This window comes from Vombatus ursinus, unplaced genomic scaffold (assembly GCF_900497805.2).
Source record: "Vombatus ursinus unplaced genomic scaffold, bare-nosed wombat genome assembly UNPS02014789.1, whole genome shotgun sequence".
Lineage (NCBI taxonomy): Eukaryota > Metazoa > Chordata > Mammalia > Diprotodontia > Vombatidae > Vombatus > Vombatus ursinus.
In genome coordinates, this window is record NW_020954567.1 from 9,517,410 (window position 1) to 9,578,654 (window position 61,245).

The 61,245-nt window shown below is 39.5% G+C and overlaps 1 protein-coding gene across 4 annotated transcripts; it reads left to right on the forward strand.

Annotated features, from left to right (window-relative positions):
* Positions 1 to 26,492: 26,492 nt before the first annotated feature.
* On the forward strand, positions 26,493 to 44,866 carry GORAB (golgin, RAB6 interacting). 4 transcript variants are annotated; one of them, XM_027868635.1, is made up of 6 exons: positions 26,493 to 26,631; positions 27,722 to 27,824; positions 30,109 to 30,460; positions 33,329 to 33,430; positions 36,406 to 36,546; positions 43,100 to 44,866. In XM_027868635.1, the coding sequence occupies exons 4-6, from the start codon at positions 33,375 to 33,377 to the stop codon at positions 43,524 to 43,526; spliced, it is 624 nt and encodes a 207-aa protein (XP_027724436.1). In that variant the 5' UTR covers positions 26,493 to 26,631; positions 27,722 to 27,824; positions 30,109 to 30,460; positions 33,329 to 33,374; the 3' UTR covers positions 43,527 to 44,866. The 4 variants fall into 4 exon arrangements, with proteins under 4 accessions (XP_027724436.1, XP_027724434.1, XP_027724437.1 ...); XM_027868633.1 differs by lacking the exon at positions 27,722 to 27,824; XM_027868636.1 differs by lacking the exons at positions 26,493 to 26,631; positions 27,722 to 27,824 and adding an exon at positions 31,847 to 31,932 and having other exon boundaries at positions 30,374 to 30,460.
* Positions 44,867 to 61,245: the final 16,379 nt, after the last annotated feature.

Sequence of the window (61,245 nt, forward strand, 5' to 3'; positions counted from 1 at the left end):
CTCATCGGGTCAATTTTGCTTATAAAAGTGCAATTTCAGAGAATTGATGAACACTTTAAGATAAAGCTTCCCGCAAACAGAAAGGTAAAATAAAGAGTCACCTGTTTGCTTATCAAATGTTCTTGCTCAACTCGCTTCACAACGAAGTCTCCAATCCTCCTGTATTCTTCTGGCCTGACCATCCTGGTCCTCTCCCAATACTAACAACAACTACTACCAAAACAACAATTAACCCTATATGCCCAAGAGGTCCTTACTTCTATCACAATGCCTATGGAATAAGAGGCTTCCTCATGTGAAAAAATTCAGAATTGGCTGAATGGCCTTTCTGGGAAAATGTCAAATTTTTTAATGTTTACATTTTATATGTATAGTCAAAGAAAAAAGAGAGACTAGTTTCTTCATTTAAAAATTAATCTTAGTTCGGGGAAAAATGAGAAATTCTACTATTATAAAAATGTATGGGAAGATTTTTAAAGATTGTTTTAAAAGTCTTAAATAGAAACCCCTTTAAATTTTAAATCTATGAGTCCTGATTTCAGATACCTTTTTTAAAGCTAGCATAATGAAGAAATTAGAGGCACCTGTGGTATTGTTCTTAGAATTTGAGAACCTGGCTTCAAAGCCCCCAGTTATCTGCACCAGGAAGAGGCTAACACTGCATTTTCAAACTGCCACAGAACATTATTGTGCTTGAAATATTTTGAGAAAATCCATAAATGCTAGTACAGGAAGTCTGGAAGTACTGAACAGAGCCTGGATGATTGGAGGAAGGGGAAAGCAATTTGGGAAATGTTAGAAGAAATTAAGCCAGGTTTAATGCTGAACAATTTCCATACGTTACTATATGTGTGTATATACACACAATATATGTATGCATATATATACATGTATACACACATGTGTGTATATATGTATACGGACACATATATATAATTTCATGTTTCATACTTTGGAAGGAAAATATTGCTAGAATGAAAATGTTCGTGGAGCCTCTATTCACATAACAGGAAACACCAGTATTCTTTTTTTTTTTTTTTGAGGCAATTGGGGTTAAGTGACTTGCCCAGAGTCACACAGCTAGGAGTATCAAGTGAAAAAAAAAAGAAAAAGAAATTTACATGATAACTATTATATATTCAAAAAGAATAGCAAGTTGTAGATAATAGATTTGCAGCTTCATGTGAAATCATCTTTTTTAAAGTATACTGTTACAGAAATGGTTTTTTATTCCATAAATTAAAAATAAATAAAATTTTAAAAATTAAAAAAAAAAACATAAAGAGGGCTCCAAAGCCAGACATCTCTTCATTTCTCATCTGGCCGTACTCCCTTGGATTGCACTCCATCATGCCTCCCCGAACCTCACCCTGTCCCATACCTTCCCTCTCCCTCTATTTTCAACTTCCTTTTATGGATTGTCTTCCCCTATTAGATTGTAAACTCCTCGAGCACAAGTACTATCTTTCCTTTTTTTTTTTTGTATTTGTATTCCCAGGGCTGAGCACAGTGCCTGGCACATAGTAAATACTTAATAAATGTTTATTGATGACTGCTGACTGCTCCCATCTAAGTGTGGGCATCCCCCAAAACTCTTCTCTGGTCCTTCTCTCTAAACCTTTATTTACCAGTTATCAACTCACTTGAGTTCAATTACCTTTATTTATCTGACCTGTGTGTGCAAGTGAGTGTGTGTGGGGAGGGAGAGGGGGACAGAACATGCTCCCAAACTCCAAACTAACATTGCCAACCTCCTGGAATATATGTCCTAATAGGATGTAGGCACCTTAAACTCAACATGTCCAAAAGAGAGCTCATTATCTTCTTCTAAAACCCATCCTTCCTTTCAACTCCCCTATTTCTTCTGAGGTTACTTTCATTCTTCTAGTCACTTCCAGTTCATGCTCAATTCTTCATTTTCCTATATTCATCATATCTAATCAGTCTCCAAATATAACTGATTCTACCTCCACATATTTCATATCTACACCCTTCTTTGCTCACTTAGATACCACCCTAATTCAAACCCTCATCCCCACTTGCCTGAACTACTGTCATTGCCTCCTTTTCAGTTTCTTTGTTTTGAAGAACCCCCAATAATCACCAATGATAATTATTATATGGACATATTATTATTCAAGTATATTGTCCAAGGACTGGGTTTCTAGCTCTCATTGGCAGAATCAACTTCATTCATTTTTTGTATTTTCTTGAGCAATTTTTAATTTCATGACTGATTAAAGTGCCTCATTTGATAGACTAACAATATTTCTGGATAGATAAGCTACTTTGAATGTGGTCAGATTTAGCCTACCTGACAAGAATTCATTACTCCCAAGCTTGCCCAATATCCATTTCTAGCCTTGGTCATTGATATGACTCAAGGAAGATAATCTAATATTCTACAAGGCCAATTAAGCTGCCATTTGTCAAATGTCTAAACTAGTAATCTATATTATTTAATTTTGCTCTGGAGAGATGGAAACACCCTCGATTTTCTTGCAAGTTTGCATTAAGGATATTAAAAATGAGTTTTCACAAAAGCACGTTGCCATCTCTGACCAGCATGTTATTGACTCAAGGTCTCCTTTTAACTCTGCTTTGAAGACCTGAGAAAAACTCAAACAGTAGTAACAGATTGCCACAGTGATATGTTGATTTTGATGATTCTCTATGAGAATATACTTTGGACTGTCGTTACATGTTTTTACTTTCTTTATATTCAGACTAACTTCGTCTTGTCTGCATTTTTAACTTACTTTAAAAATTGCATTTTAATCTGTCCTGGAAGTTCTGCAATAGCCTCTGGCTAAAAGTATTAAACATTTGACTCAACTTGTTAATTTTTGCAGAAACAGCTTTATATTTTTTAATAAAAATAACAGCAACACTTTTCCTCTTTCATTAAGGTAAAAAAAAATACACTTTAAGAGCTTAGCCATAAAGATACTCTAAAATATTCCATTAAAATTAAAAGGCAACTGCTATTTCTCACATGGTCAGATTTAACTATTCAGATCTATTTTAAGTATGCCAGCCCTTTAAGACCCCACTACCTTATAAGAGTCCAGCTGTGTTCAAAGTACATGCTGCTGATCCCCAATTGGGGATTCAAAGTTGGTTTGGGCTGATGAAGAGATTTTTAAAAAGGTGGGAAACTATTTTGGAGTTGAGGTAAGTGGGATGTTAGATTTGGAGAAACATCCCAGAAGAAGCCACCTACAAGATGTTTTTTCCAGGGTCTTGCCTGACCACTATGGCATATCCAATAGCTTATAGTTTCTGGGCCCAGTTCTCACACTGACGTAACATGTTATTTCAGTGAAGTCACCTTCTGGGCCTACATTTCTCTAAATATAGGATAAGCACCTCCATGACAAACACTTTTCTGGGATTAGGAAAAATATGACACTGATTACACAGTAAGGTTTTACAAAAAGTATGCTCTCAAAAATGTTACCAGAATATAACTATTAAAGTCATGCATTTTATACCATTTCCTCAGCCTAATTCTGGCAATACAGTAATTTCTTCTATCCTAAATCTGGTTTGACCATCATTTACTGCAAAGATAATACTGCTGGATGAATGAGGAATAATGTAGTTATCAAAGGATCATTGACCTAGAGGTAGAAGAGATTTTAGAAGCCAGTTCATCTTGGGATATCTGCCTTTGTGTACACACACACACACACACACACACACATACACACACACCCCTGTGTAATTAACCGCCTTCATGTTGTTTCAGGTAAAACAACATTACAAGAGGCAGTTAGCTATGAAACAGAAATGCCAAAAGAAGAGCAGCTTTCCTGGGCAGCCAAAATTTGTACTAAAAAAAAAAAAAAAAGCTTGAGATCAGGTTTTAGAGAGGAGAGTCTAATAAACCTAAGGTGTGGCCACCTGATATGTCATCATGTCAGGAGGACCACTGATACTTGTATCTGTAACAGAATAGTGGGGGAAGGGTTTAGGGACAAAAAGAAAAAGAATCCAGTTAATACCTTAGAAGAAGGATGGGAAAAGAGGTTAATTCTTTATTCTCTTTCTTTCCCACCCCTACACTAGGAAGGCCTTTACCTAGTATTAAAACTCCAGATGAAGACAGTTCATGTGAGTTTGGATATTATTTTTTTAAAAATCTGTATTTCACAGCTGGCCAAGGCATTCTCTACCTTCCCAGAAGAATAGGGAAATGTAAAAATGTGGCACCCCAGTGCAATGTATGGCGAGGGTAACTGAGTAAAGTTGAACCCCTTCCAACCCCACTTTCTTCAAAGAAATGGATGAGTTGAGCAACCAAAGGGAGCTTTGATTGACATTATAGTATTTGGGATAAAATTTTAAAGGAGTTTTTTTCCCCCAAATTCTCTTTACCTTTCTGTTCCACAGGTTGCTAAACAAAATAATTAACATGTTGCATCTATTTATAGGGCTGCTATTGAAAAAGGCTAGATCTGAACCGTTTGCATGCAATGTTTGCTTAAGAGTTCTCTGTGGTTCTTACTATGTGAAGACAGACTAACTAGGCAGTGAGCCCAAGTTGGCTTGGTCTCCAGGGATTAGTTGAAGGCCTGCTATAGCAAAGAATCTGACTTTAAGATAGGCCTTGGTTAAAATGTGCTAACCAGAACTACTGTTGAGTTAGGGTACCCAGGGGCTTTTGCTTAGACACTTTTGGTTACCACAGCTGATAAAGGGAATTTAACCACTTCTTCCCTCTCGAACATCACTTGGGCTAGAGGAAATGCTAACACCCATTGAGCAAATCCTTGAAAAGACTAACTTGTGATGTATAATTCCTCTACAAAATTCCTTACATGCCAAATAGCACACTAAAATTTTCTTTCAGAGTTACTAATAAATGAGGTAACTCTTTGTTCTTGCAGATTTTTTTAAAGCTCAAATTCTGAAACAGGGCAGGAAACAAAAGCTAGCCTTTCAAGTTAGGGTATTTCTTTGCATCCAACTCACTGCTTAAAAAAAAATAAATAAATTATCTGATTCGGAATAACTGCTTGTTGAAAATTATGGCTAAAGTTTCCTTGAAATGAGTGCTTTCTCCTCTAACCCTCCTACCTGCCTTCCAGCCAGCTGGCTGGCTTTTCTTCTCTCATTGACTAAAGAAAGGAGCTATTTCCCTTCTGCTTCTGATAGCCACTTCCCCAAAGTTCTGGAAAATTGCCATCTGTATTTATGAGAGTCTGAGGTATATTAGGCAATTGTCCTCTCTCCCTTCCCACCAGAACTTTTCTGGGGGGCGGGAACAAGGTTGCACCTGGAACACTGCATTTACTTTGGGGCACCTCATTACCAGCCATGTGAGCAAATTGGCATGAGTTCAGAGAAGAGCAACTAAAATGATTAAGTGGCCAGAGGGACTAACTTATGAGGGGTTCTGCATGGTTTGGTTAAGTGGTAATTACCTTAAGAAAGGGATGGTGACATTGGTATAAGTTTAAGTTTCTAAGCCCCAAACAGGACTTGGCAAAGAAGTCTCTTCCCTCCAGACCACCATTCCTAGAAACTCCCTTACTAACCATCCTGGGGGGTCCAGTCTTTTCATGGGCCCTCAAGTATTGTGGGGGCCTGCCTGGGTGGTAGCTATACTATATAAGGTGACTGTCTATACACACAGTGTGGAGTCAATACCACAGAAGGAGGAAAGGGTTTTGTTTAACATAGCTGGTGTGTGTATGTTGGGGTGGAGAGGTGAGGGATGCAGGGGTTGTTGGGTAAGCTAAGTTAGCTTCAACTGCTAATAGTCATTCCCTCCACACCAGTTAAATACTCACCCAACCTCTGCTTCAAACTTCTGTTGAAATCCAAAAACTAAGACTCACACAGTGCAGCTTTGCAAGATGGAATAGTTGTGAGCCAAAAACTTATACTTCCATAGAGATGGTTTTGAGTAAGTGTACTACTAGCTATTCCCCAAATGCAAAATGGTCAAAGGATATTAACAGGCAGTTTTCAAAGGAAGAAATCCAAGCTACTAAAAGTCCTATGAAAAAATGCTCCAAACTACTAATAATTAGATAAATACAAACTAAAACTACTCTGGGGTTCTACCTCACAACCATAAAATTGACACAGATTTTTTTTAAAAAGGAAAAATGACAAGTGTTGGAGAAGCTACAGGAAAACAGGCACATTAATGAACTGGTGGTGGAGCTTGGGATTGATACCTCCATTCTGGTAAGCAATTTTGAATTATGACTCCAAAGTCACTCTACTGCGCATCCCCTTTGACTCAGCAATACCACCACTAGGCCAATACTTCCAAAAAACTTAAAAATGAAAAGAATATGTACAAAAGTATTTTTGTGTAGACAAGAAACTATAAACTAAGGAAGTACCCATCAGTTGGAGAGTGGATAAGCAAATGATGGTATATGAATATAAAGAAATACTATTGCACTATAAGAAATGACAAAATGAATGATTTCAGAGAAGCCTGTGACGCTTTGTATGAACTGAATCAGAGTGAAGCAAGCAGAACTAGAATTTATACAATAATAACATTGCACAAAAAAATAACTTTGAAGAATTTAACTACTCTGATCTGTGTAATGACCACCCATAACTCCAGAGGATGGATTTTTGGAGCATGCTACCTACCTTCTGACAAAATGGTGATGGATTCATGATGCAGAGTGAGATACATTTTTGGATATGGCCAATATAGAAATTTGTTTCACTTGGCTATGCATGTGACAAAGGTTCCGTTTTTCTTTTTCAGACTCCTGATACCCCTATTATACTTCTATATCGTTTCAATTGTACAAGATGCCTACCAAGGGTACCAATTCCACTGGGTTTCTTATATTTTTCAAATTATCCTAAAAGCTGGATTCTGTAGGCTTTCTAAGGTCAACTTCCAGTAGGGAGTGAAGATTATCTAGTGTTCTAACTCCCTAGCATAGACCTTCATATTTAAGAATTGGTAACTATAAACAATAGTATGTTATATATTGTATATATCAAATATTATTATATAAATGTAATATTGCATGTATTAAATATATATTGCATGTACTGAATATATTGAATGGTAGAGTACAGTGGTTGAATGCTTGGACCCCAAAATGAGTCATTAATGGCTCAACGTCAACATGAAGGGAAGACTCAAGTGTCATATCCCAAGGGTCTATTCTTGGCTTTATGCTTTATAGCCAGATGACATGGCTTTACATTCTACCTCTAATGCTTACTACCTATGTGACTTTGGGGAAATCACAACCTTTCTGGTCCTGTTTCCCCATCTGTAAAATGAGTGGGTTGAACTATATGATTTTAAAAAATAATAGATGATTTCTTACAAAGCAGAGATATCATGCTGATCAAATTTACACATGAAACAAAGCTGGGAACAATAGCTAACATACTAGATGACAATAGTCAGGAATAAAACACATACATACGTACACACATATATACATATATATATTGAGAGATTAATTTAATAAAATAACATCAATAATAGTAGCTAGTGTTTATATAATGTCTACTATATACCATGCTTTACAACTATTATCTTATTTGATTCTTACAACAACCCTGGGAGGGAGGTATTATTATCTGCATATACAGTTGAGAGAACTGAGGCAAACAGAAGTTAAGTAACTTGCCCAAAGTCACAGAGTTACTTAGCGTTTGAGGCCACATTTGAATTCAGGTCTTCCTGCACTCTAGCCACTGTGCCTCTAATAAAATGTAATAGAGATAATTGTAAAGGCTTACAATAAGATTTTAAAAAATTAATTTCCAAGTATTGGATATGGAGGGAAGAGCAACATAGCTAAATAATAGTTCATATGAAAAAGACTTGGGAGTTTTGGAGAAACGCAGGCAGGTTCACCAAGTCAATATGACACTGGCAATGTCCAGTGACTTTTAAAATCTGATCCAGTGTATCATATACTGTTTCAATGACATCCAGAATCTGCTCAAACAGATCCAGAGAGTATGTGTAACTGTTTAGTTCCATTTTCTACTCCATAAGAACACTATCTGTATATAAAACCAAAAGACTGGAAATTTGGAAGTGATAGCTTAACATCAGCCAGCAAAAGTTGTGAGCATCATGGTACAAAGTAATCATGAGTGGTAACATGATATAGTGAGTACAGGTCTAGACTTGGAAATAAAAGTGTCTGAATTTCAGTCTCTCAACACTGACCAGCTATGTAATCATGGGTCACTTGACCTCTCTGAACCTGTTTCCTATTAGCAAAATGAAAATACAACTTATAGTACCTTCCTAATAGTTACTGTGAGATTCAAATGAGAATAGAAACCTCTTTACAAACCTTAAAGCAAAATGTAAATGTCAGTTATTAATAAATTAGAGGATATTAAGAGTTATTAACAAATTAAAGGTGTGACACATGAATAATTTTGCAGTGGTGAAAAACAATGAGCTTATATGGAAACTTGCAAGAATTTCCTTACTGGGATATTTGAACCTTAGGTTCTTTTATCTCCATTGTCCTATTCCTTCAGTGAAGCCTTGTATACCCAAGCTAAGAGGTCCTCACAGAAAAGGCTTATTGAGCTGGTAGTCAAAACTAACCAGTGAATGACATTAATTTCAATAATGAGTCCAATCTTGAAAATAGCCACTTGCCTAGAGTAAAAAATACTTTTCATAGGTGAGGAGATGGAGTTTTATTTATTCTCCTAAAATTTTACCTCTGTTAACAAAGTAAAACTGCTATGAAAAATATTCAAAATACAGTTTGTTTGTTTATAACAGCCAGCATCAATCTCAGTTAAAAAAAAAAAAACAACAAACCTGTACTTGTTATAAGGTGAAATGGGTCCCAGAAACAAAAATTATTCAACCAAAGGGCTTCCCTGTAGGTAAATCCAAACCCCGAAAGGAAAATTAATGTCTGGGAGTGATATAATTGAAAACTTGGCCTGAATTTGGTTCCTGAATACAACTCTAAATATTAACCTCAGAGGTGAATTCAGCCTTAAAATAATACAAAAGAACAACAGTACAATGCTGTGGGAAGGACTACCTTTCACATCTCCCTGAAAAGCTTCTGTTTGCTTGAAACACAGCCTTTCATCAAAGCATTTAGTAAGTAGAAGTTCACCATTTTAATAAAGTATACCATTTTGGTTTTGAACAGCTCTTATTGATAGAAAGCCTTTCCTTCTACTGAAATAAAATTTACATCCTATAATTTCTATCTGTTGGTCCTGGTTCCTTTACTAAATAACATGAACATATAGAATTGGGGCTTTTTCTGTTTTTTTGTTTTTTTTAACATTTCATCAATGGAAGTCCTTCCTAGGACAGACTCCAGTATATTGCATGGATTGCCTATGGAGCCCTTTCAGAAAAGCACGAGTTAAAATTGCACAGGATAAGGTGGGATAAATGGCTTATGATCTGTCCCAGTGGAAAGAATATGCGTACTATATAGACACCCTCAAGTACTGAACACAGAGACAAGTACACAAGATGATATGTAAGACTAAATAAGACAATGACAATCCTCAGGGGGCTTAGGAGGAAGATGTTGCATCCACAAATAACTAATACAAAAGATATACAATATCAAAAAGTGAAATAAGGTGCAAATGATTAATTTGAGTGGAGCAAGGGAGCTTCAGGAAGGGTTTCATGGAGGAAATGGCATTTTAGCTGAAATTTAAAGAATGGGTAAGGTTTCAATATGTAAAAGGAAAAAGATATGCTTTATTATTAACAACAATAATAATAGATTAATCACAAATATTTATTAAGTACTTTTTTTCCAGGAACTATGTAAAAATGAAACACTTTCTGCCCTCAAGGAGCTTATATTCCAACAGGAGAGACAACATATACATAGAAATATGCATAATATATACAAAATAAATACAAAGTTATTTGGGGGGGTGGAGTTATGGGGAAGGCATTAGTAGCTGAGGGAATTGGGAAAACATGATGTAGGAGGTGTCCCTTTTCCTGAGCTTTGGAGGCATAAAGGGTTTCTAGGAGACAGGTAAAAAGAGTGCATCCCGGGCATAAGTGAAGTCCTGTGGAGAGGCAAGGATGTGAAAACAGCAAAGAAGTCAGTTTGGCTGGACCAGGGGTGGGGAACCTGGGGCCTCGAGGCCATCATGTGATCTTCTAGGTCCTCATGTGCAACCTTTTGACTGAGTCCAAGTTTTACAGAACAAATCCTTCTATTCAGGGGATTTGTTCTGCGAAGTTTGGATTCAAAGCGCCGCACTCAAGGACCCAGAAGGCCAAATGTGGCCTCTAGGCCCCAGGTTCGCCACCCCTGGCCTCTGGACCACAGAGCATGTGAGGGTGTGTGTGGGACAGTAATATGAAATAATGGAAATACAGGTAGAGGCCAGGTTGTGAAGGGCAGGCTTTGACTGCCAGCGGTGTTTAGAATAAGTACCTATGGGAGTTGTTTGATCAGGGGAAGGTTTACACAGTGCTCTTTTCATATTACTTGACTTGATCTGGACAAGGACTCTGTGAGCTGGTCTATTATTCCATTTTACATAACAGAAAAATTGAGGCTCAGAGAGGGTAACTCACTCAGGGTCTAGTTTCTGAGGTAAGATTTGAATTTGGGCCATAATGGGCCAAACCCCTATCTACTATGAATGGAAAGGAAAGATGTAGTAAGACTGCAGATGGTAATGAATACTAAAGTTCACTTTATTCAGCAGATAATTAAGAGTTCATTAACAGGTTTTGAGTAAGAGTGAGGTCAGGTCTCTCCATAAGGAAGATTAATTAGGCAGTTGTTTGTCCTTCCTTCTCAAAGAGGACCATGACATCAGGGAGGTGGAAGCCATGACATGCAAGTGAACTGGATTTAAGTGAGGTAGGGCTGATTAGGCAGTAGTGAGGAATGGAAGGGGGAGAATAGAGGTTGGAAGACTGATTAGGAGACTATTGCAATAATCCAGGTAAATGATGATGAGAGAGCATGTTACCAGGACAATGGAAGTGGGAATAAAGGTGAGCAAGCATGCAAGACATACTTCAGTTGGACTTGACCTAGGAAATTATCAGATGTGGAAGTTGAGAGAGAGGAAACAGTATAAAAAGAACACTGAAGTTTTAAACATTGGGAGATTGGGTGAATGGCTGGTGCAATCATCAGTGAAGTCAGAAGGACAAAACAAGTTGAGGACAGAAAGGCAGACCTATTTCTTTGGACATATTTAAGGTATTAATGCTACCCTCTCCTTGAAGCCTTCTCCAAACACTTTCTCCACCCCACCCAGGAGTAAACAAAATGACTTTGTTTTTCCATCTGTGTGCATGTTTTAATTCTGTCTCTCCACTATACCCCCACCCTCCACCCCCAGTAAAGCAGAAGGCTTCTTGAGAACAGGGACTATTTTATTCTCTTGTTTTATTTCCAGTGCTTAGCACTGTGCTACGAAGGGGCTTGACAAAAGGGGGTTTAATTGAATGGAACTGATAATAGCTTATGCAAGAATTTGCTCAATCTGACAGTACAGTACTACTTTGTATGACTCACACTCTATGGGAAGCACTGGGAGTGAAAGTCACCAAGGTCAAATGCCTTGACGTGTGGTGGGAATGTGTGGTGGTGTACCAGCACCTCCCCCAAACAACAACAAAAAACAAAAACCATTGCCTTATAGCCTAGTGCCATGGGGAAGTGCCAAGCCTTCTTGGAAATAGGGCCATGTTGTTCCTCATCAACCCAGACTAAAATTGAGAGTAAAATTCTAACCTTACCAGTCCTCCACATCTACCTGCTTTCTCTGTATCAGTTCTTCCTTTCATGCCCCATTTTTATGAGATAATTGCTCCATTTTACCTTTATGTGAATAACTGACAGGCTATTAAAAGTGTTTCTATATTGGCACTAGATCTTTTACTATCTTGCTCCAGACAGTCTGACAACCGCCATTATCTTTAATATTTGGTATGTAGTTTAACAGTTTCAGTGAGATTTCCTATTTTATAATTGAAGTCATTTAAAAAACTAATTTATATCAATGTCTTTATCCAGTGTTTATCAGATATTTTTATGAAATGCCATCCTTGTTAGTTTTGTCCTTCAAAGACTATCCAAAGTCCTACTCCAGGGTCTCATTATATCACAGATGTGATTGTGGTTTCTCAAAAGCCATACCAGTGAAGCTAATAGGCTCTCACAAGGGTCACAAGCTTAAAATCTCCAAAGGGAGTCAGAAGAAGCAGGCCTATTACTACACAATAAATAATCTACTGGGAAGTCATATCAACTACCAAACAAACCACATGCCTAATTTTTCATCTCTAAAAATCATTTCAGGAAATGATCTATGCACACTTAATGATATCTCTGAATAAAATAAGGGAACAGGAATACTTTCACAGAAATTTCTGCAGCAGATGTCATTCAGTTATGCCAAATGACTGGAAGTTACAAAGTACAAGATTCTGCATTTGATCCAATAAAGCAAAACAGAGCCTTCAAGGATCCCCAATATATTGAATCCCTTCAGATCTTTCCATGGACTTCCCACTGACTATGTTAGCTATCCCTTTCAGCTGATTACCTTGATAAACATACCATCGATGTCAAACATTTTCCCCAGGAGGAATGAAATGCACCCTGTGGAATGCTAGTAGTTAACTTCTTCTCTAAAGGGATAGATTGTGACATTTCCATTTACTGACCCAAAAGATCCTCTTTGGGGTAAGGCCCATCCCCTGGAATTTTAGGATCTTGCCACCAAGACTTTTTTTTTTTTTTTTTAACAAGGCAAGTAGCCAAGTATTTTGTTTTCTTAACTATAAGAATAAGTGTTGACATTTATACCTTTAACATGATTCTCTGGAAATTCTAGTTCATCACTGTACTAAAGGTATCAGGGAAGTTAAGATGCGATTCTGACTTTGGTTTGAACAAAGACATTATACTGGCACTCAAATACTTATGTATTGCCTTTTGGTGGTCCCTTGGCATTTGTAGAAACCATGTTCTAGAGGAAATCCTTGTTGTGAGGACTAAGATAATGATTGTAAAGTGCTTAGCACAATGTCTGGCCAACAGTAAGTGCCATATAAATGCTAGCTATGATTATAATTATGATTATTATTAAAGATGGATAGGGAAGGGAGGCTTTATTGGGGGACAAGAGAGAATAGGAAACTGACCATATTTCCCCTGCCTCTTACCCCTTCATTCTTTGCTTTCCCATTTCTTCCAAGTAGGACAGGGACCAAAACAGGAAGGCATGGGTACTGAGACAAAAACTAGACTGATACCTACAGCTTTCCGAGTGATTCTTTAGTGTAGTGACTGGTTTTCCTGTGCCCCCTGAGAATTTCTCAGTCAGCACTAGAGCCCTAAGCGAGAGCAGAGAATAGGCAGGCTTTCCTCTCCAATTCATCAACTCTTCTTCCTCCCGGGCTCTCTCCGGGTATCACTCAGACACTGGCAGCTGTTAGGTCAAACGCCCCTCCCCAAATCTGTTCCCACTCCTAAATGCATCAAAAGTTATCCCTTCTGAACTCTTCCCCCACCAATAAAACATTATCACGTCCAGTAGATTATGAACTCTTCTAGGCAGGGACAGTTTCATTTTTCTTTGTTTACCTCCCTGGTAGTTAGCACGATACTTGGCACAGAATAAGTACCTAATAAATGCTTGAATTTAATTGATCTTAGCTAGCTTTCCAACCTATCTTTTAAAATATCTGCCAGTAAGATAAAAATAACTGATTGACTTACATTCCTAGAAGTGTATTTCAAGCTTCCAAAAAAAAGAGGTAGCTTTTAGGCAGCCGTTTCTCTCTCCCCAGCTGTCCATGCCTACTCCTCTCTTCCATTCCAGCAAGGGAAGAAATAAATCACCTCATCAATTCAGTTGTATGTAATCGTTATGTAACCCTGAAACTGTACTATATCTTTGTCAGGATGCTTTATCCTTTGGGCTCAACAAAGCCATAAGTTGGTAATACACTTTAAAACACCTATGTAATAGTGCTTTCTGAAGTATGATGTGCTATGTGAGACAGAGAATGCTAGAGCCATTAACAACAATTTTTAGCAAGTCTGCTGAGGTAGTCTTCATTTTGCAAATAAAGAGATTAGACTGTGCAAGGAAGGTGAATGCCTTGTCCAAAGTCACACGGCATGTTATTAGAGCCCAGGTATGTTGACTCATTACATATGGCCACTCACTGCCCATACACTTGGGCCCCAGGTCAACATTGATTCTTTACTCTAGTTTCCTATTTAATAACCATAAGAAAACCTAAAACTAGGCTCAAAGACCTTGAAATGAATATTTTTTCATCTCTTTCTTTTCACATCTTCCTGAACTAGTAACTAGCAAATATGCAAGGCCCCAAATAGCAGGGCTGCCCTGCCAGGTTAGCCTCAGCCATTTATAAGCCAAAAGGGAATTGACAGCCTCTCCTTCACACATCTAGTATTTGTAAGGATCCTGTGAAATGACTTCATACAGTCAATTATTTCTGGATTGCATTGGCAGAATAAAGTCATAATTAAACAGTTACTCAGTGGTAAATTCCATCAAACTAATGGAAACCATTTTTAAAAGGAGGGTTATTTTGTCCAGTCTTGTGTTCTAGTTAATTTTATCTCCATGCTTTTTCATAAAAATATAAGTTTCATGCCTATTACAATTTAAAAAAATGTACTTTTAAAGGGTAGGGCATATTTAGAAGTTCAGGAAGTAGAATAGGGGAAAAGAATGATTTAAACAGAAGAGAAACCTAACAGACTCATTGCTTGTCCTCCTAAGCTAGGGTAGCTTCAATATTTGAAGCTCTTATGATTTCCCAGATTAGGCACACCCATCTTCAAATATAAGTAGAAAAACATTCCCAAAGCCAAAATATTGTACATTCAACTCTACTATTTATGTGGCATTTCACCACTATGTAGATTATCTGCGGCATTTTTATTCCCACATCAGCCTTCCCCCACTGGCCACCCAGCAAGATCTCCAAGCAGTCTGATCAGTTCACACCAGGGAGAGGGACAAACTTGTTCCAATACAGCAAATCAGCAAAGACTACTCCAAAGATCATGATTCATTTCAAAAGGCAAACTCAAGCCGTTACCTCCTTACAAAAGCACCCACTGACAACCCTTGCTCTCCCCTCCCATAGTTGCTAGAAGGCCCCACTCTAAATTTATTCTTACTGTATAATAGCCTCTTAAGCCTCCCAGAGGTTTTAAAATTTTTAAAAGACTATGCTTGTTAATCCAAATGAACCAATTATTGGTGGAATTTCAGGCAGCATTAGCAAGGTAATGTCAAAAATATTCTGACAGTTTCCGGAACACATTTTTTGAGTTAGATGGTACCCTAGACAGGGCTTTTTTGCCTCCCAGATCAGCTCACGCAAGTTGTTCTGCACCATTTCTTTTCCTCTTTCATTGTCAAATGCCTCAGATTCTCTCTCTTTTTAAAATCTGATTATTTTCCTACTAACCCCTTATATGAGATCACCTGGATTCAATAACAAAAAATAAGCCCCTATGGGGCCTAAGATACTATGCATCAGATATTGAGTATAGCAATAGAAAAATGACAATCCCTGCCCTCAAGGAGCTTATATTTCATTGGAAGGTGTGAGGGATAAGACGTAATCAAAGCAAATATAATACATAGCTGGGAGTAATGGGAACAGAGGACAAGGACAAAGTAACCTTAGGAAGATCTGAAGAAGATAATTTTTGAGCCAGTAAGGGGAACGCCCAGGAAGAGAACACAAAAGACTATATACACATGGGGAAGAGCAATTGACTGAGCTCTGAAAGAAGGAAAGCATTCTGAAAGGCAGAGCTGAGATCAAGAGGGAACATGTTGCAGGCATGGATGTTAGTTTGCATAAATGCCCAGAAACATAAGATGGCATGACTGTAATAAAGACTTGAGAAGGAGGGAGGATGTGCAATAAAGCCATACAGGTAAACAGAAGCCAAAATGGTCCTTAAATGCCAGCAGTAGGACTATCAGGCAACAAGCAAGCACTGGATGGGTAGAGAAAGGTTTGCAGAAAAGGCAGATAGGATGAATGCAAAACAAATCATTAAAAAAAAAACAAAACAACCCAGGTTCAGAGAAACAGGAGACTTGCCCAGTGGGCAGAACTAGGAACAATAAATAGAAATTGCTAAGATTTCGACTCAAAAAATGAGAAAAAACTTCTAATTAGAGCTGTCCAGAAAAGATCTTCAAATACAAGCTAGAATTGTAGAGGATATTCCTTCTTGGACATCCATTGGACTAGATGAGCTGAGGTCCTTCTAACTCCGAATTTCAAAAGAAGAAATGCAAGCTATTAAAAGCTACACAAACGACTGCTTAAAGTAACTGACAAAATAAATGTGCATAAAATAACTCTGAAGTTTTACCTCCTGTCTAGAAAATTGGCAAAGATGAAAAAAGATAAAAATAGTCACTGTTGAAAGAGTTAAAGAAAGATCAGCACACTTTTACACTGTTGGTGGAGCTATGAATTAGGCAACCATTCTGGAAAGTAATTTGAGATTATACTAAGCAGGTGATGAAAAGGTCCTTCCATATCTTTTGATCTAGAGATCAAGCTACTAGTTTTATATACCAAAGAGGTCAAGGATAGAAAGGACTAAAATTATACCAAATATATTAATAATGGCCCTTTTGTGGTAGCACAGAACTAAAAATAAAATTGATGCTCATTGTTTGGGGAATGGTTAAATAAATTGGTAGTATATCAGTGTAATGGAGTATTATAAAGTCATAAATAAGAGGAATATGAAATTCAAAACACCAAGGGAAGACTTACGTGTACTGATGTTTATATTTGTATTCCAAGAACTTAACACAGTATCTGGCACATAGTAAGCAATTTAAAAAAAAATACATGTTGATTGAATGCAGGATGAAGGAGATGAAGGAAAATATATACATGATGGCTAAAAGAAAAATAAGTAAATAGAAAGAATAACAAAAATGAAAAAAAAAAATGCTATGTAATTTTAATGACAAAGATTGGCTCCAAAGAGATGAGATTTACTTCTTTGTTAAGGTGGTGGACTAGGGGTGTGGTACATTGAATTTGCTATCAGATTTGGTCAATGCGCTCAGTTTTGCTCAACTGCTTTCTCCCTTTCTTTTCCTTTGTTACAAGGGATAGTTTGCTGGATAGGGGAGGGAAAGCATTATCATGATGAATGATAACTGATGATCATAATAAATGATAAATGAAGGTGATACACAAACAAAAGATAAAAAAATTAAATTTTAAAAGAGGAAGAAAAACCATTGCCATTTCAAAGTGCCTGAGTCCAGGGGAAAAGGAAAAAAGCTCCCTTTCTCCTTTCCCCCACCTTTTACCACTTAAGCAAAAACTCTTCAATGTTAGGTCCAAGTCATTGTCCATCTGCAGTGCCTACGTACTATGAATCAATCCAATACGCTGTCCATCCAATTGCATGCTACATTCAGGGCAATGCACATTTTTATCCATCTGGGATATTTTCTAGGGATTAGGAGGAGCTATGAAAGGCAGCATGCCTATATGCAATGGATTTGTAGTCAGAAAGGTACGAATCAGATCCTGGTTCAGAAACTTAGTAGCTGTGTGACCCGAGGCAAATAACTTAACCCCTGAGCTGAGCCTTAATTTCTTCATCTGCAAAATGAGATAATAGCATCTTTTAAAGGACTGAGGATCAACTGAGAAGCTATTTAAAGCACTTTGAGAACCTTAAAGTATTATATAAATGGCAGCTATTATTATTATTATCATAGATCTTATCTGGGAAATTATCAAGCTCAAAAACTCATCGAGTCAGCACAATATTACCCAAGATGAACATCTAGAGCACCCCACCATGTTTATCCCCACTACATCGGACATGTGAATTATGTCTCTGTAGAGTATGTCTGTTTCATGCCTTACTTGATAAGTACACTCAGGATTACTGGACAAAGTTCTTTGCATTTACATATAACAAGGATCTTTATTATCCTAAAATAGTAGAAATGGCATAAATAGCAATGGAAAGATGTATGGTAGTTCAAATAGACACGCTGTAGTTTACTTAATACCATTACTTATGTGTATTAAGTGGTATAAAAGAGTATACCGAAAAAGGGCGGGGGGAGGCAGGGGATCATGTATTAAAAGTAAGGGGAAACACCTGGATACCTTAAGTATTACCCGGTCCTCAGTGAAATATTAAAACAAACAAACAAAAAATCCCAACATGGAGGGCTGGCTTCCACTATGGGGGGGGGGGGGGGGGGGGGCGGTGTAGTATCTCTATGGAGGATTTGTGGAAAGATATGGTTAATAATCTTATAGATTGCTAGTAACTGTCAGGGAAAGAAATCGAACTTGGGCTTTCAGACTCATGCCCGGTCCAGAAGTCTGGTCCTAATCCTACCACCTTCATTCTCAAATAACCTCATTACCTAATTGAATCAAGCTCTAGGCGTCCGGCATGTCAGTTAACCCTCACCTATTTTTCCTCTATTTTATCTATTCCATCTTCCCTTCTGTCTTAGACAGTTGCTCCTTCTTTCCAAGTTTAGCTCTCACCCAATCCCCCAAAATATGTTCTTGATGTCTCCCCTTCAGGGTCTTGCTCTTCTAGTCTCTCAGGCAGCTTCAATTACTTTGTCTCCATTAGCATCCCTTCTTTCTACAAACTTAATCTGGCTTCCTATAAAACAAACCTCTCCATTTTGAAAAACTATCAAATCCCTCATCTTTGTACTGACAAGAATATGTCCCACCCACTGCCTGGAATTCCTCAGCCTGCCTTTACTCTAATTCTATGCAGCCTGGCTTCTAGACCCTAATTTCTCAAAGGTCATTAATGTCTTAATCACTAAAACCCATGGTCTTTTCCTCAGTCCTCATCCCTGTCCTCTTTTGATATGACCGGCCACTCTCAAGCACCTCGAAATTAACTTCCCTAAGTTTCCATGGGAGAACAATCTTTGCTTCCTTTCTACCGAGGTCTTTGACCGTTCCTTTCCTACCTCCACGAGCTCTTTTTTCCTCTCAATCTCAGAATTGGAAGGGATCTTGGTGGAGGTCTAATCCAAATCAGATGCTGCCCTCCCAAAAAAAACAAAACAAAAAAGCAAACCCACTATGACATACATGGTCATCCACCCTTTGCTTAAAGACTAACTACCTTCCCCCACCCCCTCCCAAAGCAACCCATCCAAGTTTAGGACAGCTTCAGTCGTAGGAAGTTTTTCCTTACATCGAGACAAGAATCTGCCTCTTGGCAACTTTATCTTCTTGTTCCTAGTTCTGCTTTCTGGGGTCAAAAGAACATGTCTAATCCCTGTTCCATCTTAAAGTCTTCCAAGTACTTTAAGACAGCTATTCTTCCCACTGCCACAACCATCACTAGCCTTCTTTCTCCAGGTTAAATATCCCCAGTTATTTTACAAAATCCTCATATGGCATGGACTCAATTCAGCATCTTAATGTTGATGCTCTCAAGATTATTATCCCTTGCCTTTAAAATGTGGTATCCAAGACTGAATTCAGTATTCTAGGTGTGGTCTGACCAAGAAAAAAAATATAGCAAGTCTACCACACCTCCTTATTCCTGGAAGCTATGCCTCAACACAGCCCAGGGTTATGTTGGCTCTCTTAGGTGCCATACTGCTCTTGATTTTTATAGAGCTTGCAGTCTACCAGTATCCCAGCATTTTTTTCCCCAGACAAACTGCTAATTATGCCTTCTGTGTCTTGTAATTGTGATGTCAACATTCTGAACACAAATGTAAGACTTTACATTTATCCCTATTAGCTTTCATCTTGTTATATTCAACTTTCTAGCCAGGATCCTGATCATCTAGGGTGTTAGCTATCCTTCTCGCCTCTATCATTTGTAAATCTGATAAGGATGCTATCTATACTTTTATCCAAATTATTGTACTAAACAGTACAGATCCAGGTGAGACATTCCACTGGAGACCTCTTTCCCAATTTTACGTACAGTCCGATCATTCCACTAATTATACATTCATTTAATTTCACTATTTAGTCCACATCTCTTCATCTTTTCCACAATGGCATGAGAAACTTAAATAAAATATTTTGCTAAAATCTAAGGAAACTATACTCTAGCCTACCACATCAACCCAATATCTCCACACAAGTGCTAGCTCTGGAAACAAAAATCAAATCAACCCTACCATTCCTGAAAAGGACTGCTAAACACCCTATCACTTCATTCACTACCCCTGAAACTTCTGACCAAATCACCTTTCCATGTCCACCTCTACTCATATGCACTATTTTTTTCTTCTAGAAAATAAATTTTGGGGAGGGACAGAATGATTTAATTTTTCTATTTCTGGTTCCAGTGCTTAGCACAGTTTCTGACAAATGCTAACTGCTTAATACTTTTTCATTCATCCATTGCATTTCCCTGAGGCTTTTCTTGTTCCTTAAATATAAACATTCCACTTAATGTTTCACCCTGGCTCTGCCTTTCTCCATCCTTTCCCCTTGGAGATCTTATCTTATCCACGTATACCTGACCCTGGCTCATAGCTCACTACCTGTGTGACCTTGGGCAAACAGGTAACCAAATTCCTCATTTGAAAAATATCAAGGGGCCTGATTAAACTCTTGTCAGCCTAAAGCAACACTTGCTTAAAGCGACCTGCTTAATTTATAGTGACAAATTTATGAGCAGATCACCTCCACCTGTTAAAGGCAATCGAAGAGAAAGTATTTTATTAAATATTTAAAAACATTCAAGATATTTATCTGCTTTAATAATACACTCACACTTGACAAAAACACCTCTCTTTTCCTCTTTCTCCAAAGGCATTCAGAGTCATCTTTACTTACAGATAAAGCAATTACACTTAAGGCTATATACTGTTTGGATTTAATTTACATCACCATTCCCACCTCATAGAACACATTTATTTCCTATAATATGGATATATTATGGATTTCTAAGGCCCTTACCAGATTCACATGATCTTTCCTGGAAGGTACCCACAGGAGATCATCTAGCCAACCAACCTTTCTGCCATTCTAGGATTCCTTTCTATATAACCCATAGAGCCTAAGATCTCATCTCTATGCTTTATACCACTGTGGAGAAAAAGCTGCAGAAATAGGATGAATTCCCCATCATAGCTCCATAACTGTTGACATTTTCTTCCTTCCACTGAGTTTGCATTTCTTATATTTCAGACTTGGAAAAATCATTGATTCTGTCAACCTATACCCGTAGCAGGAATCTCTTATGTAATATCCCCAAGCAGCCACCCAGACCGGAGGTCTCAAACACAACCCTCTTGACTGGGATGAACCAGATTAAAATGAAACTGGGAAATATTTAACAAAATAAAAATACAATAAAGCATAGATAACATTATATTTTAAAACTAAGTCAATACGTGGCCTACAGAGATCCTCATGTATAAATTAGCTATTTGAGTTTGACACCACTGGTCTAAATGCTGCCTGCAAACTTTCTGTGACTGAGTCTTTATCTTCTGAGGAAACTTACTTCACTTTGGGATAGCACTGATAGGAAGTTTTCCCTTACATTCGCCTTAAGCTGGGCTTCTTGAGGCTTTTACCTGCTAGCCCAAGTTCTGCTTTCTGGAGTGAAGGAAACACAGTCTTTCATATGCTTGTAGACAGCAATTGTATCCTTTTATCACCCTTCTCCTCACCCAAGGTCTTTTCCAGGCTAAACATCTCCATGATCTTGAATGCCATGATTTTTAGGTCTTTCATAATTTTATTTGGAAGACATTCTGGCTGCAATACATAGGGCCAAGAAATAAACAGTCTCCCAGACATGACGGCCTGATAGGGCATAGTTCAGTAGCACTATTGACTCCTTTGTTCTGTAAACAACACAGGCCTATCACTGTAGCACATCAAGATCTTTTTGCATCCTGACCTCATCACTTAATGTGTTAGTTATTCCTTCCAACTTTGTTTGTACCTGAAGGTCTAGTTCCTGAAATCAAAAGATGCTTGCTTATAGTTTAATAAAGACATATACACAAATATAAGGAAACATGATGTACCATAAAAGTGGTATAATCAAGGAATTCAGATGACAAAGACATCATTTTTGAAAGGTGATGGGGCCAAATTACAAATGGTTTTACAAAAGAGGCATTTGAGCTTGGTCTTGATACAGGATTTTCTACAGTTACTGTCCCAATACCTATACACTTATTAAGGGGCTATCCATCTTATCATAATCTACATAGTATGCTTATTTCATTCATTTATTTTTCCTATGACAAAATACATCAAACTCTTGAGTGATCACATATCCCACTAAAGAAGCCCTTTAATATTTCTGGGCTTGATGAAACCAGCATGTCTCCACTTACAGTAAATCTTCCTTCCACTTGGATTGTGATGGCATGATAGAAGATGTACTATTTAACACTTTTGGTATCTATTGTGTAATTCAATTGATATTTGGGCAAGAAACAGTATAAGAAATTTATGTTTGCCTTATGATCTTATAAGAAATTTATGTATTAATTTTCACACATACATAGGAAATGCCTTGTTGGAGGATAGCACTACTGGGCTATTTTTCTTCTCTCTACATCTTTTTTTTTTTAGGCAATCAGTAGACATTGTGGAATCTTGTATTTTCTACATCCCTCATTTCTGACTATTAAGATGTTACAGAAAACAATTTTTTGAAAATTTACCTATTCCCAGTATTCACACTAGGAAACTTACCCTTACTAAGAGTAAGGGTAAGTTTTTGGCTAAAGCTCTTCCCTTGCTATTTAGTGTTTGAGGTAAGGAGGAAAAGAAAAAGTCAGCTCAATCATTCATTTCACTTTAAAAAAATATATGCATTCACTTCATACGACATTGTGCTACTGAAGTTTGGATAAAAATTTTATAATGTGAATTCTATTCTAAAAGCACTGATTCACTATTTAAAGGAAATAGACATTAAGTAGTCTGTTAAGGGAAAAAAAATCCTTCTATAATGTTGGTATTTGCTTTTTTAAAGTTTGGCTTTCCATGTATCCAGTTTTATCAAGATGTGAAACACATCTGCTAACAAAAGTCTTTTTTGACAAGTCTATGGAATGTAAGATCTTTGAGGATGGGGAACTTCATTTTTGCCTCTATATGGAGAGCCTAGAACTGCCTGACTCATACTAGGTACTTAACACTCATTTAATTAAATTGTTAATAGTTTGCTATTTAAAATATATTGCCAACTTACTTCCAAGAGGGCCCAAGATGGTTTCCAAATTAACACAACACAAAAATAATATCTAGAAATAAAACAGAAGACCATCCAAAATAAACAGCTGCAGAGGTTATCAATTACCTGGGTTGAGCTAATTACTGGATTTAACTCTTAAGTTTTCCAGAAGATAAGACAAAAAGTGAAATTTCTTTTTCTGACAATGCAGCAGTTTTCTCAAAAACTTTTCCTAGTGCTGAATAATGCAGTTTATCATGATGGTTCTACAAGAACTATGAATGGACAATACCCCTAACTAGTTTTTCACAAGAGTGAACAGAATTCTCATACTGACTCTTTCAAAAGGCCTAACTCAGTAAAACCATTGCTACATGGGATTGGGTTGATACAGCCAAGCATGTTACTTTCTGAGAAAAAAACTTAACTCAAGGATATAATATGCCTGGAGAAATAACACATTTCTAGAGCTCTAAGATTTGCAAAACACTTTTCTTGTCTGTCATCACCCAACAAGGCAGATACTGGAAGTATTACCCCTATTTTACAGCCAAGGAAAATGAAGCAAAGGGAAGTTAAATGATGTTACAAAGGTTACACGAGGAAATCATTGAGGATATGAATGGAGGTTTTCCTGACTCCAAGTCCACCACGCTTTTTACTAATGACGTTCCCTTCAGAGTACCACACAAGCTACACAGTAAGCAACTAGAAGTCCAAATCCTTCCCTGATAGCTACTCCCAATGCCTCCCATTAGACCTAGTGTGATCTGTTAAAATCCAGGTTCTCAGATGTTGTTTCCAAAAGGATCTATATTTAAGTTATGGGAGGTTTTTAACAAATACAAATCAGTTAGTGTCTTGATAGCTCCATGCCTTAAAAACTTGTTAATTTGACAAATAATGTCATGTTTAAAAAACAAGGAGCAGTGCAGGCTCTCTCAGAATTCACTCTCTCCTCACATATCCTCCTTAAGGAAAGGATAGTTTCAAGGATTACCTCAGGTGCTACTTCCTCCTCCAAGTCCTTCCAATTCTCCTTCAATTAATGGACTTCTGAAAATTTCCAAAGGCCAAGTCTAGGGCCATATACATGGTAGGTGCTTAATAGTTTTTTTTTTCAATTTTAAAATTTGAATTATGATATGCTTCTGCTCGAGGCTTTTGTGTAGACAAGGATCTTACTCATCAGAAAAAAAATTGATTTAAAAAAAATGCAACAAATGTAGAAAAAACTTTCAGCCAGTGCTTTACCCTCATTCATCAAATGTGGCCTAGAAGAGCAATTCTGTTGGGCTCATAGAGGTTAGCGTGGAAAAAAAATCATTTATATGTTGTTCCTTCATTTTAGTTTCTTGCATTTCAGCTCTCAGTGAAATACTCTGTAAAGAACACTTGATAAAAGCTAAAGCGACTGTAATGAAAAATGTGATTCCTTAGAGTTAATAGTGTTATTCATCTCGTCATTTAGATGGTATGTTCTCTGAATTAAAAATTGGGACAAGGTGTTCTGACAAACAACACTATTTGGCAAAGCCTCAGATCTCTCCCTCCTTTATTTCTTAGAGTAACCTTGGGTCTTCCCCCTTTCAAGTCTCACTCTCTTGAAGAAGTTATTTAATGCACATATCTCACCTCCCATAGACTAAAAACTACTAGAGAACAAGAATCTGTTACAGGTACAGCACCTAGTTGTGTCTTGAACTTATTAGGTCCTTTCTCAGTGTTTTCCAATGAACTTATTTCCTTAAAACCAGACTGACTTGAAAAACATGGGACATATCACTGTAGAGATAGGTATCAAAGATGGCATAAATTTTCTTATTAGCCCAATTAAAGACTATTAAGATAGACCAATAAAATACTTTGAGAATTTTAACATCTCATTTTCCCTTCAACAAAAAAAATAAAATAAAAGCAGCTCAGGTTGACCATAAAACTTTTTCCACATATTATTTTGGCTCAATTAGTACCCTGGACTTCTTATGGTAGCTTCCATCTCCTACAAAGTCCCTCTCTTCATGAGTCCGCTGCTGCCCACACCCTCATTCACCCCACCCAAAACATTCTTTCCTGCTCCTCAGTCTTCATGGCATTTTTTCCTAGTCTTCTCCTTTGTCCCATCACAATAATAGCATTGCAGACTTGAGCTGGTTGTTCAAAAATCATTTATTTCTGCCCCCTTGTTTCACAGACAAGGAAATAGCTCAGAGGTAATGGCTCATCCAGGTGGTAGTGAGCATAGCATGATTTTGAACCCAAGTGTTCTCCATCTTTCCAATAAATCATGGTACCCTGGATTTGACCTTAATATGTTCCGCTCTGTTCGTAATTTCCTATTCATCCCACGCACAGCTTATTTATCTGCTTGTCTCCTCCTTCTTGTTGCATATCCCATCCCCCACAGAGTATTAACTCTGTAAGGGCAACGGACACGCCCTTTCTCCATCTTTTCATCCCTGGCTCAGGGCCTTGGGTTAACAGTCTGCACTCAATAACAGTATTAATAACTGACACTTATATAGCGCTTGAAGGCATACAAAGCGCTTTACATACTTTATTACATATAAACATTTGCAGAAGTGACTCTTTGAATCCCTGCTGCTTTCCCTACAAATTAATTAAAGTCCAACATTTTGAAGACAAAATAAGCAAGAAAGCAGAGGAGAATAAGTAAGCAAGAGGAGGGACAAACATAAGGAGGCAAGAGCCCAAGCAGAACCGTGGGGAGACGGAAAGAAAGCCCCAGAGTTTAGGTTGTTTTTTTGCTTTTTAAGGACTAAGTCTAAACGAGGTTTTGAAGCCTGTGGGCAAAGATGTAGAAGTTAAAGCCTAGCTCTTTTGAAACAAGATACGTAGAACGCCCGACGACACCCCAGGGATTGAAAAGAAGTGGCCCGCGGGCTCCACAAATACTACAGGGCAGGCTCATAGCCCCGCCCCTTCCTGTTTCCCTGGCCCCGCCCCTCCAAGTCACCCAGAAAAATGCCTGCCGAGAAGCTTAACTTTATTCCGAAGCTCCACAAGGCTTTCCTCTTGTGACTGACAACTACTGCGAGGATGAGACGCGGGAGGAACGTGAAGGTGTATAGGGTGTGGTGGGGAACGTATGCTGCGCAGATCTCTCGAGGTATCCAATCAGGCATTGCTTAAGCCACCTAAAGATCCCTGCCTCTGAGTGAACGGGAAGGAGCCGGGGGTAGGGTGGGGCTTGTTTCTGAATGCGGCGCGTTGATTGGCTAAGCGGATGGCCCCGGCCGGCGAAGGGCCGGACGTGCTGGGGTCGTCGCGTTGGCAGCCGGGGATCCTCGAAGGCTCCGGGGGCCCTGGGAAGCCTCTCAGAGGCGCGGGCGGATGGCGCAAGCATGGGCAGGCTTCTCCGAGGAGGAGCTGTGGAGGTTGCGGCAGAACAAAGGTAACGAGCTGGGAGGTGGCTCAGTCCCTTCAGCCCTGGAGGGTAGTAGGGGGCAGGCTTGGGAACGGGCCCGGGGAGGAGGGTGAGCGACCGTTTCCGGCCGAGTCCGCCCTGCAGACATTTATTAAGTTCCTGCTGTGTGCCAGGCACAGCAAGAGGTACACTATGTGGATAGATAGAGCAGGAGGCGCTTAGCATACATGGCAAAAGCTAAACAGTCCTGCCCTCAGGCAGCTTACTATCAAATGAAAATTGTACAAGTGTAAATAAAAAAGTATTTGTGAAATAAACAAATAATGGGGGAGGGGAGCTTAACAGAAATTCCTCGTGACGTTTCAGCTGAGCTTTGAAGGAAGCCAGGGTCAGTGGGTCAATGAGCTCTTACAGTATGCCAGCCACAGTGGAAGGTATGATAGGTAGACAGCTTTTATTAAACATTTGCTGGAATCACAGAGCATGCAAAGGGAACAGCTAAACATTCCCTGCCCCCAAGAAACTTGCTATCAAATGAAAGTATGTGCACGTATAAATAAAAAGTATATTTGAATTAAGTACAAATGGAGAGGAGGGCGTATCAAAAATCCCTAGTGACATTAATTAGGATTTGTCGGTCAGTAAGACTGTATTAAGTGCCTACCATCCAGGCATTAGAAAGAATGGCAAAATGTCCCTGCCCTCAGTGTGCTCACAGTCTAATGGGGGATGCGCAAACAAAACAACTGAGTATAAATAAAATATATACAGATAAATTGGAAATAATCTTAGAGGACAGTAACTAGAATTAAAGGGATCAGGAAAGGCTTCCTGTAAAAAGTGGGATTTTAACTGGGACTTAAGGGAAGCCAAGGAGAGAGCATTCCAGGCCAGGGGGCTAGCCAGTGGCAGTGCCATAAGTGGGGAGGTGGAGTGACCAGTTTGAGGAACAGCAGGGAGGCTGGAGTAACCATGTGGAAGGAAGGAAGGAAGGTAGAAAGGTTTATAGAATTGAATTGAAAAAAGACTAGAAAACGTGGGTGGGTGGGTGGGATGGGGGGGGAAACAGATTATAAAGGGATTTTAATTCCAGAGAATTTTATATTTAATCCTGAAGGTCCTAGGGAGCCACTGGAGTTTATTGAATAAGAGATGTCATGGTCAGACCTACATCTTCCTAAGATCAGTTTGTGTGGACTGGATTGGAGAGATATTTGGAGGTAAAGAGAGAATGCATTCTCTCTCTTTGGGGAATGTGGGGCGGGAGTGCTCAAAGGCACCAGGGTGGAATGTTGTGGGTGGGGAACAAGTAGGCAGGTTTAAGTGGAATAGGAGAGTGTGTGAAGCGAATCAGTCTGTCAGTCTGTCTATCAGCATTAAGTGCCTACTATTTGCTAGGCAGATGTGCCCTGTGGTGAAAGGCAGAAGACAGAGCTTGTTCTTGAGGAGATCATGCTCTAATGGAGGTGACAACAAGCAAGGGAATATATACAAATAAGCTATACAGGGGGCAAATAGAAAATAATTAACAGAAGAAAGGCACTGGCCTTGTGATCAATTGGGAAACCAGATGAAGAGGAAGAGCATTCCAGGCATGGGACACAGCCAAAGAAAATGCCTGGAGCAGAGAGGTACAAGTCAGTGTCTTGTTAGTGGAATAACAAGGAGGCCGGTGTGGCTGGATTGAGGAGCATGTGGTAATAGTGGAAGGGTGGAAGGCACTAGGTTATGAATGTCTTTGAGTGTCAAACAGGATTTTGTATTTAATCCCATAGGTTGTATGGAGTGTATTGAGTAGAAGAGCAACATGGTTACATGGTGTAATGATCATGTAAAGGTAGTCTGGATTCAGATTGAAGGGCATTCCATTAAAGAAAAGTACAGTCGAAAATGTGGTTTGGAATCAAGAAACAAAAAAGGTCATAGCATAGGTAACTCAGCAGCAGCATGCCAGTATGTCATTTTCTTGTCTTTCTGAGTTGGCATGCACAGCACACAAGTACAAAATTACATCATAAAAAATGCTTACCAAGCAGATGTTTGTATTTTGACTTAGAAGTCATTGGGAGTTATTAGGCCTTGTTGAGTAGAGGAGTGACATGGTCAGACCTCTGTTTTAGGAATATCACATAGACCATTTTATGCAAGATGGTGAGGGAGAAGGTAAGAAGCAAGGAGACCGATCAGGATGCCAGTCACTAGGGGAGAGGTGATGTGGTGTTGAGTTCAAATGATGGCTCTGTGAACGGAGAAAAGATGGCAGATAAGGTGTAGCAGTACAGTCAACAAAACCTGACAACTGATTGGTCATAACCCCAGGGTTGTAAACCTGGAGTGACTGAAAGGATACTAGTACCCTCAGTGGAAATAGAGAAGTTAAGGAGAGGAGAAAATTTGGGGATGATTGTCAATAACAGCATATATCTGTCACAGGTCTATGCGTCTCGAAGTTTTAGGTCCCAAAGTGGGGAGGAAAGGGAGGAACTAGACATATTTTTAATTTTTGCCTTTAATAGAGTTTGTGGGAGAACTGTATGAACCTTAGGTAAATGCCTCTGATTTTAGTTTAGAGAGATGGAAAATAGAAAGGAGTGGTAGTCACACTAATTAGATGAGGTAGAATGAATGTGGAATATATGAACTAGTTAAAATTTTGCCTGTTTCATGGAGCTTGTATGTGTGTGTCAAAATAATATATTTGCAGACCTTAAAGCATTGTGTAAAATGTTAGCTATTAGTGTTATGTATGTTCTGTGTAAATGTATATAAATTCATTTTTAATGATACTATTTTTGCACTTGTATTTTTATACTAGTACCCTCTAACTCTCTTTAAAGAAAGAAAAAAAAATGATTATACTGTTATGGTTCTTCTGAGAAGCCTACAAGCCATGGCCTCTCTCAGAGCTTCAGTTCTCATATTTACTAGAGTGCTTTTCTAAATATTGAATTTACTGTTTTCTCCATTTCTGCTGTCACACTTAATGTCAAGTATCAACATGTCTGTTGATTTTGTTTGGATGATCTTGTCAACAGTCTCTGTAGAATTTCTCTTTTTCATTCAATGCAAAGATCATGACATCCCAATCAGATACAACTAGGATGATATTATTAGGGCTTGCCTGGTCATTAAGTGAGGTTGGCTTTTGACCATAGGGTCCCTTGAAACCATCTTCTAAAGCCCAGGGTGTTTGTAGTTGTCTTTAGTGGGGTGATTGTTCACAGAGATGAAATGAAGTGTGGTTTACAGCTAATCTGCATGTGGTTAAATTTCAGAATTGGCTATATGGGGAATTTTTATTGAGCACCAAAAGTGGGGCGTGAGTATTGTTTAAGTCAGAACCAGAAAATTATTTTTACAACTGTGTATGCAATATAAAAGATTAAAAAATAGAGATCTAAAATTTGGTTTCTATTGAAGTTAATGTGTCGCCTTTTTTTTAGTAGAAAGTAATTTACAATCTGCTGCTCTCAAATGTAATTTTTTTCCTTTTATTATACATAGATCCGTTAGAGCCCACTGATCGGCAAAAGCGTCACCCCCTGAACAAAAGTCGACAACAGCTGCAACGTGAAAAGGCCCTTCAGCAGAGAAGCCAGAAGCTCGGACTTCAGCGTGGTGCTCCGTCAGAACCTCGAGAGCAGTTGCTTTCTGCCCCAAAACAGAAAGCTGACTCTCAGCCGCATCACCCATCTCCTGCTCTTGTCATCACCCCTGGTGATAATGAAAAGCATCAGAGCATTGGAAATCAACAGAAAAAAGCAGGACTTGAGAATTCCTATAATAATGCCGATGAAAAAGATGAGGCCGTTACTCCGAAACCAAACTGTGAATTGGAAAAAAAGAAAGTGAAGGTGTTAGTAAATCTATATAACCATGAAAATGACTCCGTTTGTTCTCTCTGTCCTTTTCTTTATCGTTGGCTGCTAAAGAAATCGAAGCTCAGGGTCTTATATGTTATAATGTGTTCTGACCTAGAAATGTAATGGGAAGGAGAAATTGTTCTTAGAACTTGCAGAGCCCTACCACTGAGAAATTTGCATGTCAGCTTCCGGACCTATGTAAAACCGCTCAATCTTTAGCTTTCAGAATGGGCTTGCCTGTGTGGGGAAGGATGCTGTGGGCAGTAGAAAAGGTGTAGGAAAGGAGAAAGCCCAGGGAGGAGGTGGACAGACACTGGTGATACATTTCAAGTGTACTTGAAATACGGTCTCTGGGACTAAAGCAGCTGGTTTAGCATGAATGCCTAAGACCTATAGAACTTGCTATTCTTTGACTTAAGTAAGGCTTCTGATCATCTGGACTCTGTACTTTATTCCACATTCACTACTTTTGTTTCTTATCTCTTTTAATTTATGACTCCCTGGGGAGATGGGATGCCATCCATTTTTGTGTCTCATTCTCTCCAGATCTCTTTCCAGATTATTATATTTATCTGATCTCTTCCTGAGACTTGTTCCTATTATGTAAAAATTCTTTACTAAGTGCCTCTTTGCTGGTTGTACTGAATATGAAACTAAGTGAGTTAAATGTTTCTTGTCTTCTAAGAGCTGATTATTATACTCTTAAGAATTTGAGGGACCCATAGAGCTCATCTCATCTAACTGCTAGGTAAAGCATGCCTCTGCCCTGTAATATCCTCAACAGGTGCTGATCCAGGAGCCTACCCATAAAGATGGCCAGGCACAGGGAATTTGCTATCTTCCAAGGTAGCCCAATCCATTTTTGAATAGCTTGAATCGTTAGTTTAAAAATAAGTTCTATTGATGTCTTTTTGTTTTGTATCAGTCATTTGTGGGCATAATTATCCACCCCAGAATAGGATCATTCTTTGTCATGAATGTAGGTAAGTAAAAATAGGCAAATGGTGATTATGCTTGCTGAAGTATGTAACATGATCACTACCCTAAGTCTGGCCTTCGTCCCCTGGACGATTAGAATTGTCTCCTGATTGGTCGGTCGGTCTGTTTTTTGTTGTTTTTTTTTTTAGTCTATCTTTTCTCCAGTTGGACTTCCCTATAGGTGCCAAAACAACCTTCCTAAGGCACAGGTCTGACCATGTATGTCACTGCCCAGCTTGAAAACCTTCAGGATTTTTGTCTCACCTCCAGGCCTCTGCACCTGGATACAAGCCTTTCTGGCCTTCTCTCATAGTACTCCCTTTTACACAGGAACTTTTTCCCAGCCAAACTAGACTGCTGGTTGTTCTCTGAATTTTAAATTCTGTCTCCTGCCTCCGCAGATTTGTTTTAGTGGTCATCCTTTCCTGAATGCGTGATATCTTCATCTTCACTAAGAATCTTGATGTTCCTTCAAGTCTTAGCTCAGGTACCACCTTCCTTTGAAGCTTTCCTGATGTCATCTCTCCCCAATCCTATCTTTTTGTAATGCTCTCCTTTTCCTCTGTTAACCTTGCCTTGACTTGCCTGTTTACATGTTCTATCCCTTTAATAGAAGATAAGCTCTTTGAGAGCATATTTCATTTTTTATCTTTATATCCCTAACATTTTGTACATATTAAGTACTTAATGAATATAAATTTAATTACCCTCCAGCAAGGGCTCTGAGGATAGATATGGTATGGTCAGAGTAATAATAAGTAGAGGAGGAAACCATGGTATCAGTGTTGAAATCCGCTTATGGAAAGCTGGGACTTGGGATGGAAGCAGGGAGTCTGGCTCTAAGTGAGAAATTATCTTCATCTATACCTAACCATATCATCGTTGTAGGTTTGGAGAGGAAAGCATAACTTTGAAAGTTGTTCAGATATACTAGGTCTGGGAAACTAAATACTTGGGAGGTGAAAACCATTTCTGGGTTTCTTGCCTGGAAAGTTTATGTGATGGTGTACATTTTAATAACGAAACTGGGCACAAGAGAGAGTTTTGGGTGGAATTTTTTAAAAACCTAGCTCTTGTCTTTGCTATAGGTTCTTTATTCAGGTGATTAATAAGAATGTTAGTCTGCAAAGGACAGATCGCTGAGGCATTCCAGTATATACCCCCGGCCACCTTTATGCTAACTCACTAACGGTACAACCATTCAGTCAGTTAAATTTCATCTTGTGTTATTGTCTGATCCAACCTCTATCTTCTCCAGAATAAGAACAATCTACTCGATCAGAAGTTTTGCTAAGATATAGGTAACCTATATAACATTCTCCTCTATCAATTTAGCAAACTTGTTAGGAAGGAGAAGAGGCTGGTCTGGCAACACCGAGTCTAGATGTCGCCACACTGGCTCTTTAGGATCACGTTTCTTGTTCTGAATGATCACTGACCAATCACTGCTTAATGAATATTAAGGTGGCCAGAATCCTCTGATCAGGGCCGTATATAATAGTTGAAAAAGCATAGTGAGAAGCATCATCTTCAAGTCATTTTATTGGATTCCTTTTTTACCAGTAATTTAATGCCGTATATTAGTGCCCCATATTTAGTGCCGAAATGAGCCACCATACCCTAGCATCAGTCGCTTGTTCCTAGATTACACATGTGTAAGGGGTTTAATGGCCCAATTTATTTAGATCTTTACTTCTGATTAGCCTCTTTATTACTGTTAGAATAAGATAACTAGCTATAGATGTATTCTTAAAAACTCTTAATGGGGGACTCTTAAAGGGACATTTACCGTCTGACCCATTTATTGCTTTTGGAGGAGGAAAGGAATTTGGGAGATGGGACTCTTTTATTTAAACTCATTTTTATTCTTGGTTACTGACCAGGCAGGAAAAATCTCATTGGGAAGTCCTCCAGGAAGAACAACGACTAATGGAAGAGAAAAATAAACGGAAAAAAGCATTGTTGGCCAAAGCTATTGCAGAAAGGTAAGAAATGTACTAAGGAATGATATTTGTAACCGTGTAGACCCTTTCAGTGAATTTCTTGTCTGTTTTACTTACTGTACTTTCTTAACAACTGTCACTTTAGGGTCCAGCAGTGTTATTAATATTTCTGTTTTATGATAATAACCACTTGCATCCTGGATAGAGGTCTATCTCTGACGCATTCTCACTTGCTAACTATAACAATGAGCAAATCGTTTAACCTCTATTCTCCAGGCAACTCCCTGGGATTTAGTTGTGAGACTCTATCCAGTGAGATAATGTTGCAACACACTTTGCAAACTTTAAAGCACTTCATTAAGGCTTTATTTCAGTCATCATTTAAAAAAGAAATTAATTCAAACTATTCATTGGAAGGATAAATACTGAAGCCGAAGCTTAAATGCTTTGGCCACATCATGAGAAGATGGAGACTCATTGGAAAAGACTGTGATGTTGGGAAGGATTGAAGGCAAAAGGAGAAAGGAGCGGCCGAGGGTGAGGTGAATTGTAAGTGTCATGGAAGCATTGAACATGAGCTTGGAAAGACTTTGGGTAGAGTGGAGGATAGAAGGGCCTGAGATGCTGTGGTCCTCAGGGGTTCTGAAGAGACAGATGTGACTGAAGGACTGAACAATAACAGATGAGTTTTATTAAGTAGCCAATTTGCATTGGTGGAGAAGTTTCTACCCAAGGGGTTCCCTCCATTAATGGCATGTCAGGTCTGAGCCCAAACCACCACTGCTGCCAGATTCTTGCCTTGAGAGCTTGCCAGGCGTAGATGAAGCCGGACCTGTGATGACTAGAAGCAAGGAAGAAGATTAGGACTTGAGAGTAATGGGTTTATTCACTTTCATATTCATTTGCATGAAATGTCTCCTATTGTGAAAGTCAGAAGTGAACATCCTAGTCAGCTGCACATTACAAACAGACCTGATGTGGTTAGCATCCTAGTTCTCCAGAATCAAAACTTTTATCACATCAGTTGTTAGAGATATTTCTAAAATGTATTACGTGATCAGAGAGATGCAAATTAAAACAACTTTTAGGTATCACATCCATAAAATTGGAAAATATAATTAAGAAGCAATAAAACATTGCTGGTTGGTTGTAGAGGAACTTCCTAGATTACACATGTGTAAGGGGTTTAATGGCCCAGTTTATTTAGATCTTTACTTCTGATTAGCCTCTTTATTACTGTTAGAATAAGATAACTAGCTATAAATGTATTCTTAAAAACTCTTAATGGGGGACTCTTAAAGGGACATTTACCTGACCCATTTATTGCTTTTGGAGGAGGAAAGGAATTTGGGAGATGGGACTCTTTTATTTAAACTCATTTTTATTCTTGGTTACTGACCAGGCAGGAAAAATCTCATTGGGAAGTCCTCCAGGAAGAGGTGGGATTGTATATTTATAGTATCTTTGGAGAGTAATCTGGCAGGATGCAGTGAAAGTTAATGCATCATATACTTTGACACACTAGTTTCTTTGGGGGTGGGGGTGGGGGTGGGGTGGCGTAGAAACATATCCTAAAAGAATCAGGGGAAAACAACCAAAAAAGAGCTAGCTACTTAAAGGTGAACGTGGTGACATTTTTGTAGTTCTGAAAAAATGGAAGCAACGTAAATGTCCCATAGAAGGGGAATGGTTAAATGAATTATGATTCATCAATGTAATGACATACTCTAATGCAATTAAGACCAAGAATGAGGAGTATAAAGAAACCTGCAAAGACCTTTGTAAAACAATGCAAGTGAAAAGAATAGAATCAGAAGGAGAAAGTGCCCTTTAACTCTGATAGCAGAGAAGGAACCGTGAATGAAGGCAGACAAGCAGAGTCCTGATGAAGACCTAGAAGGGACAAAAACCATACTTTATGTGGAAATCAATTTAACTTAAATATAAATAGTTAAAAGCAAGTTTATTGGGTTGCTTTGATGTTCATTATTTAGTTCACGATAAATCATTTAACTGTAAAAAGTACTGTACAATTCCAAGGATACTAATTATAATTTAAATTTTTCATGATGGCTTGGGATCATCCTGACGATGCCCATTATTAGAGTATGTGCAAAGTGCAGCCCATTTCTTAGTTTTTCTGTGTCTTCCATCAGTGTCGGGGTGCTTTTTACTGCAGCTGATGCATGTGCCTCCTTCATCCTCACCACTCTTTCTGTTTTGCTGCTTCTGATCTGTGAGCTAGGTGACAAGCTAACTAAGCTTATTAAGATCTGTATTTGAATTAAGATGTGAGTGAGAATTTCAGAATTCAGAATCTTTTTTACTTTAGAATTCTGGCTGTGTGAGGTTGAGGTTAGAGGAAGTCTGATCTTCCAGACGAAGGCTCAAAACTGATTTCTGTTCTGCCAGTGGAAAATCTTTATCTTTTTGTAAAACATGAAGTTCTCTTTCAAGAAAAATGTCTATGTAAAAAGTGAAATGAGATAGAAATCATTATGTGTGTGGGTGTGTATTTTAAACTAGTGTTGAATTATATAAATGGAGAATATGAGTTTCATTAATTAGTAAATTAGGACAAAAGAATTTAGGTTGGAAATTAGGATAATCTTGACTGTAAGAATGAAAAAGTGAAATTGATCCGTTATATTACCTTGAGGAAATTAGGAGTTTCTCATGGAGGCTTTATGAAAAAGGAATGCACTTGCATGAGTATGCTATGCAGTTTGCTCTGAGTCTGTGATAATGACAGGAGAAAAGAGAACCTGCAGTATAGTGGAGAAGCCCCTGATGTATTTGTAGCCCGGAATGCTTTGTCCGAGTGCTGACTCTCGTTCCGCTTCCTACACTCATGTACTGTCCGACCTGACTCGGGTCTCTCCTTCTTCTTCTGTGAATCAGAGGTCGTAGGGCTTGCTCTCCCTGCCTCATCGCACCGAAAGCATAGCACAGATGTGTTTTGCTATGTTATTGTGAGTATGTTATCCAAAATTAGCTTTCTGTTTCCCATTTCCTAGATCTAAAAGGACGCAGGCAGAAACCATGAAACTGCAGCGCATCCAGAAGGAGTTACAGGCTTTAGATGACATGGTGTCAGCTGACATTGGAATCTTACGAAATCGAATTGATCAGGCAAGCTTGGACTATTCCTATGCTCGGTAAGCACGAACTATGGGGAAAATTGTACTCTGGGAAAGAAAAAAAAAAGCATTGAAAACAGATATTTTTATTAATGGAACTGATCCCTGTGTGATTTTGTTTTTTTGTTTTTTTGTTTTTTTTTTTTTAAGGCAGTCAGGGTTAAGTGACTTGCCCAGAGTCGCATAGCTAATAAATGTTTGAGGCTGGTTTTGAACTCAAGTCCCCCTGACTCCAGAGCTGGTTCTCTATGCGTTGCACCTCTTAGCTGCCCTACCTCCACCCCTTTTTTGGGGGGGGGGGATTAAGAATAGAAGGGTACTCTCATTTTTTTAATATGCATTTTTCCTTAAAGTATTTGTATTCCTATCTTGGAAACTTGAAACTGAAACATTTCCTTCTAGAACAGTTTTATTCTTTCCTTCCCAGTCTATACTGCACAAATTGTTTTGATATCATCATGTTCCCTGGTTTCAGCTATTGGTTGTTTTTTTTTTTTGTTTTGTTTTGTCTTTTAAAGAAAGAAAATATTGTGGCATAATTATAAAATGAACATAACACATGTAAAGAATTACACGGACTTTGCAAACAGATAAAAGAGTATAAAAATTAAATCCAATTTTGAGGGTCTTCCATTCCTTTCAGCATTGCTTTAATCATTCCGGCTTGTCTCTTTTCACAAGGGAGTTCTGTGTAAATGATTCGGTTGTGCATCATTCTCTGTAACACTAGAAATCAATCAGAATGCCTCATTAGTCCAGGGTAAACCACAGCATCAGAATGTTTATATAACAATTTAATAAAGCGGAAATGCTTGGTTGTGGTTTTCAATTCACTGTTCAGTGCTTAAGAAAGAGCCTTGTGGTTCTCCCTGTGACTTTTTTGTTTGCTTACTACATGCCATCAGATGTCATGAGTTGACTTTGTTAATTAACTTACTAAATGAATATCAGTAAGATAATAACTGGAGGTTTAAGATTCAGTTCAGCAAACATTTATTAAGCACCTACGCTGTGCTAGGCACTGAGAATACAAAGACAAGGAGCTTACAGTTATATAGGGAAAAACAACAGGAATACAGATAAATATAAAGAAGTTTCTTTGGGTGGAGGGGATCAGATTAGGCCTCGTGTAGGAATTGGCTCTTGAGCTAATTCATAAAGGATGTATGTACTGTGCCAGGAGGAGATGAAGAGGGAGTACGTGGAATACGTGAGGGTGGGAGACATCCTGTTCAAAGGCTTAGAGAGGGGAGATAGAGTATTATGTGTGAGGAGCTACAAAGAGGCCAGTTTGGCTGGAATGTAGAGCATGTGAAGAAGAAGAATATACAATAAGCTTGGAAAGATAAGTTGGAACCAATTTGTGAAGGACTTTAAACTCCATACAGAAATTTATATTTTATCCTAGAGGCAAGAGGAAGCTATTAAAACTTTGGAGGCATAGGAGTGATGTGATCAGATGGAACTTCAGGAATATTAATTTAGCAACTGTATAGGGCATGGACTGAAGAGAGGAGGTACTAAAGGCAAGAAGACCAGTTAGGAGATGATTCCAGTTGTCTAGATGAGGTGATGGCCTGAACTAGGGCTCTGTGAGTGGAGGAGAGCGCATAAATGCAAGAGATGTCGGAGTGGTAGAACTGAGCAGATGTAAAGGGGCCGCTGCTTAGAAACAGGGGAGAGGTGAATCCAAATGTCTCTGCTTGCAAAGTGATCACTGGAAAGGTGGTCATGTCTTCAGCCAAAATAGGGAAGCTAAGAAGAGGACAGGATTTGGGGAGAAAAGATAATGAGTTCTGCTTTAGCTATGTTGCGTTTTAGATGCCCACAAGCCATGTAGTTTGAAAAATGCAGTAGGCATTTGATGATAAAGGATGGGCTACACTTACTTTTTTTTTTTTTTTTTGGCTAGGCAGTGGGGTTAAGTGACTTGCCCAGGGTCACACAGCTAGTAAGTGTTACGTGTCTGAGGCCGGATTTGAACTCAGGTCCTCCTGAATCCAGGGCCGGTGCTCTATCCACTGTGCCACCTAGCTGCCCCAGGATGGGCTATACTTTCACAAGTCATCTGCTGGAAGGTGATAGTTGAACCCATGAGAAGTCACCAAAGACAGTGTGTGGAGAGAGAAGAGAGCCCTGGGGTGAATCCACAGCTAGGAGGAAGGACATGCATCATCTAGCAAAGAGGCCAGAAGAGACAGCCAGGCAGCCGGGGAGGCAGAGAACCATAAAATAAGCAACGTCACAAAAACCCAGGGAAATAAGAGAGGTGTGTGGGTGACACGCTTGGCAAACCTCACCATGCCTTATAAACATGAATCATGAATGTCATTATCAAGGAGGAGGAAGGGGCAGGTGCTTTAACTGAGAAGCATGAGGACTGAGAAGAGACTGTCATCTCAGGCAGTGAAGAGGTCACTGGTAGTCTCAGAGGAAGGGACTTCAGCTGGGCTGTGAGGCAGAACCTTTCAAGGAGTTGAGAAGTGAGGAGGGCTAAAGTGGTCCGTTGTGTGCTGATAGCTTCTTTCTGGGAGTTTGGCTGTGAAAAGGAGAAGAGAAAAATAGAGTGACAGCTTTAAGGGGTAGTAGTGTCAGTGTTTTTGTTTCTTTAAAGTGTGGAAGAACTTTATGTGTATTTGTAGGCAGAAGGGAAGGAGCCAGTAGATTGGAAGAAATTGAAAATTAAAGAAAGTGGGTGTTAGGGCAATCTTATAAAGAGGAGAGAGAGATGATGGGTATAGGTCATGAGTAGACGTATTGGCTGTGACAAATCTCTCTTAAAAGATCACAGAGAAGGAGGCCAATATTTGTTCATAGAGTAACCAGACCTTATCATTTTGTACTTTGAAGCTATTAAGTTTGCCAATTTCTTTGTATGAATTATAGCCTTTATTCGGGTATTTCAGTTTATTTATTCATTTGAGCTGGACCTGTGATTTCATTGACAGGAAATTCCCATGTAGCTGGCCTGCAGCCTAATAGTCTGGGACAGTTGTCTGGGGTCACTAAAAGGTTAAATGACTTGCCCAAGTTCACACAGTCTATAGTCTCAGAAGTGGGAATCGAATCCAGGGCTTCTTGACTCTGGGACTAGCTCTTTATACTCTGTGCTATGCTGCCTTTTAAAATAGTGATATATTCTTAGATGTAGTTATTTGCTGTATTACCAGAAAAACATTCTAAATTGTGCTTTAAGCCTTTCTTGTGAAAACTGCATATGAAAAGAGTGTCATGCATGCTTAACATTAACAATGTAAGAAATGGCATAGTTCTAGTCTTTGGGCAAACCACAGTGAAAGAGGGGCTTTGAGAGAAAGGGGATGGTATCCCCAGAAGTGTTCTTTGAAAAATATTACTAATTTCTGTATTACTAGTTTTACTTAATGAGTTAAAGATGTAGTTAATTTTGCATGGAATAAAATGCTGAAGACACAAAAGAGCGCTTCCTATTTAAGTGCCTGCTACTTGCAAGACATTGAGGGTGGTGGGGGTGGTAAACATTTATATGGTGCCTACATGCGCCAGGTGCTGGGCTAAGGGCTTTTTACAAATATTATCTCATTTGATGCAACAATCCTAGGAGGTAGATACTGTTGCTATCCCCATTTTACAGTTTAAGAAACTGAGGCAAATAAGTTAAGTGACTCATCCAATAAAGTGTGTGAACTTGGGTCTTTCTGACTCCAGGATTAGTGCTCTGTCCCTGTGCTATCTAGCTGAGAGGTGGAGGTGGGGAAGACGTATGAGAGGATGGAAGGAGAGGTTCATTTTACTTTGTGTTATTTTATTCATGTTTGTGATAAGTATGCAAGAGAAGTATAAATACACTGAAAATTCAGAGGAGGCAGTATTTGAACAGGTCTTTGAAGGATCCATTAGACTGTAAGAGGTATAGATTATGTAGGGGAGAGAGAGGGGACAGAATTCCAGGCCTGGGGGCCATCCAGTAAACATGGAGGCTTTAAAGTTTATGAGATACTTTGCATAGATTATCTCATTTGAGCTTCACAACTTTCCTATAAGGTGGTGTTATCTCCATTTTACAGATAAGAAAACTGAGGCTTAAAGAGATTAGTTGGCTTGACCAGGCTCACACAGCTAGCAAATGTTGGAGGCAGGATTTAGGTTTTCTTTTAATTAAATTTTTTTTTTCATTCAGGAAAAATCTACTTTCCTTCCACCCTCTCTCTTCACCTCACCTCCAGTTGAGGTGGGAAGAATCCATGTTATAAGCATGTATACTCAAGCAAAACAAATGTCCACGTTGGCCATTCCCCCTGTGCCTACCTTACCCCGAGTGTGTTTTCTTTTACACCAAGTCACCTCATCCTCAGGTTATGGGTGGCCTGTTTCAGGGTTAATTCTCCAGAATTATAGTTGTTTGTTGTGCTGACATGAGTTCCTAAGGTTTTCAAAGTTGTTTGGCTTTAAAGTATTGTCTTTGTGTAAATTATTCACCTGGTTCTGCTCACCTCACTTTTCCTCAGTTCATGCAAGTTTTCTCACGTTTCTTCGAAACCATCCCCTTGATCATTTTTTAAAGCTCATCAGTATTCCATCACATTCATATGCTGTAACTTGTTCAGCCATTTTCCTCTGTAGGATTAGACTCAGTTTTGCTGCATGAGTAAAGATATAGAGGAGGGTAAAGCTGCATCTGAATCTTGTTGGGAAGCAGAGAGAAAAGAAGAGAGAGTCTGGGCAGTGCTCTGCGTGTGGGAAGAGAGAGTGAGACACACACACAGGTGCACACACACACACACACACACACACACACACACAGTGGGTGTGGAGAGAAAGTGCTTGGGGCCGATTGCTAGCAGAGGGCTACGTTTCTATGACCCCTAAAACACCTGCCCAATAAGGAGGCAGGAGCAGGAGCTAGGGGGAAAGGGAGAGTTGCTGCTTCTTGGGACTGAAGTTCGTATCCACTTGTGTACCTTTTCTGCACAATACCTACAAGTAATGATCTTGGTAGAGGGAAAGATGGAATGAAATACCTTTGTGAGCCCTTTCCTGGGGCAGATGTGGGCTTGGATCGTTACCTGGTAAAAGAGAAGATCAGGAGGATTAGCTGTTTTTCATTCTTATGCATTAGTTATTTTTCTGAAGGAGCTCTCTGTTTGGATACTTGGTTATATGTTTACCCTGATTATGAATGTTCTCTTCACCAAGTACAAGAATTTTGGGGGTGTTTTCTGTGGGACTGTGTAGCCCCCAAGCATCCTCTGCCCCTACTTCCCTACAAGTCTGTAGCGTTCCCTCAGCCAAAGGCAATCTGTAGAGCTTTGCTAGCTGTGCTTGTATGTTCCCAAATAGCTCTTACTCTGTAGGTGAATCACTGAAGTGTTTGCATTCAGTTTATTTTAAAGTCAGACACATATGTTTTTATTCAGAGTTATCTCTTTATCAATAACATCATTAATTTCTGTATCAAAATATCAATTAACATCACAGTATTATTTTGCTAATCTTGGGGTCAGCTAAGTAATACCAAAGCAGTGTAATGGTTTACTCCGGAGGAGAGGAGTACAAGCAGTATATAAAACGTAGTGAATAAAATTGAACTGAGGATATAATTATTAAATTAGTTTATCATTTTCAGAAATGGGCTATGAAACCATTGAAGAGCATTAATTACTTTTAAAAATTAATTCTAGAAGTTGCAGCATGATTTTAGTGTCCATATATGGAGGTGGAGGGTTTTGTGGTTTTTATTTTTAGTAATCATTTCATTTAATACGTTTTACGTGCAGGATTCATAAATTTTATATGATGGCTCCATGTATCATCATCGACTAGAAATGACATTGGAGTCAGAAAATCTGCCTACGTTTGAGTCCCAGTTCTACCACTAACATGGCCAGTACCTCTGAACATAATTTGCTTGTGTCTTGATTTCCTCAACTATTAAAAAAAATGGATACAGTAGTGCATCTGATACTTAAGTCATGGAAAAGTTATTAGGAAAAGTGAGATAAGATTCGTTTTTATGTTTATTTCTTTTGAGGTGAAAGACAAGGTAATAAATAGTATGAAAGTATATTAGCTCTGCCTATTAATTTTTTGGAAATTTTAGACTGTTTAAAAAAAATGTGTTGGTCTCTCTGAAATTTTCCTAGGCTGGTCTTATTTCTACTTCTTCTTTCCCCATATCTTTCTATCTCTCCTGTCTCCTCACTTGAACCTCTCCGTATTCTCTGTGACCTCTGGCCCTTATTAAAACCCTTTCTAATCTAGATACAGACATCTGCTCTTTTCATGTTTTTTGTTTGCCCTTCGTGAATAATCCCCTGCACCTACATTCAGGAACCCTGAAAACATCTTTACAAAAGGCAGTGAGAACAGAGAAATGCTGTCACAATACCAACAGAAGGTGGAGGTACAGAAAGATTCCAGTATTGATATATTAATCCTGGTGCTTTCAGCGACTCACAGACCCATTCGTCTACCATTTGGTTCCCCCCCTCACTTCTAGGCGAAGTAGCCCTAATCTGTGTGGCAGTTCATTCTCATCCCGTTTTGAGTTGATTGTGGCATCATAAGCTCATCTTTGTCCATGTGCTCGCAGGAAACGCTTTGACAAGGCAGAAAGCGAGTATGTGGCTGCCAAGCTGGACCTGCAGCGGAAGACGGAGATCAAGGAGCACCTCACGGAGCACCTCTGCACCATCATCCAGCAGAACGAGCTGCGCAAGGCCCGCAAGCTGGAGGCGCTGATGCAGCAGCTGGAAGTGGAAGCTGACGAGGAGAGTCTGGAGCTGGAGATCGAGGTGGAGAAGCTGCTGCAGCAGCAGGAGGAAGAAGGAAGGAGAAAAACGGCCCTTTCTGAGGAGGTGCCGCAGCCGTCTGCCAACGGCGTCACTCTAGTAATGGCGGCCGAGGGGAGTGGGGATCCAGAAGCCGTTGTTGGGCCACAGGATACGAAGGCGGAGACCAGGGCCTGTCCAAATCCTGGCAGTTCCGAGCAGGAGGGGCCCGCCGATCAGGCCACCTGAAGGGCCAGCGTCCGTGCTGTCCGGAAGAGAGTCTGTGATGGGCTGCCGTGCTTTCTGCCATCGGGTGTGCCCTGGCTCGGTGAAATTCGTAGCGAAAGCCATCTTTATATTAATTTTGAGTCCCATTTGTGAAGTGCCAAATAACAGTTGCATTTTTATTGTAAAGCATGAGTCCGGGGCGTATGCTCAGCCCTGAGGTTAGTCAACTTCAGTCTGCTTTATGCTTCCACTGCTCTTCTGCCCTCAGGACCTGACCACCAGAGGCCATGCGGTGGAGCGGCTTAGCTGCTGGGCTCGGGTCTTCCAGGGACCATGTTTGCTCACCTTCATCTAGGCCGTTTTCTGCAGATGCTCACCCTCCCTCACCCCACCTCTGATTTTCACTTCTTTGTCAGAGAATTATAATCAAAACACTCCATTGGTGTACCTGAGGTATATTACTGAGCTGCTCTGTTGTTCCACTGACTGTCCTTGTGATTTCGCTGAACAGAACGGCTTTCCGAGGCCCCCACTCCCCAATATATGTTGTTTCCCACGTTAAAATAGAAACTCTGAGCCTTTCACCAGAATCTTTGGCAATATTGTAAGTGCTTTTCATTCATTCATCATTCACTTCCTTCACCATCTCATTTCAGAAGGCCAGTTTGAAGAAAAGCTATGCTACTAGAATTTTAACTTTCCTTTTTTTAAAATCATTTTTCTGATGCTCATTTAAAAAAAAAAAAAAACTAGAAATAATTTTCAATGTAGTACCTTACCTGAACTGTATTAAATTTTGCTGGGAAAATTTGGTAGTTCTTTGACGTAGGGTTTTCATTTGTTTGGGAGGGAGTGATATGTTAGGAAAGCATCTGTTTCTCTTTTTTACTATTGTGTAAGATGGTGATGGCTTCCGTCTTCTAAATAGGCTCATTGTTGAATGCCTCATCTGGACTATAGCAAATTTGTTCAACACTCCTCAAGAGGTGCATATTTGAGCTATTATACCGTTGACTTGCATTCATTTTATAAATCACAATGGATAGATCACATGAGTCTAGGGCATTGGGGTGTTGCCCCATCAAACTGTTTGAAGACTTTTGGGACAAGTGCTGTATACAAAGCAGTGGGTTTCTGCTGTTAATGTTAACATTGCTTCAGTGCTGCTGGTTGTCTAAATTTAGAAGAAAACTTAGCTGTCTGAAGAGTGAAAATGTCATATAATAAGGTGTATCAGGGAATAATTCAGTGAGTCATTGCTGTTTGTGGTCAAAAAAGCTTTGGTATTTTTTTTTCTCAATTTGTTTTGTGTGTTGGGAGTATATGAACCTACATAACAAAATAAATTTTTAAACACTATAGCTAATATCAACTTGCCATTACTTTAATAACTTTTCCATTACTTACTGCCATTTGCTTGGGTAATGTGGTTTACTCTATAAACTCTTGTGTAAACTAAGTGCTATAGTCTCCTCAGAAAACGTGTGGAGGAGTTTTATATTAAGTTATGATGTGTATGTCACATACCCTAAGAAGTGTAAGGATTTCTAAACTAAAGTCATTTCAGATAGGGAAAGGAAATGTGCAATAATAACTTCTCAGAAAAACTTAGGAACATCTTATAATGTATGAACTTATGGATTGGACTGTAGCTTCACTGTCATTTTCTACTGTGTATATAGCTATATATTTGTATATTATGCAGTATGATTGGAATATAACTGAATATCGTTACTGTCATCTTCAAAATCGCAAACGTTGGTAAAAAAAATTGCATTTAAAATTATGAATTGTATACATGAAATTGAAACCTTCAGCATCCGAGTTCATCTTATTTTTCTAAAAAATAAACAAATCAAGTGAATTTATTCTATTATTTCTCGTCTACATTGGAAAGCTTCTTTGCAAACATGTGTCATGTAAGTAACTTGTAAGGAGCATGCTGCCACACTCCCTTCCCTTGATGTGTGACACGTGTAATCACTCGCTCTTGCTTCACTTACTACTGGGAAAGAGACCTAGTTTTACTGAGATTAGAATGTTGGCTTCACAGTTACATGCTCACTGAATCTTAATTTAAGTCCTTATCCAATAAGGAACACAGGAGGACAAAAAAACAAAAATGGGGGAATGGTCACCCCTAGCCAGTGCTGCACGGTGAAAAAAGCCTTGGGGCCGGCTCCGTAACCACGGGGCAAGTCCTTTTTCTGCAGTACTTCTCTTTCCTCACCTGTTGGATGGGTGTAATGATGCTAACACTGCCTACTTAAGTTGTTGTTGATAACTTTAACAGGCTGTCTGGCTTTAAATCTGAAGTGCTGAACGCTGCTTTTGATGTGATACGGCCAAAAGTTCAGGCAGTAAAATTCACTGCCTTCCTTAAAGCTGATTTTTACAGTGTGTGGTGACTAAGTCGGCAGTTTCTTGTGAACTGCTTTCAAATACGACTGTAAAGGACAAATTGTATTGCACCGGAGCTTGTATTTTTGAAACAGTCCCTTCCTGATTTTCCCTACAGGGCATATTATAGCTTAGGTCTAAGATCTGATGCTTATAGGGGCTAGAAGGGACATGAGAGGTCATGTAGTTAAGTACTTTGATCTCTGAAGAGAGGAAACATACAAAGGAGTGGAATGACTGGCCCAAAGTCACATAGCAAAAGGCAGAACCAGGATTTGGAGCTAAGACTCAGGACTTTTAGGTCAGCTGCCTTTCTACCTTAGTGTATTGCTGATAATACATGGAGTCAAATCCCACTGCATCAGATTTCTGCAGTCAGCTGTTATGAATCTGATCCCTCAGAGAAACAGGAATAGAGAGAAGTAGGTCCAGATAAGGAATTTTTAGTGCTAAGATTCCTACCCTTTTATTCATGCTAATCTAATGGTTAAAACTTAATCTCATCATGGTGCTCAAATTTGATTTCCAGTTCTGCCAGTGATGCAGTTTGACCTTGTATTTATCCATTCTGTGCCTTCCTCGGTTTGTCCATTTTTTAAAAGGTAATCCTCAAGGTAGGTGCAAAGAGTTAAGTCAGAGTTGTCTCTTAGAAGGTTTTTGGACATAGCACCTGTACTCACTTCTCTCACAGATTTGCCGTTAAGGTCAGATCCTCAGAAAGTCTCAATTTCTGTTACAGTCTATCTGTATTGTCCTTAGACCCATTTTCATACCTTGAGTTTTAGAAGAATCTGAACATTTTAAAGCAAGATTGTGTTGTCTGTAAGAACAAGTGAGATACATGTTTCTTAAGGTACTTTTTATAAATCCTAATTATAGCAATTAAAGGCAATAAATTGCAGCAGCACTCACTGAAAAAGACACAGCTGCTTAAATGCTTTAGTTTCTAGGTTCAGATGTTAAAATATAAATCCCTTAGGGCACATTTCACTGCTAGTTTACGTTTGGACTATAGTACAAACACATTCAACTATAGCTATAGTAACCCACCTCATTTTCTTTTTAAATTTTGCAAAATAGTATTCTCAGGTTCAGGGATTTCCTATTCCATTTCGAGTCCAAATCGGACTCGAGTTACAACCCAAATTCATTCCTTGTGACCTGCATAAATAGAGCTTGCAGTCTAATTCTGGGCAAATTGATATGTTAAAAAGATAAAAAAAAAGTCTCTGCTATATATGACCTGGTATCCCATGCTGGAGAAAATGGATTGAGTAGCGAGTTTGGACCAGAGTCGGTTATGCCCCTTTTCAACACTGTAGAATTACCCTGGGCTAGACCTACGCCTTTGTTCAATCTGGGTATTGTATGCAGACTTAAGTCTGCCTTTACCTTCATGTTGGCAAACGAGCTTCTGATGCCAACCAGCAATCTTGCAAGTTCAACAGGAATTTATTGAACATCTGCTATGTGCCCAGAACTGTGCTGGACACTGTTAGTGATAATAATAGCCAACACAGTACTTTATGGCTTTCAATGCGTTTATAAGCATTCTCATTTGATTTTCCACAAGCCTGTGAAGTAGGTACCATAGTTATTGTTCCCATTTTATACATGCAGAAACTAAGGCTTGAAATAAGTTGATTCATCCAAGATCAATTAGTAAGTTTCAGGGGGTAGGATTCAGACTTGGGTCTTGCTCAGTCCACATCCAGCACTCTATCCATTATGAAGTATATATGGTACCTGTCTTGGGGAAAAAAAAAAAGTCTAGTTACATAATAACTTTGTTGTGTATTTAAAAGGAATATCAAGTTGTACATAATAAATTTGCAATTTCATGTGCAACCAATTTTTTTCTATTCTATGTTATGGAAATGATTGTTTTAATTCTTAAATTCACAATAAAATAAACTTTTTAAAAAGTCTATCTGGGACAAAGAAAACGTGAGGCAACTGCAGGAAAGTATGAGGTGGGATGTAACTTTTTTTTATGGATTATTAGAGATGAGAAGGGGAAAGTTCAGGGTCATCATTGGTCAAAATGTAAGAAAGTGACTAGATCAATTTCATCTGGAAAATTGAGGCTGGTATCTCTAATGCCTTCCTTATAGGATTGTGCTGAGTTGATAATGTATGTTTAAACCTCTGTGTGTGTACAATAACACTAACTATACTCAGCACTACTTATCTCATTAATTCTTTATCTCTCAGGGTTCAAAAGTAGTTAAGTAGGTATGCTCTGGAATAAACTCAGATATTACTAAAATTACCAAAACACTTTCTTTAATTGACTGAGGCCCCATTTCTGAGTAAACCTAGGAAATCTCTTCTTCCCTAGGCTAGCACCCCTTCACTCAATCCCAGAACCAGAATTTATGGTCTTAGATAATTACTCTTAATGGCCATGCAATTTATTGACATTATTAATAATATCTGGTGACAGACATTTAAATAAGAGAAGGCTACCCGGGGGCTCATAGCTAAATGGAAGGAAAGAGCTGCTAACTTGAATTCCTCTTGTCAAAAGCCACAATGGATCTCAGCTCAAGTCCACTCCCACCATGACCTCGTCTTCTCTCCCTTCACTCTTTTGTCCAGGTGCTTATCTGTTCCTGTCTTACTCTCACTTCACCTTCTTTTCTGTCACTCCAAAAATCTGTTCCTCAGAAAACACCAGAACTAAAACATAAATTCAACCTTCCAACAACCCAGGACTCTTGGGATTCTCCTGAAAAAAAAAAAAAAAAAAAAGTCCTCCAAAGTGTCTGTGATTCTGAGACGGTCATCCTGTCTTTCTGATCCTGAAGAGGTCAGCCAAAGTTTCTGTGATCCTGGGTCTCAGCAACCCAGGGCTACATATGGCAAGTACTCACTCTGTAAATCTTAAATCATACTGTTGTTCAGGCATTTTTCACTTATGTCTAGCTCTTTGTAACCCCATTTGGGGTTTTCTTGGCAAAGATACTGGAGTAGTTTGCCATTTCCTTCTCCAGCTCATTTTACAGATCAAGAAACTTAGGCAAACATGGTTAAGTGACTTGCCCAGGGTCACACAGCTAGCAAGTGTTTATGTAAATCGTTACATAGATGTCAGCATTAATAAATGCAGCAAAGGCTGGGTGGCTGGTTGTCCAATATGTTATTAAAGGAATTCTTTCAGTTATAGGTTGAACTATGTGAACACTGAGGTCCCATCTAACTCTAAGATTCTGTTAAATCTCTCACCACTGTTTAAAAAAAAAAATCATGTCACAAGGCATGCCTTACTGCAGCAGCAATCAATTGAGGAATGGCAAATAGTAATTAAAAATAGCTGGCACCTATATAGCACTTTAAGGTTCATAAAGTACTTACATAAGCTATTTGATCATCACAAGCACCCTGTGAAGTAGGTGCTAATATTGTCCCCATTTTACAGATGAGGAAACTGAGCCTCACAGAAGTTAAATGGCTTGTCCAAAATTATCTTCCCTTCTCCAAATCCAACCTTCTATGCCCTGTGCCACCTAACTGCCTGACAGTTACTTCCCATCTATAGGATAATAAGAATACTATAAAACATACCAGTGAAACCAAGAATGGACTCAACATGGAGGCATGAGCAGGGATCCCATGAGAGAGGGCTTTCTGAGCCCGTCTTATTGTTGGAGCCAAAGCTTCAACTCAAAGAGAGCCATAATTAAACACTAATTCGTGGCAGGGAGCACATTTTTCAGTGATTATAGCATGCCTGGAGGGAATAGCACTAGGCCAAAAATTCAGAAGAAAAGTGAAATAACGACCCTGCAATATATAATCTCACCATTGTTGGAAGAGAGAATGATCAACAAAAGGGAAGCACCCTGCCATCCCATGAATAAAACAAAACAGCCAAGGGCAGCATTGCTAGGGCCAGGGCAGTGGCCGTCAGCTGTGACTGGTCTTCTCAATCCGTTAGTATTAGCACCAGTGTCTTTAGTTTAATTTGAACCTTATGTCAGGGGATTTTTTTCTCATTTTTTTTGAACCAGATAAAAACCCAACAATAGAAAGACTTGAAACCCATAACAAATCCACAGCCACTTAAAACCTGGCAGAATCAGAAAGCTGCTTGGAACCTACTACTCAAAACTAAAGACAATTTAAGAAATCAGGTAATGAGAGACCACAACTTCTAGTTTATTTTTACTCTTTCTGCTTATTTGTCTTACCAGTCTTTCAGAATGAAAGGATGAGCGACTTTGGTGTTCATACTGATGCTCCTAGTATTATATTTGCTCCAGCATCACCAATTTTTGAATTAGAAGGGACCTTACAGGTCATCTTGTCCGACTTTTTCATTTTTCAGATGAGGAAACTGAGGCCCCAGAGAGTTTTGGTGACTTGTTCAAGGACTTGTAAGTATCCAGTGCAAAGGAGGGATTTGAACCCAGGCCCTCTGACTTCAGTGCTCAGAGTAGGCCCTCCCCCAACCATCATACTAGGGACAAGGGGGCAGAGAGGATGTAAGGACAGGTTCACATGTTTGTTACCAACTGAACCCCATACTATCCTTTTTTTTTTTTTAAGGCAAATTGGAGTTAAGTGACTTGCCCAAGGTCACACAGCTAGTAAGTGTCTGAGGCCACATTTGAATTCAGGTCTTTCTGACTCCAAAGCTCTGTCCACTGAGCCACCTAGCTGACATCCCCCTTCCCCACCAAGGCATCTTACGCCTTGTCAGATCAAGTGAACTGGTATTGCCTTCAAATTGTAGGACAAAGCCCCAGGGATTCTAACAGGAAGTTTGAATACCATCCCAGCATCCCTTCTGAACACTGTCATCTGTTTTTCTCTTATATTTGCTATCTTTGAAGGCAGTATGGTGTGGTGGATAGAGCTGGCCTTAGAATCAAGAAGTGCTAGGTTGTAACTCATGTCTCAGAAACTTAGTGTGGGATCCTGGGAACATCATTTAATCTATTTCTTTCAGCATTTATGAAGACATCATGCTAAGTACTGGGGATACATAATGTTTCTGTTTTTTGTTTTTTGTTTTTTAATAATAACAGTACCTACCCTCCAGGAGTTTACATTCTGGTAGGGTCATGAGAAAAGCATATAAATAACAATTTGAAGTCAATAAGCATTCATTAAGTGCTCACTCAGCACTGCTGTAGGTTCTAGGGGAGCAAAGATACAAAAGTTACAGCCTCTCCCCTCAAAGGCTTTATTCTTTCAGGGGTTAGGAAAGTGTAGGAGAAGTCAGCCATGGTGGCCTGAGAGGTTCAGGGTGGGAGAGATCTACGTCTACTTGGTGGAAGGGAGAGAGAAGTCCTGTAACACTCAGTTTCCTCGTCTGTAAGATGAGGATAATTATATTTTACTACCTGCTTCACAGGATTGTTGTGAAGAATTTTTGTAAACTGCAAGATGTTGTAAAATATGAGCTATTATCATAGTTTAAAAGCATTAGTTCCCTTGAGGACAGGAGCTATGTTTTTTATAGTCCTTTCCCCGCCTTTTTCTTCTTTTTAAATTTTTTTTAGGTTGTGCATGGTGGTGGCACACATCTGTAGTCCTTGTCAGTTGAAGCCTTGAAGGCTGCAGCTGTTGGATCCCTTGGGTTTGAGAGTTGTGAGCTGAAGCAGGTCTAACATCACCAAAACAGTGATTCCTGGGGGTTGAAGAGGGCTCCAGGCTGCCTGAAGTCCAGTGAAGCAGCTTAGGTTGAAAACAGAGCAGGTCAAAGCTTGCATGCTGATCAGTATTGGGGTCAGGCCTTTGTGGAGGAACTGCTGTACGTCCAGCCTTAATCCCCCTTTCTCCAATTAACAAGCAGAGCTCAGTAGAGGACAGATTCTCAGCAAAATTATGTAGAAGGTTTGTCTTTTCATCCTTGACCTTCCCTCTTCCTGGTTATGGATTTTTGTGTCTTCTCTCCATTGAAACTTGCTATTACCTCTGCCAGGAGTACATATGAGTTAAGCCTTATCCATGGTGAGGAAATTAAAGTCTTTGCCTCCTGTTAAAGGAATTTCAAGCAGCCATGAATAGCAGGAAACTTATGAGGGAGATGGTAAAGAAAGCTGATCAAGGGAGCTTTCCCCAACCCACATGCACTTATTGGACCTTTCCATAAGGTCAGTCCCAATCTTGTACACAGTAGGTACTCAAGTGGGGAAAAAAGGAAAGGGGAAAGGAATAAACATTTTTAACACCTACTATGTGCCCAGCATTGTGCTAAGCACTTTTCACAAATGTTATCTCATTTATTAACTCTTCAACCCTGCAAGATAGGTTCTATTATTATCCCCATTTTACAGATCTTTCTGTAAGGCCAGTCCAATCTTGTACACAGTAGGTACCCAAGTGGGGAAAAAGGGAAGGGAATAAACATTTTTAACACCTACTATGTGCCAGGCATTGTGCTAAGCACTTTTCACAAATATTGTCTCATTTATTAACTCCTCAACTCTTAAAGGTAAGTTCTATTATTTATCCCAATTTTACAATTGTAAATTGTAACTGACAATAACATCAACAATAATTGACATCTAAATAGTGCTTTAGAGTTTGCAAAACACTTTGTATACCTCACCACACGCCTGTGAGGTAGGTACTATAGGTATTGCTATTCCCGTTTAAAAGATAAAGAAACTAAGGGTGAGAAAAAGTTAAGTGATTTGGCCATGTTCATATAACTAGTGTGGTAGGAGCAGTCTCTTAACCCTCGTCCCCATGCAAGTTGGACTAGTTTTTACCTGAAAGGTATTGAGACCATCCTTGAGACTTGATTGGCTCAGAAGACTCAGGTTGATTCCGGTGGCTGTCATCACTTCCTCATAGCCTAAGTACAAAAACAGTTGCAAGGAACTCCAGGTTCTCTGATGCTTGGCTGGCAGACCACAGTGGGCACTGGAGGGAAAGAGCTTCATTCAGCTAAATCAACTTGATGGGTCCTCAGTGGCATTCCTGGCTCATGAACATCTCATTTTGTTGTAGCATCAAGTTTAAATGACCAGAACACTGGCCTGAATCAGGATCAGCCCAGATCACTGCTACTAAGGGTCAAAGGCTGACCTTTGGCCTCAGGCAAGTCTTCCGGCATCCAAGCTTGGGGTTCCATCCATTAGACACTTTGCCTCTTATACCTAGGTTCTAGTACTGGCTTCCCCTAGAAGACGTCCATGATTGCTCTCACTTCTTGTTTGACCATTCATTTCTCTATGGAGCGTCCCATCAGGAGAACTTTAATGTGCTGAGTTTATACTATATTAATTTGCATGTATTTGACTAGTCTAGAAAAGTTTTCTTTTTGTTGGTAGTGGCAGGGACAATGTCCTATTGCCTCAGTTATCTTGGCAGCTTTCAGAGGACAGGGACCAATTCTTCCATTTTTTTCTATAATCTTTCTACCCACTCCATAAACATCAGATAATACGTAACACCATGCTCAGCACAGAGTAGGCTCTCATGGACAAGACTTTTCATCTCATTCTAAAGTAACTAGGCAGCACAGTGGTTAGAGTGTTGAGCTTAGAATCGGGAAGACCTAAATTCAAATCCAGCTTCAGATACTTACTATCTGTGTAACCCTGGGCAAGTCATTTAACTTCTGTCTGCCTCAATTTTCTCAATTGTAAAATTACGATGATAATGATAATACCTACCTCTCAAGGTTATCTTGTTTTGCACTGTCTCACAGAACTGTGAGGATTAAATGACATGACATTTGTAAAAGTGCTTAATAAATGTTTCCTTCTTTTCTTCTTTCCTTCCTTCCTTCTTTCCTTTCTTCCTTTCCTTCCTTCCTTCTTTCCTCCCTTCTTTCCTTCCTTTCTTCCATCTCTCCTCAGTTTATCTGCTCTTGAAATGAGAGCCAAACAGTTTCTCTGCCTCATGCAGCTCCACTTACGATAACAACCAGGCCAGTACATGTTGTGTGTTTGAAATAAGATTTTTCTTTCGGTGAAATCTGGTCACATTCACAAATACACTGTTTCTTGCATCTCCTATAGGCAGAGAAAGGGTTAACTTGTTTTGCACTGCATGTTCCTGTATTCCTGACATGATATAAAACACTACAATTGTGGCTTTTCCATTTTAGCTGACATAGTTTCAGTTGATGAATATTTTGATTGGTGCCAGTCTCAAGCAGTTTAAATGATAGCCCTGCAGGAGTCAAGAAGTCCAGTCATAATCATAACAATATGCCTGTCACTCAAAAGCACCGGAAGAGAGTTTAGGTGCAAAGAAAGCATTTTCCCCTGAAAGGAAACGAGGCAATTGAAATCACCTCCTTTTCAAAGCATTGAAGTCAAAACTGTTACCAGGTTCATGGTGTGAAAATTCAGGTCCCAGGACCTCCTTGGGCAGGCTCCAGCATGTCCTGGGGCGATCCAGACAAGTACAAGTTGGAGCCTAGGTCTCCAAAGAAATTAAACCCAAGGCAAAGTCAGCCATCAAGGCTGATTTCCCACTTGTTATTTGCTGACTGCTATTTCTTCAGGGAGTATATAATGAATTCCCTTCTAACCTTGCTTTGAATGCACCTTGGGCCAGATCTGCACAGCCAAACCTAGGCCAATTACCTAAGTAATTCAGGCAGAAGGAAGTAGTTTCCCCCAACTCAAAAAGTATGGCAAGTAGACCTGGCCTAAGGGCTAGAACTGAGTAAATTAACTTGTTTACATTATAATTACTAATCTTTCTTTTTTTTTAAGTGAAAGTTAAACCAGAGGGGGATGGAATGAAAAGTCCTACACTCTATTGGGTGGAGGCTTGGGGGAGTCCCTCTGGTCTCGGCCAGAGAGTGAGGTAAGTGGCAAACTGGAGAGGAGAATGAAGCTCAAGAAAAACCACTAGCCATCCTCAAGGCTCCCTGTTTCTCACTTCTTAAGGAAACAAGAAGGATGATGGTTGTAAGATCATAGTCGAAACGCTCTTTCACTTTACAGATTAGGAAAGTGAGGCCCACCGATTTTCCAATGTTACACAGGTAATATATAGCAGAGACAAGTCTTGAACTCAGGTCCCCGTTGGGGGATGCCTCTGAGTTCAGCCCTCCAAATTCATCGCTCTTTTGATGTGCAGATGGGAGAGCCCTGATCTTGAAGTCAGGGGACCTGAGCTCTGTTACTTACCAGCTGTTGAACCTGAATTGGTCTTGTCATATCTCAATGCTTCAATTTCTTTTTCTGCAAAATGGCGACAAATGATACTTGTACTCCCTATTTCAGTGGGTTGCTGTGAGGACAGCACTTTGTAAACCTTGAAGTCCCCACAGAAATGTGCACCCCAGTCACAGCCCCGACATCTCAATGTTGACGTCATACTTGCAAAAGCCCAAGGAGGCTGTTCAGCAAACTGAGACCCATAGAACCCCACCACATCTCATGACGGAAGGAACATTGGACTGGAGGAGTGAGGTTGTAGAATCACAGAAAGAACTGGAAGAACTCAGAGATCAACTGGTCCAACTCCTTCATTTTACAGATGAGGAAACTGAGGCCCAGAAAAGTTAAGTGACTTGCCCATAGTAGGAGTGAGGACACAGCTGGAGCTCAAACCCGGGTACCCAAGTCATTACTCTTTCCATGACACTAGGCTTACAATGTTCATGGAAGTGAATTGGTTAAATAAAAAGTTGTTAGGCTGGAACGTGCACCTTTCACCCCCCAAAGAATCCCACAGAGTCTATGCTGATCTTAAAAGAAGTTCCTCATGGGAAAGAGGGGAATCTGCTATTTCAGGGTCCACTGGGAACTTCTGAAAAATATGAAACAATGATGTCATATAGTCAATAAATTCCTGAAATTCTTCAACAAGTTTTATTGGCTTGATGTTCCTATTTACCATTGCAAGAGCACAAAGCTTCCCCCAGCATGCAATATCCACAAATGGGCTCCACTCCGCACATGGAGGACAGATCCATGGTCCTGGGATTCTATTACTAACACTGCCTTTTAACCCAGAACTTGACCAATTAATTGTAGGGCTGAAAGTGATATTAGATGCCATCCAGTAACTCAAATACAAACGGAGTCTGCTAAACCATACATAAGAATCCTTCTGGACCATATACTGACTTAGAAAACCACATGTTTATATATTTCTTATTAATACATCAACACATTAAAATCAGATAGGAACTATATTTTCAGCTGGTTTGGCCAGACTCTGGACTATTGAAGGGCACATGGGCCTTGTGTTTGAAACCTCTGATCTAGTACAATCCACTTATTTTCAAAGTCATCTTCAAAATGGAGGTCCACAAGAATGAAATGATGTGCCAAATGTCACACAGAAATAGATGCTGAGACTGGGACTTGGAAGCAGATCCTCTGACTCGAAAACCAATTATTTGTCCACTACACCACATTGCCTGCTAGTTGGTCCCAAATTAACTATAAATACAGCCAACACCATCCTTAATTTTTCAGAAGAAGAAATCAAGATTTGAAGAAAATGAAGTTATTTGGTAATTTGTTAACAGAACTATATTTTACATTGCTTTGCCTACATTGCCCCCACCTGTTCAAGTGACTGCCCACTGACAACAAAATAAATTCCACAAACCTGAGTCTGGCATTCAAAGCCTTCCAAAATATGACTTCTACCAGAGGAGGTGGTATGATGCATTGAGTGCAGAGTGCTGGATTTGGAGTCAGAGAACCGGATCTTGGGTCCTGGATTTACCACTGAGCAACCTTGGGCAAGTCACTTTACTTATTCAGGCCTCAGTTTCCTTCTTTGTCAAATGAGAGGGATGGATTAGATGACCATGAAGGTCCCTTTCAGTGTTAAACCTATGATCCCATCTCTGAGAAGCAGTGTGGTACAGTGAATAGAATGCTGAGCTTGGAGTCAGGTCTTTGATACAACCTTTGGGTCCATGTATAGGTTATTTCTTTCCCCTAAACTTCAGACAGCTCTCCAAGATTATCTATTAAATCAGAGATGGTGGAGATCTGTTCTTGTCCTTCCTTGATTGATTAAGCACTTAATTTTCTAGCCCAGGGTGGGGATGGGGGGAAATCTTTGGTTTCAAGGCCACATGTGGTCCTCTAGGTACTCAAGTGCAGCCCTTTTACTGAATCCAAACTTCACAGAACAAATCCCCTTAATAAAAGGATTTGTTCTGTAAAACTTGGACTCTGTCAAAAGGCTGCACCCAAGGACCTAGAAGGCCACATGTGGCCTCAAGGCCCAAGGTTCCCCACCACCACTGTAGCCTTTATCATCCTGGTTCTCCTCCTCTGGATGCTGTCCAGCTTATTAGTGTCCTCCAGAAAATGTGGCATCGGGAAAGAACTCATTGCCCAGATGTCATGCAAACCTTCTCATTTTATGGAAAAGATAACTGAGGTGCAGAGCAGGAAAGTGACTTGCTGAAAGTCACACAATTAATCCATCAATTAGCTAGCATTTGTTAAGGGGCTCCTACGTACCATGAGCAAGATGGCTCAGTGGATGGGACGTAGGACCTGAAGTCAGGAAGACCTGAGTTTAAATCCAGCCTCAGATACTTACTAACTATATGACCCTCGACAAGTCACTTACCCTCTGTTTGCCTTCATCCACTGGAGAAGGAAATGGCAAACCATTCCAGTATCTTTGCCAAGAAAGCCCCACAGATAGTATGATCTACCTGGTCATGAAGAGTTGAACGTGACTGAATGACTGAACAGCAACATGTACCATGTGCTGTGCTAAGTATTAGTCTTAAAAATACAAAAGCGAGACAGTCAAAGACTTTAGATTCTACCTGATTGATAGCAGAGGCAGTACTGAACCCAAGGCCCCTGATTCCAAATCCAGATTTTTATTCTAGAGGCCCCAAGGCATTATGGAAAGAGCTCTGGAGACAGGCCACCTGGGTTCCAATCACATCTTTTACACTATTTACTGTGTGGCCCAGCACATGTGCCTTCTCTGAGCCTTGGCTTCTTCATCTGCAAAAGGGAGAAAAGAAATAGAATGTCACCTGGAGCACCTGCCATATAGAGTAGGAGACAAGCCATACAGAGTCCTTTGCAAAATGTTCAAGTGCCATCTGAATATCAGCGAGGAAGCGTGGCTCATAAAAGAATGCCAGATTTGGAGGAAGAGTACTTGTGTTCTCTCTCCCTCCTATCACCTCTCTGATCTTGGGGCAAGTCATTTTACTTCTCTGGGACACAATTTCCTCATTTGCAGAAATGAAGGGGATAGACTAGATGAGCTTGTTTGTTTTTTTTTTTTCCAGCTCTAAATTGATTGCCGTTGTGATCACATCAATCTGAAAGTATGTCTACTCATTTTACTCTTGGTGATCATTCACAAGCTATTTCCTACTTCAATTCTATGGCCAAACATGCAGAAATTTTAAAACTAACACCAGCTTAGGAGATAAAACAAAACAAAATCCACAACCACGAAGACAGCTTTGTTGCTTCTGTTCTGAGACTGAGCCCGTATTTGTTTGTTCCAGTGATGTCTCTGATCATGCTCACTCTTCAAGACTAGGAGGAGGTAATAGAGTGAAGAAATCACAGAAGATGTTCAGAGTACCAGAAATCTAACCAAGTCTCCATTGGCACGTCTTCCAAGCTTGGAGTCATGTCTCATTGCACCAGCAACTTTTCACCGCACACACCAGCGTCAGAAATCAGACCTGAGGGATCCTGATTGATCCCTTCTGATCAAAACCCTGGAGTGTCTCTGGATTCTTTGAGCAGCTTTTCCAAAGCTATAATATCATGTGCCCACAAAATCATTTCTCCCAAGGTTGACTTTCTTTTGGTGTAATAGAAAACACATGCTTGGTTGAGCTTCTTCCCCAATTTGCCCACTCTCAAGCCCATTTTATGCTTCCAACATGCCCAATTATCTGGGCACGTGTTCTTTTGAAGATGAGGGAGGCATATCCTGATTTATGCCTTGGCCCTGGCCTTCTCCAGACAGGTTGGAAAAGATTTAGTAACCAGAGAAGGGACAAGGAGTGAAGGAGTTTGGGAAGAGGGAAGAACATTTTGTAAAAGTCAGCAAACCTGACTTTTGCTTCAAATCCTTGCCATGGGCAGTCTATCCATAACAGGGCTTAAATCATGTTACAAGTTTAAATCAGATAGAGAGTGAAAGGCTCTGTAGTCTTATGAATTAGGGACTGGGTTGCATAGGTAAAGACATTTTCTAAATTAGCAAAATATAAATCAGTGGTAATGAGGCACCTGTGAGCATTAGGCAGGCTTAATGGGTCCCTCATGACCTTTCCACCCTCATTCCACTCCCATTAGTTCTTAGAGTACACTCCAACACACACAAACACACACACACACACACACACACACACACATACACACACCATTCCCACCTATTACTATGTGAAACCCTCAAGTATTTAGTTTTTCCATGTTTTTCATTTTTTTCCCGGTGTACATCAAATTCTAAGACCTCCAACTGGCTGCTGGGAGAAGGGAAGACTCAACAGGCAATGAATATATAATGTGCCCACTGTTTATATCAAATCTAAACTAATTTGTGTAATATTCATTGAGAGACATCAAGCAGTACAAAGAATATGGAAACAAAAGACAGCAAGACCTGAGTTCAAATTTTGCCTCTGACACTCCCAGCCATGTGACTATGGCAAAGTCAATTTAGCTTCTCTGAGCTTCAGTTTTCTCATCTGTAAAATGAACATGATAATGCCTGTAGTATCTGTCACACAGGGGTGTTGTTAGACTTAAATGAGATCATGTATGCAGAGTACTTTGTAAAACCTGAAATGCTAAATAAATTCCAACTAATCTTATTAAAAGTTGAAAAGGAAACCCAAGTCAACAAGTATTTGTTAAGTACTTACTATGTGTCAGGTGTTATGCTAAACACTGGGGATCAAAGGTTATTGATCAATGAAAAAGCATATATATATATTATGCATATATATATTATATATATATATATATATATGAAAGATGTTCTGAATGTAAAAAAAAGATAAGATTTGGCAACAGAGTGGATACGTGAGGTGAGTGACAATGAGAAGCTGAATATGACACCAAGGTTGTGAGCCTATTGAACATACAGTAATCCAGAAGGGAACTGGTAATAGGCAACTACAGCTCAGGAATGAGACTAGGACTGAATATATAGATCTTGAAATTGATGGATCATCATCTCCTTGAGATGATAATTGGATAGGCAAAAGAGAAGAATGCCCATGACCATGGTAGACGCCAATATTTAGTGGATGTGGCATGGATGAAAAAATAGCAGAGGAGGCTGAGAAGGATCAGTCAGACATCCAGAAAGAGAACAAGAAGAAAGTAGTATTACAAAAACTCAGAGGAGGAAGTATCTAAGAGAAGATGATCAAATGTATCCAATGATGCAGAGAGTCAAGAAGGACAGAGAATAACAAAGCCACTAGATTAGCTAAGATCATTGGTGGCTTTTCAAAGGACAGTTTAAGTTGAATGATGAGCTCAGAAGCCAAACTGCAAAAAGGTTCAGAAGTGACAGAAAGTAGAAGTACCAAGTATACATGTCTTCCTTAAGGAACTTAGCCAACACAGAGTGAAGAAATATAGGATACTAGTTGGTGGGGATAATGTGATCAAGTCAGGGTCTTTTTAAGGATGGAAGAGAAATGGGCACATTTGTAGGTATCTGGGAAGCAGCCAGTGTCCATTCAAGTTTAATAAGAGGACTTCTGGGGGGTAGAGCCAAGATGGTGGAGCGTAGAGAAAGCACTCAGCTGAGCTCTCCCAAGATTCCCCTCCAAACAACTTTAAAATAACGCCTCAAATTGAATTCTGGAGTGGGAGAGCCAACAAAAGGAAAGAGACAATCTTCCAGCCCAAGATGGCCTTAGAGGCTGGAAAGAGAGATCTGTGACACAAGGGAGGAGGCTGGTCCTGAGCCTACTCGGATGAAACATCAGTGGTGGGACTAGGTGGCGGTGACAAAAGCAGCAGCAGCTTCAGAAGCTTTTAAACCAGAGACAGTAAGGGCACCTGGCAGAGGGTCAGAAAGAGGTTATAGGTTACTAAGTCTGCAAGCTCTGGATGCAGGGCCAGATAGTATTTGGTAACTCCATTGCTTATACCTACTTCTGGGTCACAGTTCATGGGCAGAGAAAGCGCTTTTGGTCAAGAGGAAGTGGAAGCCCTGAGGGGCAGTATCACTTCATGTCCCAAGGGATCAGGGACCCTGAGGAGCAGTATTGATTACAATCCCAAAGGAGGAAGGGCCCTGAGGAGCAGCATTGATTACAATCCCAAAGGAGGGAGCAGCATTGATTACAGTCCCAAAGGAGGGAGCAGTATTGATTACAGTCCCAAAGCAGGGAGCAGTATTGATTACAGTCCCAAAGGAGGGAGCAGTATTGATT

Bases quoted from the DNA above. Each gene is read 5' to 3' on its own strand.
- GORAB (XM_027868633.1), top strand. From the start codon at position 26,571: ATGGCGCAAGCATGGGCAGGCTTCTCCGAGGAGGAGCTGTGGAGGTTG. The intron at 33,431-36,405 runs GTAAGAAATGTA...CCCATTTCCTAG, and splicing joins GCCAAAGCTATTGCAGAAAG to ATCTAAAAGGACGCAGGCAG. The intron at 36,547-43,099 runs GTAAGCACGAAC...ATGTGCTCGCAG, and splicing joins TTGGACTATTCCTATGCTCG to GAAACGCTTTGACAAGGCAG.